The sequence below is a fragment of the Tasmannia lanceolata genome, unplaced genomic scaffold (genome assembly GCF_043159265.1).
Source record: "Tasmannia lanceolata isolate RefF3 unplaced genomic scaffold, GAP_Taslan_0.1 ptg000005l, whole genome shotgun sequence".
In the NCBI taxonomy this organism is placed as follows: domain Eukaryota; kingdom Viridiplantae; phylum Streptophyta; class Magnoliopsida; order Canellales; family Winteraceae; genus Tasmannia; species Tasmannia lanceolata.
This window is the reverse complement of record NW_027518682.1, coordinates 19635345-19707035: the sequence shown is the minus strand read 5'-3', so window position 1 is coordinate 19707035 and position 71691 is coordinate 19635345. Positions and strand designations below refer to the sequence as shown.

Genomic DNA, 71691 nt, shown 5'->3' with positions numbered 1-71691 from the left:
AGAGACAAATTACCGTGGGAGTTTGGCGTCATGAAGATCTAAGATGATTTGTATGTATTTCTCAAACTGACATGAACAAGATGAATTCCTTTGTCTGCTTTCATTATTGCTAAACAGACGCAAGTTGAGTTAGTTTGAAACCAAAGAACCACCTTCATTTATTTATTTACTAGATAAAAATTTAAGTATAAAAAAGTTTAAGTACTTTACCTCAGTTTCCTCCAACATCTCAATTCTCAAATTGTAATTTCCAAACACATTTATCCTTCAAGAGAAATCAAATATACGGAAGCGAACGGTAGGAAAAAAAATAAAAAATAAAGAAAAATAATTAAAGTTATCGAAGTATTTTAATTTATATTAACGTAAATAGTAAAATTTTAGAAAACATATATAAAAATCAATGTAACATTTTCATCTTCAAAACATTGGCAACGAAGAAAGCATGGAATGGTTCAGTTAGGCCCTCTGCAGGAGAAGAATGTTTTGATATTTATAATATTCATGTTCACACAGATGCAATTTTGCCTCATGGACATTGAGCTCATTTTTGACAAATTGTGATGAGATACTTGATTTTTCACTGAATGTAAAGCCACACACCAATTATCTTGCCATGCTTGCAATATGGATGAGCGGCACACAAATTATCTTGCCATTTGACTAGGTTTTGTGATTCTCACCTCTTCCATGGATAATACTATGTGGCAATAAAACTATACCAAAAATCTATAAATCAAGAGAATGATATAGCCGAGAGCATTCCATGTTTTTTCGTCAGTTTAAATTTAAGTCTTTCTTTTTTAAACGAATAGAAAATGAATGAAGCAATTTAATGGGTGGAATAGGAAATGAATCAGCGCAAGTTAAAAAGGTAGAATGGAAAGGGGGAATGTGGTCTTGAATGTGATCTTTTTTTTTTTTGGTGCAGATTTACGTTTTTGGGGGCATATTAATAAGAACTGATATGCTGATTTTGGGAGATTAACAGCTTGCTCGCATTTAATTAAGGACAAGATGTGGTTTTAATGTCGTAATTTTGATAGATTTACATTTTGCTCGCATTTAATTAACAACAGAGCCATTTCAAAAAAAAATTAACAACAGAATGTTTGTTTTACTCGAAATTTGGAATAGCATTTTAAACCAAATCTTAACACTTTTTTAGTGCCATGTAAGATTAATTTGAAGGCTAAGTTACAGTCGGGAGAGTGTCCGTCTCAACAGTGAATTGTTACAATTGATTCCTCTTAGGCCTGGCAACGGGGCGGGGCGGGGCCGGATGTTGGGGTCCCCTACTCCTTCCCCTCTTCGGGGAATTTCCCCCCTCCCTTTCCCCTCCCAACTGTGGGGATCATGGGGAATCCCCCTCCCCTCCTCACGGGAATATCTAATCCCCATCTCCTCCCCTTCCCCGCCCCGCATCCTTCGGGGACAATCACTTTACTTTGTTAAATGTTAGGTTTAAAACTAAAGATTTGCTAAGGACAATCACTTCAGGCATGTTGCGGCTTGGCTGTTGCATGTGAGAGTAGCCACACAACCCTCACAGGCTAAGATTTTGTCTTTTTCATTTTATTAACCTGGGAACAAAGGTGGTTGCTCTTAGATTCATTTAATTGATCGATAGTCCCTAGCAGATCTCTAATTCCCAATCCCACTTGCCAAAAAGTACTGTACCTGCCACACCATAGGAAGATCCAAACCGTCCATTTGATGGGCACACCATACTACCATAGGCATAGGATGATCCAGACCTTCCACTTGATGGGCACATTGTAGGATGATCCAAACTGTCCATTTGATGGGCCACAATGTAAATAGGTTGTGGCCCAAAAATCATTTCCATAGGATAATCCCAACCCTCTTATCTATAGAGGAATTGCATATTATGGTACCTTCTATAGATCGGAGGGTTGCAATCATCCTATGGAAATGATTTTTGGGCCGCAATCTATTTACGTTGTGGCCCAACAAATGGACGGTTTGGATCATCCTATGGCGTAGCCCATACATTACTTTTTGAAAAATAATGGACTATACGAGTGCACACCATATAAAATTTCATCACTCATCAGAGAGATGGTGCCTTTATTTGGGGGAGGGAGATTTTCAAAGGATTTAATGTTGCCTTACAGTGATGGTTCGATGGAGAGATTTTAGGGATTTCTAAGGGTAATATACTAATATAATGAGGGACAATGCCCAATGGATTATGGATAAAAGAAAACATAAAAAGCTATTTCAGGGACGGAACTGTACTAATGGAAATTATGAAAATTTTGGGGGAATCTTGTGGATATGTTTCGATCCAAGGGGTTTCTAGTAGTTTCCCCCCAAAAAAAAAAAACACTGAAAAAAATACAAGAAAAAAATGGCATTAATGAGGGCAGGGCGGGGCCAACTCCATCCCCTTCTCCGCCTCTTCCTCGCACCGGGGAATTTTTTAAATCCCCTTCCCCTTCCCCTCTCAAATAAGGGAATCCCCTCCCCAAGCGGGGCGGGGCGGGGCGGATCCCCGCTTTCCCAGGTGAAATTGCCAGCCCTAATTCATCTGCATATAATTCATTTTTTTGGTAGATTTTGTCTTATTCATTTAATATACTCGGCCCTTGATACTTGATCCAACAATAGCACAATTTTTAAGGTGTTGTTGGGGATCAAATATCAAGGGCAGTACTTCCATCCTACTGCTTACAAAAATATGTCCGGACCATAATTTAAAAGCAAGAATTAAGTTTGAGTCAAATAATCAGTTTTAAGTCAAAACCCCCTAATTACCTTTCGTCTCATCAACCACTAGCCACGCTATATAGCCCCCCAATTACCTCTCCTTTCACTCTTGATGGAACGGGTTTTTATTTTTCTGATCTTTCTTATGTTTTTTTTTTCTGTTGGGTCCTGTTTTGATTAGTGGGGTTTTTCTTCTTCCCCATTTCCAAGATTGGTATCACTTGTTGTGACGCCTCAATCTTACCACACACTGACAATTTCACCAATCTTTTCAAACAATTGTCCACCGGTACTTTATAATTTATATGCAGCCAAATGCACCATTTTTTTTGTTTTTCATTCATACTCATATCCTTTTTTCGTGGGCAACCAAACAAAATTTTTGAAGTCCACTCGATGACGTACTTAAAAGTCACTTCACTACTCCATGGGACACAGGTAAAACAAAGAAATAGGATGCTTGTAGAGTAGTGGGGCAAGTAATCAACAGTAGGGGTGGACATGGTTCGGTTCGGTTCGGTTTTGGGCTAAACCCAGAACCGAACCATATATATTCGGTTCCCTGAAATTAGAACCAGAACCGAACCATATATGTATGGAACCGAACCGAACCAGAACCATATATAATCGGTTCGGTTATAGGTTTACCCACCTTCAGCAATGGCCCTTCACCAAGTGACAACCCATCTCAATTTTTTTATTTATTTTTTGAACGATGCCCAGCTCAATATTCTTTCAAGAACACTCCATTCAGCAATCTTACTGTAAACTACCTTTGTAATTTATCTCTCTAGTAAGTATCAAAATATTGTAACCATTTTTCTGTCATCCATACATGAAGTAATGAAGTATGACAATCATCACTTTCCTGGAGTAACAAGGGGTTCTATTTAATGAAAAGTGCCTACCTACTTGACTAAACCATAGCAAAATCCTATTTTCTCTATTACAAGCAGAAAAGAAAGGATGCCTGGAGATGAAAGCAGAGCTCTAAAAACCAAACAGGTGGAGCATTATGGCGTTTTGATTAGCTAGACCGTATTTTGACAATGGGGCAAACTCACCTTGTCTTATGTTGTTTAATACAATTCCTAAAAAACTACCAGCGGACAATTAAAAAGTATAAAGCAAGGTGAGTTCGCCCCATTATTAATTAACACATGGTCATGCCTACAAAAAAGGTTGCGGGAGGGTGAGGAGAAAGGGGGAGGGATTTTTATCTCGTAAAAGGGATACAATTTTCTACTGGAACAAGGTTTGTAAAAAAAAAATGATAAACTTCAGTTACTCTCTAACTCTGCTGGGAAGTTTTCACTAGGAAAAACCAACTTCTGTCATTTTGGGGGTGACCCTAGGAAGTGATCTATGTGTTGTGCTACAGATTGAGCCAGGATATCAGCAGCTTCCTGTGTGGATGCCTCTGCGTATATACGTACAACATCCTCTGTACCAGATGGCCTTACAAAACATCGACCTCTTACATACTTAGCTGAATAGCTGCACAAATATTCAGAGAAAATGGTGTAATTAGCTAATCTAGGTATGGATATTTCTTTGGAAGTGAAAATAACAAAATGAAAACCAAAGTATGATAGGCTTCTTAAGATGCAAAAAATAACAAAACCAACCAAGCATGAAAAGGAAAGAATGTATGTACACTATTCAAATCAGCTACCCAAGAAAATATATTAAGTTGTCTAGGTACTTTTGCAAAAGCAATTTTGCAGCTCCTCTTTTTCAGGAGAGCAGTACCACCTCATACTAATTAAATGAATGAAACAAAGTTCAGTTATGATGTGGTTCTTCTCTCTTCGTGAAATGGGTTCCTGCGAAACTGCCTAGACATTCCCCAAGTTTTATCTATCAAGGAATTGTCATTTGTTGAAGTACTATATTTGCTTACCAATTTCAGAGTTGATAAACTCCTGAAGACCTGAGGGCCTTACTACCACTGTTTCTGCATTTGTTGTAAACTTGTAATAACAGCAGTTCTATCTGCGACTTTTAGCTGTGTATAAAAGGAATGGGAATTTAGTCACCAATCAACTTTGAGAAAGATAATAAAAGCTCTTTTCCGTTCACGCCCCAAAAAAAAAAAAAAAAACCACATGGGCATACAGCAAATTATCTGATTAAATACAGCACCAAATACATGCATAAACCCAGAAATATGCATCATACAGCCATCAGCTTGCAGTAGACAAGATACATTTAACAATTCAACCCTCAACAAATCAGAAGGAAAAGAATGAGCATCATTTGAGATCAAATCCACAACTTAGCAGTATTCAGTTTTGGATCTCACCACTACCTTCACATCCCTAATCCTAGTGTTCTTGACACACACTACCCCAAAAAAGAAATTAGCATCATGTCCCATTTTTTTTCTGAGTGATGGGCAACACTACATCATGCAAGGAAAAAAGCATATAACATATTAAGAGAAGTAACAACTGCAAAAGTATGGAACTTCACTATGAAATATCCAAAGCAAAAATCACATTAAACCAATTCCTCAACCTGCATATAAAAGTCAAGTTCCACAAGAACCTATCTTTAAGGGAAATAATCAGGCACATATTTGGGACAGAGTTAACTTATAGCAAAAGCATAGCCTTTGGCCCTTGGGCCAGTCCCAAGCTATAGAGTTCAAAACTTCAAATAATAGTTCAAACCACAAAAGGATGTAACATAACATAACATCCAAGCATCCCAACCCATAAAACATCCAAATAGAAAGGAAAAGTAAATAAAAAGGAATGCCATCAAATGATTCAAATCCTCCATTCCAATGTCCAAGTTCACGTTTCTTTGCATCATCCTCTTCAACATGAGTGAAGTGACAGTTGGACTTTCAAGGTCAATCAAGAGAAGTAACAACTGCAAAAGTATACAACAATTAATGTGGGCATACAAGTTACAATAATTAATTATAACAAAAGAATTAAGACAAAAATAAAAAAACAAATAAAATGTTACCTGATTCAAATTCTTCAAGTTCATCTAGCTTTTCTTCTACTTCAATAGGGAGTGGCGAAGCCCGTAACCAATCTTGTCCACAAATCAAGCACTCTACTAATTTAGGGGATAGAGAACTACGAAACTGATCAAGAATACAACCACCGGTGCTAAAAGCAGACTCTGAGGCAACAGCAGAGACGGGAATAGCTAGAACATCTCTTGCTATTTTGGAAAGAATTTTGTATCTAGAACTATTTACTTTCCACCAACCCAATATTTCAAATTTTGGGTCTTGCTTTTCACATCCTTCTTCTAAGTACTTATCCACCTCAGACTTAGTATCCACGCTCTCCTCTTCTTCTAAAAATGCAACAAAGTCTGAATCAACAAGATCTATAGTTTGCTTACAAGCGTCTAGGTTTTGCTTGTCAACCTCCATCTCATCTAAGTTTTGAACTTTATTGGGAGGCGATGTGGAAAGAGATTGGTAATGCACAAAAAGACGATGAAATACTCCATATACTCTATTAGTGAGTGCACTAACCTTTTTCGAAGCATAGAGTTTAGAGTAACAAAATTTAATATACTTCAACTTAAAGCGAGGATCCAACACCACGGCAAGTAATAACATCATATTAATTTTATCGATGTTCCCCCAATACTTGTCAAAATTTTCCTTCATTTTCAACGCCATAATGCTCAAATAAACATCTCTATTTTTTGACGACTCATCCAAAAGACGTTCAATCTTGAAAACTTCATGAAAATACGAGTTAGAGGTAACATATAAAGATCCGGATAACCGTAGAGTAGCCTCATAGAAAGATTTCAAAAATTGAGTCAATACTCGAGCATTATCCCAATCATCATCATTAGGGCACCCATCTTTCAACTCTGCCATAAAAAGTACATCTTCCTCTCCAAACCATTCAAAAGCTTTTCAAAATTTCAATGCAATTTCCAACATAAGATAAGTAGAGTTCCATCTAGTTGGAACATCTAGGCAAAGTAAACCCTTACATGTAATTCTCTCTTTCTCCAGACAAAACTTAAATCTTTGTGCTCTTGATGGAGAACTCCTAATGTACCTCACAGCCCCACGAATTCGAGAAATCGAATCGATGACTTCACTTATCCTGTCTTTGACAATCAAATTTAATATATGCGCACAACATCTCATATGAGAAAACTCCCCATCTAAAATGAAACCGTTCCTATGAGAAATTTTTTTCTTCAAGTATCCAACAACAGTATCGTTTGAACTTGCATTATCTACTGTAATTGTGCACACCTTTTCTATACCCCATTCTATCATGCATGACTCGACGGCTTGTCCAATTGCCTCACCCTTATGACTAGAAATCACACAAAAGTTTATTATTCTTTTATGTAATTTCCAATCATGATCAATAAAGTGAGCTGTAAGGCACATATAAGAAAGGTTTTGTAAAGATGTCCATGCATATGTTGTTAGGGAAATTCTTTGGTCTGTTTTATGCAACAAATCCTTTAATTTTTTTTTCTCAATTGCATACATTGCCAAACAATCCCTAGCTACTGTACGCCGCCCAATCAACTTAAATCTAGGTTGCATGACACTATAAAAATGTCGAAAACCCTCTTGTTCTACAAACTTGAAAGTTAATTCATCGATGATAATCATCCTATTAAGCGCTTCCCTACTCAGCTCTTGGTCAAATTTTCATGCCACAAGACTACTATCCCCTTCTTGTGACAATGATTGATATGAAGAAATGAGTGTTTGCCTCGTGTCTTGAAAATTGGGATACTTAGTGCAATTTTTAATATGCTTCCATAACGTACTAGTACCATAAGAACTGCTATAAGTATAAGAATTTTGGCAATAATTGCATGTTGCCTTTTCAAGTTTCCCCCCTTCCGGATTTTTAAGTCTAGCAAAATGCTCCCACACTCGAGATGTAAAAGACTTTTTTTTAGTTTGGTATACCTTTGCTTTACTTTGAGACGTGCCTTCCCCAATAGGACTTAAACCTCCAACAGGTACATCCTTAGGAATGTTGGTGTCTCCCGTGCTCGACATCTAACAAGATAAACAAGATATGGAATATGGATGGTTAGATGCCTAGATGGTGTGACAAGAAATTCTAAGACAAGCTGCATCAATAAAATGAATTGAACTCAGACAATAATATGAATATAAATTGAACTCAAATTCTAATAGTAATAAATCTTGAGAGATGCATCAAAGCAGCATGTAAGAATATGATTTGAACTCAGACAAGCTGCCAACAAGAATATCTAAATGCCTCAAGAAAACGTGCAATGTGGTTTCAGAAGAAAATACCCTAATTAATTATGCCCTTTCACAAAATATAAGAATTCTAAGAAAATAAAGTTATCTAAAATTAATGGCAGCCAAACATAGCCTAATTGGAAAAAAAACTTATATGGAAAAGGGATGGAATGCTGGAAAATGGCGTGCAAAAAAGTTTCTATGATGCCACACACACACCTATAGGCTACAGGCTACAACACACAATATTCAACTTTTCTAACCTTATTTGTAAATTGACTTGCTCTCTGTTTCTAACCTTTGGAGTTCCAAACAGAATATGGGATGGGAGGGAAACCGTCAACGAGAGGAGATGTTTACAGTTATGGGGTCATGCTGTTGGAGCTTTTCACCGGGAAAAGCCCAACAGACAATTTTTTCGTTGGAGATCTAAGCTTATACAGATGGGTTTATTGATCTAAGCTTATACAGATGGGTTTATTCGGCTTTCTCTAATAACATTCTCGATGTACTGGACCCAGAACTTCTGCCCATTGATGATTTCATGTACAAAGGCCAACCCGGGTAGTAACAGATACCCCTCTTTCTAAAACCAATCTGCAAAACAGAAACCCCCCCAAAGAAATTCCTAAAATCTATAAATCTGTACAAAAAAAAAAAGAAATCAAGGCCATGAAAAATAAAAACCCAACAATCTAATAAGTAATAACATGTATAAAAAACAGATGGTAGAGCCGTAGAGGGTTAGAAACTTAGAACCATAAAGTTTCAGGAAAATAAAAATCCTAAATCTAGGGTTTCAATGTTTCATAGTTCATACTTCATACTTCATACACAGATCACAATGAGAGAGAGAGAGAGGAATGGAGGGAAAATGAAACCCGAAATAGGGTTTTCCCCAAAAAAACATAAATAAAAAAAACATGAAATGGGGTTTTTGAAGGGTCTTTGACTCTTTGGTTAGAGAAAATGGAAGAGAGAGAGAGGGAGGGAGGGAGAAATTAATCTGATAGAAAAAAGAAGAAAATAGAGAGAGAGAGAGAGGGATAAAACCTGAGAGAGAGAGACAGAGACAGAGAGAGAGAGAGAGAGAGAAGATGGAGAGGAGAATCATACCTTGCGGGCTTGCGGTTTGGAGAGAGCGTCGGAGCGAGAGAGTCGGAGAGAAGGAGAGCGGCGAGAGACGGCGAGAGACCGAGAGAGACAGAGAGAAGGAGGGAACGGCGGGGTGGAGTGGAGAAAAGAAACTAGGGTTTCTGACTTTCTAAGTTTCTGTTGTGTTTTTAACTTTTTAGTTTTAAGTTAAAACTTATAAGTTATAAGGGGGTGAATTAAAATGGGCGTGGGGTTGATTTTATCAAATGAGGAGTGGCACTTAAGGACTTAAGGTTCGGTTCGGTTCTCGGTTCGGTTTTCGGTTCCGGAATTCCAAACCCAGAACCGAACCGAATTTGCATCGGTTCCCGGATTTCTGAACCGGAACCGAACCATATACATATGGAACCGAACCGAACCATATGTGCCGGTTCGGTTCGGTTCCTCGGTTCGAACCGGAACCATGTCCACCCCTAATCAACAGGGTGGAGACAAATTGGATTCACCTGGAACTTTTGTTGTTTGGTTACAGGAGAACCCGAATAGTGAAGAGTAAATGAATAAAAAAGAAAGAAAGAAAACCCAAAAGATATCTGGTTATGAGTCTAATGAAAATCGTATCCATGTCTCCTTAAAAACAAATTGTAGAATGCTTATTACATCCTTCTTTTTATTTTTGTTCTATACTTTTTATTTTCTCGAGGACGAGAGAGAGAGAGAGAGAGAGAGAGAGAGAGAGAGAGAGAGAGAGAGAGGTTGAAACGTATTAAGACAAAATCCCTTTTTTTAAAGTCTATTCATGATTAATTTATGGGCGTCACCTTAGTCGACACACCCCTTCTTATTCCTTTCATTTATTTGAATCAAACGCCAGAATTAGACAGAATCGGAATATGATATCAATTCCAGCGCTTGATTCCGATAATCCAAATGCACCCTTAGGCATTGTGTTAATTCCGACCAGGCCAGAATCAGAATACCATCTCTTGGGGGGGGGGAAGTAACTATGACATTTTTCTCCATATATTCTGCCCCTCTATTACGTTCATTTATTTGAATCAAACGCCAAAATTGAGCAGAAACATAATGAGATATCAATTCCATCCCATGATTCCAATAATCTAAATGGATAAGATGAGGTTGGAAAATTTTTACATGTCAAAAAGCTTGGTCAACCGATTGTATCTAAAGCGGCAGTTGTACATTGAAGATCCAGGATAGCAGAAATCTTCTGAAACACATGACTCTGTTCAATAGGCTTGTGGATCAGCTCTACAAAGTTAATAAAAGTTGAAGTAAGAGGGCTTCTTGAGTCGCTTCTAGATTCATATGACAACTTAGTGACAACTCTATTTTATTAAGGATATAGTGGAATTAGAGGAGAATCAAATGTGAATTAGGTAAAATTGGAATATGATATCAATTCTAGCGCTTCATTCCGATAATCCAAATGCACCTGGTAATTTAATTCTAATTGGGCAGAATCAAAATGCCATCTCTTGGGTGAGAGACGACTTGGGCATTTTTCTCGATATATTCTACTCCTACTTATTCCGTTCACTTATTTAGATCAAACGCCGGAATTAGGTAGAATCAGAATATGATATCAATTCCAACGCTCAGCTCAACTCAACTCAAGTCAACTCAACAAAGCCTTTGCCCCAGACTAGTTGGGGTCGGCTAAGTGAATCCTTTAGAAAAAATTCATGAAGAAGGTAAAAGGAATCTACCTGGCTCTAATCCTGGTTCTAATTGGGTTCTTCTACGTGGATCATTTTCTTCTATTCTATCCCCATGGTCATGTTCTCTGTTATGTTCCTAGCTATCAAGTCTTTCCTCACTGTTTCTACCCAAGTTGTTTTCGGTCTACCCCTACCTCTTTTTGCTCCATCAATATCAATTCCAACGCATGATTCCAATAATCCGAGTACACAGCATGAAATTTGAAAAGTTTTACATTTCAAAAAGCTTGGCCAGCCAAATGTATCGGAAGCAACAACTGTACAGATTGAAGATGTAAGGAGGCAAAGATCTTCAAAAATAAATTACTCTGTTCAATAGGCTTGTTGATAAGCTCTAAGATTGATGAAAAATTGAAGTTAGAAGACAAAACCCTGCTCCGTTTGGTTGCCAGTAAATTTTTTAACTTATGAGCTTTTTAATCCCAACTGTGAAGTCAACGGGATTTGCTAGGTTTTTTTTTCCTACAATTCCTAAAATTTCCGCCAAAATTTAGGGGTGTCATTATCAAATATGGGGAGGGAGGAGACATGGGAAGATAGGGAAAGAGAGAGGACATCATTCCCTAGGAAAGAAAAAGAGGGGACAAGGAGTCCATGTCATACTCATAAGCAATCATTACAAGAGTGGGATTAAAAAATTCTAGTGCTAAAAGGCAACCAAACATGGGATGGGACGAAAATTTTACTAAAAACTTCCTAGGTTTTAAATTTTACTGGCAACCAAACAGACTAATGCTTCTTATATTTCTTTTGGACTCATGTGACAACCTAGTGATGACTCTATTATATGGTAAGGATATAGTGAAATTAGAGGAGGTCATGACATCATATCGAATGAGATGTAGGATGAACATACTCCCGATAGAAGTCAAGAGCATGGGTTGGTTTTTATGGCAGAATTCAAAGAAGGTCATCTGACTAAAGATCTGGAAATGGCAGGTCCAAATCTAGGGTCCGTATAAAGGGCGTGTAACGTTATCGTTGGAAGGAATACAATCGCATCAAGCAGGATTGTCATAAGCGAATTGACAAATCAGGCAATAGTGCTACAAATGCGGTAGTAGCAACAGATGAGCAGAGTGAAATGGACGGAGATGTTCTCACGGTCTCTACAGGAAATCACACTTCTCCTCATGATTAGTGGATTCTAGATTCACAATTCTTCATGTATGCTCCAAAAGAGAATATTTTGGTACATTCTAGAAGATAAGGTCATGTGTAGTGTCCTTATGTAGCAGGCCAACTTGTGATGTGACAAAAATTGGAACGGTGAAGGTAAAGATGTTCGAGATAGTGGGACCCACAACCACTTACACCACTATCCAAAATGGTTGTGCATGGTTATTGCTTGAGAAACGCGTATATAAAGGCATTTCCTCTCTTTTCTAAGGTTAGAAGAGAAAAAGGAAGAAGAAGCAAAGGAGAATAGCTGAATAGGAAAAAAACAAAGAAGGATCTAAAGAGAAAGCTACGTCGAGAGAAGAAAAGCTCTCCCTCAAGAAGGCAATCAAGTAAAGCTCTCCCTTAATAAGGCAATCAAATAAAGCTCTTCGTCAACCAAGCAATCAAGTACTTGAAGAAATCTCTTCCAAGAAGATCAAGCCACCACACAAGGCCCTTCATAGGAGGAGAATCCACACATCTTCACATCCGATAAAGCATGAAGCCTGGGATGAAGCTCAAATATCTTCAAGCACCGAGGAACGAGAATCATGGTGCGAAAGCTCTAGCCTTCATCATTTTGATTGTTAATCAGATGATTATAGAAAGTTGTACGACTTTTCATTAATTACAATTCCTTTGTAATTTGTCCCCGGATTTTGTGATATTGAATTTCTCGAATTTGTCCTCGGATTTTGTGATATTGAATTTCTCGAATTTGTGTCGACACCAATCTTTCTTATAGTGTGGTTGAGAGGCCAGGTAAAGAGTTAAGATTTGGGTTTGTAGATTGATCCCAATGTATTCCTTGTAATTCTATGTAATCCATGTAATTCTACTTTTTCATAATAGTTGATTGTGTTCTCGCTCATGGATGTAAGCATCTTGGTCCAACCGCATAAAATCTGCATGTTCATATCGAAGTATGTCTATTTCTACTTTCTAGTTTCTTTGAGTGCTATCATGACGGGTTTTTTTTTTTTTTAATTTATGACAAAGGGTGTCCCCACGCCTTCGGGGGTAGGACTATTCCCTACAGATGCGCGCAGGCACCCATAGACCACGCGGATCGCGTAAGCCCGGGTGGGATTCGAACACTCGTCTCTGGGGAGCAAACTCATGACTTTAGCCGAAGAGCCACACCCGTCCGGCTTATGACGAATAAGATGTCCAGTCAAAGGTACTATTTAGCAGTGGACAAGCCAAGGCAGTGCCGCCCATGTGAATGGTCTAGATCAACGTTAAGTGTATGGGAAGATGGTCGTTGGATCATTTTTATGATGCAAATTATTTAAAGAGTGCCCCCCCCCCCCCCCCCCCCCCGGCGCTCTCAACCACACACACACACAAAAAGGGCCCTAAATTAAGCAGTCCATCAGAACTCCTACCTTAGTTGCTGCGGTTACGGTCCAATCAGCCCCACCTCCTCTCTCTTGAATGCTTGACTAGGGTGACTACCTAATTTAAATAACATGTATAGTAGGTCCTCACCTTTGACTGATCTGAACCGTCCATCTGATTGACCTTTCTCTGAATCTCCTATGTGAAAAAACCACGCCAATCACGCAATTATAATACCCGTATGTATTTCTAGCAGTTGAATGTGAATTGTGGGCATATGTAGAGTCGTTATCTGATGTAACAACAAAAAGAGGTGGAATGACTAATAAAGGGTGAGGGGGAATCTCATCTTCATGTACAAGGAAGATTAATCCCCACGCTTCTACACGATCTGCCCAAATTAGACTCCTCAACATGGTCTTCCAGAAAAATTGGTGTTGGAAGTTTTTTTTTCGTTGAGCTTGTAGAGCAAGCAACAAGCTGATAAATGCTATATCATCGATCTTTCACAATTCATCAAACATCTTACTCTAAAGATGAAACATATCCCATTAATTTACTCTCGTTCAATCTGCATAGGTCGGATTCTAGGGGCGGTTTCTCAGTGTTTTCATGGTGGGGTACGCCCTGTGCCATCGTCGATGAATTCACAATTTCAGTCATCCCAGAGCTTCACAAATGGCCAATCAGTCTGCACGAGTCGGATTCTATCAGCTATGCTTCTAGATGAGAAGCCTTTGCATTTCCCAGGAAATTCACTGCCCCCTTCTAACTTGTCACCAGCTAGAGATCATTCATCATTGCTGGCGAATACACAGTCATCGTCCCAAAATGGTTTGTATAAAAATCACAAGAATTTCTACTATAAAATTTTATGAGTTTTTGAGCGTTGGATAAAGAAGACATTCACTGTGCAATTTTTGTTTTAGAATAAAATCGTTGAAAATGGGATTTTGTTTTATCAATGATGCGTTGGAGTTCTAAGCTTGGAAGCTTGTTGCTACATGCTTGGAGCTAGCAACCTTCCCCTCACTACCCTAAAAAAAGCCAAGTGACCTGCGGGTGCCCGCGGGTTGACCCGATCCGACCCGTGTTTTTGCGGGTTGGGTCACCTGCAGGTTAGTTTTGACGGGTCACTACAACTCAGACCCGTGCCCGCAAATTTGCGGGTGGGTCGGGCCGACCCGCGGTCACGGGTCGCGTTTGCCCGGTCTACTTTCTAGTAGAGAAAATCATATGATCAATGGTCCAAGGCACAACCGGGCCCCACTAGATAATTTGGTCTGAATCTAGAAATGGAGTAGTTCAAAGGAAGTCAAGGAGGCGGCAAGAATTTGGGTAGAGGTGACTTAGCCGGGCGCCTTCTAGTAAGTCTACGCTGCCATTCTCTCTCACTTGTATTTCAACAGAAAATGAGAGGAAAGTGAAAAGAATCATCTATAATAACACAAACCATCTGCGTATAAACAAAAGTCCCAAATCAATTCATTCCCTTTAAAGTTTCTTAATAGAGAGGCCATGGAAATGAAGTTGGAAGAAATTTTCTTCTCCTCCTCCTTTTCTTCCAACATGGAAAGCATTCTCATGAAGTTGTTCATGTTCCTCATAGTTCAAGCTCTGGTTTATCTCATCCTTTCAAATTCATCCAATATTTTCTCAGGGGACCATCCGTCGGTTTTCGAACTGCACGGGCAGCTTGCATACGCAATGATTGGAAGCTTTTTCCAACTTCCCCGCCGGAAGCGAGTTGCCTAGGAGAGTTACTGATCACCAAATGGAAAGATCCTGGTAGCTGATGGTAGGAAAGCTTCAGCTGATGGCTGAAAAGCTCCATAAGGCCATATCGAACCCCAAAATTTGTTGATGATTTTTTTTTTTTTTTGTTACAATTAATGTCAACGGCAAAAATTTATTTGAAAAAATAGCCTAACAATGTCCTTTTTAATAAGAGAATTTAGTATTTCATGTTCAACATGGGGCCATATGGGTGAGATAATGTGGTGATGGTTAATAAGATGAACGGTCTTGATTTAACACACCCATCTTATGACATTGGGTGAATCACCTTTTACTATTAAGCTATTCATTTCTCTCCTTTCAATCAACCTGGTGCCTTTGAGAACCGCCCTCACTTCGGCCTCATACCCATCAAGCAACCATCGTTTATAAAAAAAGTAAAATCAACCTGATGCAAGAAAAGATACTCTTCTGAGCTATTCAAGATACAGAGATGTTTCAACGCTTCACGAGATCGAGTTTAGAGACGTTATTGACATTCATGAAACCCATCCTCCTTGCCCTAGTCCCTCCTGTGGTAGTTTGCTAACTTTACATTGGGACTTGCTAGGGACCATCCCAGAAGGCCTTTCGCGGACCTGTTGTTGCATGAGAGAGCACCCATGTCAGATGAATTAAATGAATAAGACAAAATCTGCTGAAAAGTGAGCCTAGGTGGCTGCTCTCTCATTCAACAGCCGATCCACCAAAGGCCCTGCCAAATCCACTTCATATGAGATACTTTAGTCATTTTAGAAGAGAGATTAGTCATAAGAGAATTTATATGATGTGTGGCTGTAAAAATCCATATTTTTCAAAAAAGTACAGTACAGCCCATTCCATAGGATGATCCAAACCATATGGGGAAATGATATTACCCCCCTCCCCACTAAAGTTATTCGTTTGGTTCTGAAGGCAAAGAAAAACGTTAAAAGAGGTGAATTTATCCTAAAGGAGTGAACCATTCTCACAGAAACCGTTAAAGGAGGGGAAATATCCGTTTAAGGGGGTGGGGGTATATCAACGCCCCATAAATAGGCTGTGCCCTAGATATCATTTCCACAGGATGATCTAACAGTCCAATAAATAGAACAAGACGGCACCACTATGAACAATTAAGTCTCATTGGTTGACCACTTCTTAAAAGTCGGACTGTGATGTCTCCTTAGGGGGTTAGTCGCGGCGGATTTAAGTGAACTTGGGCTGATTCGAAGAACACCTCTCTCTGGTTTCCCCCCCTGGAAATTCCGAAATTTTTTCCTTTTTATGCATTTTTCTCTTTCGTCTAGGTTTTACAACAGCCATAAAAACCCTATTTTCCATTTGGAGCTTTGGATCCAATGCCTGAGTTGGAGCTTTGGATCCAAACCCTATTTCCCCGTCACTAACTTTCCTTACATATATTTGTACTCTTCTTCTCTTGCTGTCCTCTTCTTCTCCTAGACTTAATAGCATACTCTAATGTAGAGTTAGAGAACTGATCCATAAGATTATTCCTTCATCCATTTTATTCAAATCGATTTCACATCAAATCTCACCTTGTGATCTGATTTTTTTTTTTTTTTTTTAGCACTGGTTTGTTCTGTTTTGATTCTAATAAAGTATTTAAGTTTCTTGTTAAATTTATAGGTTTCATCAAGAATTGAATCACTTACCAACTAATCCAACACATTTTCCAACATAAGGGTTGGCTGTCATTGAATATTAAATTGGTGTAATTGTGTCCTTTGCAATGGAAATTTTTAGAGAGAAGACTACAGAGTAAATTGAAAAAGAAAATAATAGAAGCATGCCTTCCATTGGTATTTCTCATTCTTCTCATATGGTGTGGATCAATCCAACATATGGCCTATCAAATCGACGGTCTGGATCAATCAATGGTGGGGCAGAAAATGTAGGGCAACAAGATTGCGCCTTCTAAAGCATTCCTCCTTCCTAACAAATGTGATAGGACACATCCACAAAGGTTTAGAGTGTCCCACCATGGAATGATCCAGATGTCCATTTGATAAGTCTTGCTTTGGATCTCTTGTGGCCTCCACAGGAGATCCAAAGCAAGACCCATCAAGTGAGCGGTTTAGATCACCGGCATAGTTGGCTTGATTTGGGGCTACAGGAGATCTAAACCAAGCCCTATCAGGTGGACGACGGCTCATATCAATCTAACAAATAACTTATGGCCTAGCCATATGAGCCTATGACCCTATCCAAATTGAAAAATGCACAATATTACTTAGATATTTTAGTAGGGCACACAAATCCATGGTATCATAGTAAAAATTGATTTTTAAAACTCTAGGACTTTAAATTCATGTATTTGTTGATGACTAACGGGTGATTTCAATGTCTGCATGACTCTAAAAAGTCCCCGCTGGAGATCCCAAAGTCCCAACTGTCCGCACATTAAAGTCCAAGTCCCCAAAGAATCATGGACAATATGGAGAAGTCCGCACATTAAAATCCCGCACAACTAACCCCCCTTATGGCACTTTGTAGGCACTTGTGAGGAACTCTGAAGTCACAACTCTGGCCTTAAAAGTCGTGCACCTCTAATGCATGACAACAAAGTTCCTCTGACAGGGAACCCAAGGCTAACCCCCTTCTTAGATCTTAAACCCCTTCTTAGATCTTAACCGATCAAAAAGTGGACTCCCTGAGGGGCCATTTTGAGACAAGGATTTTATAGTCCTGGATTGTAAAATCAAAACCAGGAATTTACAATCCAGGATTGTAAAATCCAGGTTTTAGCTTGTAAAAGTCCAGGTTTTAGCTAATGAAATCCACATTTTAGCTTATAAAATCCAGGTTTTAGCTTGTAAAATTGATTTTACAATCCTGGATTACAAAATCCATGTACCCAAATATTTCTTGCATTTTCTTGAAAAGATCATAACTACTGATATTTGCAAGCTTTGACCGAACAGATAGAATTGTGATCCAAGGAAGGAGCTACACTAGTACCGAATCAATAGATCAATGGCCTCAATCACAATACAGGGCTACAGGGGTACCATGTGTACAAGGGAGTTGAATGGCACAGAAGAGCCTGCCACCCAAATCCCCTTAGCAAACCTTGTTTAAGAATAGAGTGAGCTGGACCATTCCTTTTTTAGGACGAACCGCTAGCTGGATGATCATGATTAGTTGATCGGTGGTCTACAAATGGGTTTAATTGAATCTGTGTAAATTGATTCTCAATCCTTCTCTGTAATTAGAAGTTTTCTTCAACTGGAATCCTTCTTAGGATTACTTCATATTTTCCCGTATAATACTGCCAAGAAGAGTGGGGTGTCTTTCAGGCCCTTTATGGATTGCAGAAAATATATTTCACATTTCTTGAGGAATTTAATTTCTATAATTTAGAGGAAATTATATGGTTATGTCTTACTTAGAGGGTTGTATCAAAGGCTAAAATAAATCTTGAACTACATAGTTCAAGTCACTTTTTTCATGTGTAATCAAACGGAAAAGTACGAAATTCTGAAATACTTTTTTCTTCTCCAAATCAGCAATTGACAGTGAACAAAATCAGATTTCCAAATATGCTGTAGAAATAAGTAATTGGAAATCCATAGATCTAGCAGTTTCCTTCATATGAGGTATCCAAAGTTATTGAGAATGTTGGGTGAGTGATGACTAAGGGCGATGAAACCATGTTACATACTGGTTTTGGGAGATAGAAACCCCTAATAACATACAAAGCACACTGCAATTCACTGCAACTTCATGTTGATTTTGAATGAATTAACGGATTTTTTTTTTTTTTTGAATTGGTATTGAATTAAAGGATTACTATAAAGTATATACAGAAAAGAATCATTACAGTTAACCAAAACCACAAGAACTATTAAAGTATAACCGAACGATTTTCTCTTTAAAAAGAATGAAAAAGAATTGAAAAAAAAAGAAGTCGGTCAAACGAATCACTTATGTTGGCTTTTTGACCCGCGCGCTTTACAACACAAACAAGACAAAGAAGCTAAGCGCGAACAGAAGCATCCGCATCCGCAGAATCCGAATCATCCGCCGAAACAGATGCAGCTGCCACTAAGGGGGAGTCTGATGGAATTTTCCCTCTTGAGAGTTACTAAGCTTGCACTTACAGGAACTCTGAGGGATTGGACCATCCTCTGTAACCACCCAGGGATGCTCAGCTACAGTCCTTATGGTGCTCCTCTGCATCGGATCTGTAAGGAAGCAATATAAGAGCAAGTTTTTTTTTTTAGTAAAATAAGTTGAAAAAATTTAACTATGGGATGGTGTTCTAGATGGAAGCAAGGATATTCTCAGCAATTTGGACAGAGAAGCAAGAGAGAGACAGCAGGATCGTTTCAAGTGACAATAGGATAAAGAAAATCGCACTCACCTTTGCATAAAAGACCTTGGAGTAAATCCTTTAGCTCAGGATCTAGATCCTCTGGGAGGGATAATGGACAATTAACAATCTGAAAACGAGGATGGTGGAATTACATCTAATCGGATAAATAGCGGGGTAAGAGATATGAACCAAAAAAGGAGTTCTGGAACAGCAAATACCTTGTCATATGTGTCCTGTAGACTGTCGCCAATAAATGGCCAATAACCTAGTACCATACAGTACAAGGTAGCACCTACGGCCCAAATGTCGGCAGCTTTACCATGGTAAGTTAAACCTGTTTAGAAAAAAATAAGACAGAGAAAGCAGTAATCAATGTTTGTGTCATAATAGCCTTGCCCGTGGATAATTGTCTTTTTCTTGCATTGGTAGAATTCCTTCACGAGGTGACCTTACCCAAGCAGCACTCTGGTGCGGTGAATGCTGGTGTTCCAGGGGACCTCCACAGCTCATCATTGTCATCCTAGAGAATTAAGAACGGAAGTTTAAACATTCATACTCCCAGAAATACAAATCATGATTCTGATGGGTCCGGTATTTTGAACTTGCGAAGCAGAAGATTGGTTAAAAACAGGAGCATAACATGTGTAAACAACACAGGAACGCTGAAAGAAAATGTACTTAATAGAAATTTAAATTACTTAGGGGGAAATGATACCCCCCCCCCCCCCCCCCCTTCTCCTCTTAACGTTATCCGTTAAGTTTTAAAGGCAAAGAATAACATTAAAGGGGGTGAATTTATCCTCAAGCAGTGAACCATTCTACCAGGAACCATTAGAGAAGAGAGAGGAGGGGAAGGCGCGCGGGGTAAACTCAATAAAAACTTCTATGCTCTGGAGGAACCAGAAATGTTGCCCTCCTAAGGAAAGATTAATAGGAGGGCAACAGTTCCCAGAATAAAGACTGATGTAAATCTCTTAATCAAATGTAGGACTGAAATGATGTAGACATCTTTAACTTCCAATGCTTCCTTTTTTTCAATGAAGCCTCATAAGTCCCAAGAATGTAACTGTAACATTTTTTAGGACCCAATCAAAGTAGGTCATTTTCCTTTCCAAACATCTATAGAAGGTGCTATCAGCTTGATGCTTTGAGAACCTATGAATCAAACATTTCCCCAAGACCACTCTCAAAGAAAGACATCATAATAGAAGTTAGGGGACAATTCCATTCATATGAAATATAATCCAGACTCCATTAAAAATATGAAATAAAATCCAGACGTTCACCAACATCAGTTCCTTGAATGCATCTAGAAATAGAGCGAAATGTTTGTTTAAAAGATCTGGACCACTTTCCGATCTCAACATTTCCTTTCAAAAGCAGAAAATCTATTTACTCATTAGCATTAATGAAACCAAGAGTAAATTAAAACAGATTACTTTGCTATCTTAAAAGTTTCCCTAAAGTGCAGAACAATAAAAATGAATGTCAACAGTGAAGAGAATAGAATGAAAATAGCCGATGAACATACAAGCAAAAAAGAACCAAATGATAAGAATAAAAGACCAAACATGAGAAAAAAGAGGCACGATGTTAAGAATCAAGTAAAACCACCCAATATCTTAATGCTACACCACATTTCTTTTCTGCTTCAGCAGGTAAGCTGGTATTGAGCCCTAACAGAAATGACTAAAAGGTATTTTAATCCCTGCCCTATAGATCAGACAAGAAGGCACTTAGCAGTTTTCTGATGTACTTAATATGCCATTACAACAGAGGACGTGATTTTTTTTATTGGAAGAGGGAAAGCCCTTCGAAAATGAACGCCATAACTCTTTATTTCCGATGACATCGGCGAGAGGCAGTTAGGTGTTACCAAACTGCTTCATTCCCCCTATTTTGCAGCTGAATAAATGCCCCGGCCTTTACCGTAAGATATCTGCATGGGGAGGTGATGAATCAGGTTTCTCAAGTTGATTATTCCAGTTCTGGATAATCACACACAGAATCAGGTTTCTCAAGCACGCACACGCACGCATAAGTGGAGTCTAGAGCTAGGCACCATCAGACCATGCACTATCACGCTCCACTTATGCACATGGAAAGCAACATGTAACCAAAAGGGGGCAGGAAAGTGGTTGCTTGCAATGTCTTACTTTTCACGCATATAGGTTTTCAACAGTTGCCGTGCTTCAAACCATCGGTTACATATTAGTTTCTCTAGCTGCTAATAAGCATTTTGATTTAAATTTCTTAATGCACGGTACCGTATACATCTGGACATCTGAATAAAGAGCTGGAAAACAAATTGTTAACACTGCGGAATGACTTTAACAGAACCCACCAAGAAAGTCACATGTGATGCAACTAGATAAAGTCATAAACCACCAAGAAGAAGTTATGCAAGTATCAAGACTTAACAGCAAGGTAAAAGTATGAAAAGATCGGGAGTCCAGCATTACCTCAAAACAATGGCTAACACTAAAATCAGCAATCTTCACCCTTCCGCTTCTGGTGACCAAAAGATTCTCAGGCTTGATATCCCCATGCACAACATTCTATCGATAGACAAAGCTTGTCAGGAGGAAAGATAATATCCATTTCATTCACAATTTGTCAAACATTCTCTCAATAGACAAAGCTTGCAAGCCATGCTTCAGAATATGCTCATTGCAATTGTACTCGTAGAATATTTAAGTAAAATCAGTAGTCCATAGAACAGAGGAAAAATGCATTCTTTAACTGCTTCAAGCAAAACAACTTACACATTAAAGAACTTACATGAGCATGGAGATGCATAACCCCGGCAATTATATCCCTTAAGTATCTTTGAGCATTTCTTTCTCCAATCCCACCAGGTGTTCCGGAGGCATCACATATGCACTTGCCTTCGACATACTCCAGAACTACACAAAGAACATTTCTTAATAAAGTTTGTAAATTTTTCCAGGAAACAAGCAAATATGAGTAAATCTTAAAGCACAACTAGATATTAGATGTATAACATAACCAAACCAAGTAGAAGAAAAGATGAAGACTTTGAAAATGAGAAAGTTTGATTTCATACCCATATAGAGATGATCTGATTCAGGATCATCAATTACCTCAACGAGATTAACTATATTTGGATGTTCCAATGCTTTCATGATTGAAACCTAAAAAAAAGAAAAAGAAAAAGAGGGTCATTATCTCCATGCTAGTAGTTCCTATGGAAACTTCAAAAGAATGAAGTCATGCATATTAAAACATTTGATCTTTTTCACATTTTCATGGCATCATTGTACATGATCGCCCCATTTCCTACGATTATCAAATGAGGCTTTCAATTTATAATCCATAGTACAATCATATCCAACAGCAAAGCTTTATTTAACATGTAGTAGTTGGGTCATAGTTTCCAATATGTCGACTAGCTTTTCAATAGTAAGAAAAATCTATTTAAATGATTTCGCCCACTTTGCATATCTGACTACATCTTGAAAGCTCATATTTGATGGGCAGATATGAAACTAAATCATCATACACATGGCCACTTAGTTTCAGTAATGATAGACTAGAGGAAAAAAAAGGGCAAAAGTAATGATAGACTAACCAAGAAGAAAAAGCGGAAAAGTACTGATAGACTAGAGGAGTATTTGCTTTGCTTCAAAATCAATTCATAAAAGTCAACCTCTTTGTAGAAAAAAGATGATACTGAACAGAACAAAATACAATGGAAATGTCGCATAGTCTGAGTTGCAAGATACAGAAGCAAGTCTTTAACAATTTTCTGGAGATTATCTGAAAATGTTTACCAAATGCAAATACTTTAAATGATAAAAGATATTCAATGAGCATAAACAATTCTTATCAATTAACTTAGGTATAAAACAAGGGAAGTTGGTGTTTTCAGACTGTGTTCTGGTAACATTCATCCTCTCGTTTTGGCTTGCACGGCTGATTGGAAGCTGTGACAGCCGATGGGAAAAAAAATTAATATAAAGAGACAGGTGCAAATATCCGGCCCCTAAAAACAACTGTATGGACAAAAGGGAGCTTCTAAACATAATTCAGCACTCTGTCATTTAGGTCGGTTACAAAATTTAACCAAACAGCTAAACTATTTGCAAAGATTAAATAACTTTGAAATCTAGAAAATTGTTGCATTCCATCAGTTCAAAAGGAGTGCAAGCATGTCCCTGATTCTTCACAATGACCATAACTGTTGTGGTTTCCTGAATGCTACTGTTAAGTAGATTGATTCTGAATTTCCAAAAAATCCATTATTTACTGATATATCCAGCACTATACAATCACCACAGATTGAAGCCCACCTCCCTAAGGACATCTGTCATCGCTGTTTCTGAAGGTGCAACTCGGACCTTCGACAAACGGGACTTGTAAAATGCCTGCATAATGAACAACCAGAAGTTAATAAAATGGGTTCAGATTTTCATCTGTTCATTTCCTGATGCAATTTCAATGTTACTATGTGCATGAAATCATTATATGATCTAGAAGAAATGCCAAAGCCAATAGACTACAAATTGGGACTTGTAAAGCAGATATCAGAAATCAGGTTCTTTAATAAGGTAGTAAGAAATTTTGTGGGTTTTTGACATCAAAACGAAGGTAGGGTGGAAAAGGAAGACACATACCTACATGGAAAGGCTTCATTTAGAACTCAAAAATTGAGCGATGGATGGTGTCTTTGAAGCTTGGTATGACTTAAATATTGAGTGACAGTATCTCATTGTGTTCTTATCACAGTTCTTTTATTTTAAGTTGTTGATCAGCAACAATTGTCAAATCTTACTGTGTAGCTATGTAACTAAATATAATTATGAATTAGACAAAGACGACAAAGATTATCCAGTTTCTACGACGTAAACAATGCTTCGTTATTGTCCACTATGGCATATAAAAATGCATCCTATTTCTTATCTGTCTTAAATAAAACCAAATGCATGTGGAAAGAAAAGGTATAAAAGCAACCCTTGAGTGAACAGCCCCGAAATGATGGACCTAAAACATTATATTTTCTTCATAAAAGGTGTCTTAATTGAACCACATATTTCCATCTGGTTTCCACCAACATCTGCCCTCTCTATAAATATGGAAGGCTTCAAAGTCTTCAGGGCTAAGAAGAGAACCTTCAAGAATGAAATAGGTTATTTCTTTCATAAATAAGAAACCTTTCGTTAAAAAAAAATTAATTAATTTCCCTTTCAAAAAAAAAAAATTATGAAAGAATGCAAATGATGATGCAAGGAAAGTTGGTCTCGGAAATAACAAAATTCTGAATTTTAGGAATGACAGTCTAAATACACCCCCCCCCCCCCCAATTTTTGTTGGCGGCCCCAACTCCGCGACGACTTCACTTGGGTTGCTCCAAGTAGCCCTTTTCACAGGTCACCTCTTCCGTGACTTGAACACAAGACATGGTGTTGGCTTTGATACCAAATGTTAGCTACCTAACCAATATGCCAAAAGCCGGAGGACTTTCGGAACACATTAGCCTAGGCCCTTAAACCACTTGGGATCATAACATCTATTCAATTAATGACATGGGGATGGAATATATTAGGATAACTATTGCCAGCCTTGCCAGCCAAGGATTTTCTGGCAGCGACTAAAGATTTTTCTATTGGATTAAATGATTTTGATTGATAAGAAGAAATAACTATAAAAGCTGACAGGGACAATTATGCTACTCGAGAAGGTAAGAAAGAATACCTTAACAGCATATTGTTTTCCATCGGTAATGCTTCTATATAAAACCTGCTTCAACAGACAAAGTTTGCAGAGTTATTCCTTTCTTACTTTAAAAAAAGTGTACCATACCAAAATATCATATGGCATCCTTACCACTTTTCCGTAGCTTCCACAGCCTATCTTACATTCCCGAACATATTCATTGATCATCTTCTTCCCATTAGCATCCTTTGAAAAATAAAACATCCGGATATCACTTATTGACATAAAAAATACATGAAGGCGAATGCCGTAAAAGTCAGTGGCATCAAAGTAGATCAAATCAGCAAAAAACTTACTCATATATATCCTTTGACAACAATCAAATTACTAAAAGACAATCTTCCCCAACAAATAATGCTTAAAATGAAAATTCTAAGTGTTTAAAGTTGGGATTCTTAAAAAACAGCAAAATACCTTCTTATTGAATTCAACAATATTATAACACAAGAACGAAGAAGCAAAATCATGCAGCAATGTGTACACTGTGGTTTACCTGACTCTGCCTAACGCGTGTTTTTTCTTTCACAGGAACTTCTCTGCAGATCAGTCGATTTTTCTCCCAAAAAGATGGCAATTTTTTGTAATCTTTTAGATGAGAAAAACTACCAGCCCCTTCACTTCTGGTAGTTTCCTCCAGGGAATCATTCAACATACATTCCTGAGAGAATTGATCAGATAACTGGCGAACGTAATCAACCGTCTTCTCGGATTTCTGCCTCAGAAATCCGAGACAACTGCAGCATCCGCATCCTGTTTCCCCATCAAACTCGGAAAGTATCGAATTGGACATGGAAAGATTCTTATCAAGATTGTATGTGTTTGAAAAATCCTCAATCAAAGTAACTGCAAAACAACCTGCAAGCATTAAGACACAGATTTTTCGCACAGGCGAAAAAGAGAAGAAACGAAATAAACCCTAATTCTGTCGAAGGAAAGAGTGTTTTCTCCATTGATTGAACAAGGAAAAAAAACATACAGAGCATCAAACATCTTGCGAAATGAAATCTATCAATGCGTTCCATCATTCAAAACACAAACTTCAATCAATTCAAATGAGTAAAAGTAAGATCGTTTTATAGAACAAAGATCTAACTAAGAAACAACAAGAATTATATTAAAAAAAAAAAGATGATTGAATAATTTAAATTACCTGCAGGAACTCCGTAAAGAAATTCGGAACAAAGTCAGTAAAAACCCTAGGTACTTTTATACCCTCTCGACCGTTACAGAAACCCTAAAATCACAACAGATAAACGATTTTCGTCTGAGAAAGGAAGAGAATCGGTGATCGAAATGTTTTTAATGGCTGAGATTTTGTAGCAGAGAAAACGGTTGAAAAGGGGGGCCGTTAGGGCTAGTTTTAGGGTTTGTGTTGTGTTATTTCTCCTTTTTCGGGAGAAGCTAAGGTTGTTTCTCCACGGTTTCTACACAGAGGCTGTTTGGCTTCCACTGTAAGAAACGAACCAACGAAGGAGAGAGCGGAATAATACTATTTTAAAGAAATTCGCATCTAGATTCTAGAAGAGCATTTATTAAGTAGCTCGGGGGCCCAACCCAAAACGTAGACCCCACCTATCTTGAGTCTTGACCCCGACTCGGGCGTAGCACCCGAGGATTATAGTCGAGAACGACCACGCGGAAAGTCACTTTCACTATAAAAAGTAAAAGGCAATATTTTCTGTGAAATCATGACCGTTAATCTTGTAGAGCATTATTATATCAATGTACCCAATGCAAAAATACGGTCCAATATGTGTCTTTTTGGAAGGAGCCTAATAGGTCAATAGTTTCTTTCTTTTTGTAGAACTTTGTCTTTTGGAAGCTTTTGGATGGACCTTTTCAATAAAAAGTTGCCAAAATTGAGAACGATTCAAGTCAACAATTTATATTCAGTGGGCGAAAAGTCCATTATTCTACGGTTGAGATCACGTGCTGACCGGTGAAGATTGATTAGAATGAATTAAAGGTGGGCCCTACTCTGCATGTACTCCGTTGTTTTCTTTACCTTGTTCGTTTAAGATTATGACAGCCTATTTTGTGAGTGCAAAACCGATTAAATATTTTGAGTCCCATTTAGCACTCACAATTGGTTGCCGTAATCTTAAAGGAACAGGGCCTCAATGCCTTGAGGACAAAAGATTAAAAGCCAGGGTTAAAGTATAAAAGATTAAAAACGCCTTTCTCCATTAGCTTAAGCTTTTGTAGTAACAGGAAGTTTCACATTGTATCAGAGCAAATGACTAGGTTCAAACCTCCTTGATAGCAAAAATCCATAGGCAATGGCTAAACCCAAAAAGAGGGGCCACATGTGCCACATGTAGGCCAACTCTAAAACAAGAATGGCCACACGTGAGGGGGAGTGTTAAAGTATAAGAGATTAAAAACGCCTTTCTCCAACAGCTTAAAATTTCTAGTAACTGGTAGTTTGACAATCCAATGTCTAGTCATTAGAAGTAGAGAAATGATACTCACACTCCCTATTTTGATAATGGCACTCCATACTTATTGGCTATTGAAAATTAGGGGTGTCAGTGGATCCAGACGGTCCAATGGATCGTCTGAATCCGAACGTTAATGAACGGGATCTAAACATATGAATAGGATCCATGAGCTTATTTCGGATCATCAAATCTAGATCCGAAAATTTTTGGATTGTGTATGGGCACGCCACAGATGCTCATTGGATAGTCACGATCGAAATGGTTTACCAAAATACCCTCTAAATTTTGCTAATGCTAACCGTTCTATGAAGGGTATTTCGGTCAAAACCTCTCTTATAACTTAATGAATCGGATGGGAATGCGATTTCACTCATTTCAGTCGTTTCATTTCATACTTTCACGAAGGAAAAGAGGGAGGGGTTTTGTTCTTTCTGCATCATATTCTTTGATAATAGTTATACATTATATTTGTTTATGTAATTTTGATTAGTTTTGTTAAAGTATAAAAGATAAATAACCCCTTTCTCCAACAGCTTAAGCTATTGGAGAAGTTGGTTAGTTAACATGGTATCAGAGCCAAAGGTCTCGAGTTCAAACCTCCCAGATAGCAAAAATCCACATGTGATGGTCGGCCCAAAGTGGGACCACATGTGCCACGTGTTTGCCGAGTCGGCCACACGTGCGGGGGAGTGTTAAAATATAAAAGATAAATAACGCATTTCTCCAACAGCTTAAGCTATTGGAGAAGTTGGTTAGTTAACAAGTTTTATTGTTTACAAGCATTATTATACACATAGATTAAACATAGATAAATTTTTTATTTAGTTGAAGAAAATGCATAGACACACATTAATAGTGGACTGCTATTCTATCTCTTTTTTTTAAAATTAATTGTTAACTTAGCTTAGTGCTACATAATAGGACACTCCGATGGATGGTCTGAATTAAAATGGATCGTGATCATGACGTGGAAAGTAGGATTCGAAGAACAATCCGACTCCGACTCCGACCCGACCGATAAGAAATTTGAATGGATCGTGACTGTAACATAGGTGGATTGGATCCGACCTGAAGTGGATCCGTTGACACCCCTATTGAAGATATAGTGGGAATCGTGAAAGCCTTTGAAAGTAAGAGGAATCCTAAACTGAAGGGCGCCCTCGCAAAAACCAGCTACAATGGAGCCCCCATGGCACCATCACACCAAAGCGAATTTATAATGGCAATTAAAGCTATAAAATTAAAGGAATAATGAATAACTTTGCTGAGATGGTCCAATGGGGGTGCACTTGTAGCTGGTTTTTTTTACGAGGGCGCCCTTCAGTTTACCATTCCTCTAAAAGTAAATTAGAAAAGCATTTACCATTCCTTTAATTTTCCATTTTCAGGGTTGTCATAACTCATAAATGTGGTTCGGTGATATGGATCTGATTGGGCGCCCTTGCCACTTGGTTTTTGCAAGAGTGCCCTTCAGTTGCGTTCCTCGATTAAATACAGTTTGCAAATTGCCAAAACTATCAAAAGTCAAAACCTGTTACTTAAAGGCCTGTCTGGATTGCAAAGCAGAAATTTTTTGTATCATTATTAGAGGAAAATGATATCCGTATCGATGATTTAGAAGGATGTCATCCTAAATTGAAGGTCCATCTAAATAAAACTTGAACTGCAACTCTCAGTTCAAGTTACTTTTCTTCATGTTTAATCAAATAATGGAAAAGTACTCCTCCAAAAAAGAGTCGGGACAGGAAGCTGGTGAAGAAGAATACCCCCAACAGAAGAAGAAAGAAATCCTCCATCAAAATAAAATTGAATAGCGAAAGGTTCAGAAATTGAGGAAGAGAGAGCAAGGAAATTTAGCCAGAAGATGAAAAAAGTGATCTCTAAGGGCTTAATCACATGACTATGGGGACTAACTCTAGAGTTCATATGTACTCTCTCTTATTTTGCTTGTTTTAAGTTTTGATATCCTAAATTTAGGGGCAAAATAAAATGGAATATCTAAAATTTTCTATTATTTTATATTGTATTGGTTCAATAACTCTGTATAATCTATTGAGAACAATAAGAGGAGGAACCCCAAATAAACTTTCTTCTAAAAAATCCCTCTCCACTCTCATGATTCCGTGCACAACGGACTTGGGCTTGCTTTTCGTCTTCTTCCTCTTTTTCTTGTGCATGTGGACACGGGGTGACGTTTTATTAGTACTAATAATTGTTACACTTTTGTTCTCTTTCTCCTACATTGTTACAATTACTAGTATTTATAAATGTAATCCTTATATTTTCAAGGAACACTTCAGACCTTCACCAGAAAGTCCTAAAAAGGTCTTCAAGTAGAGATATATTGGGCTATCACAAACTAATGGAGTGCCTCCATATCATTTGAGGCATAGGTAGCTCCCGTCAATTTCCTAATGAGAAGGGTTGGGGGCCCTTCTCCCAATACCTTTTGGGACCGTTTCGACTGGGGCAAATAAATGTATAGGAAGAAAATGTACATGGAAAAAAGCCAAGCCGCAGCAACTTTGAAACTCTTCTAAAGAACAGGGAAAATTATTATTTCGAGGAAAAAAATCCATTTAAAGTCGAATACTGGAAAACTAATTTTCGTTTCCTAGAAATTTCTTACCCTAAATCCATATTAGCAACATATTTTAGTACATTGATATTTAAGGCCATGTTTAGGAAACATGAAATTGTTTTTCATTAGAATATTATCTTCGCAGGACAGGGGTGGGGAGAGTTGGAGAGGGCATGAGTGAGGAGATGGTGCAGAGTGGCTGAAAAATAAGGAAAACAAAAACTCTATTTTGAATATAGTTTTTCTTTTCCATGTTTTTATTTTTAATTAGAAAAAATTCATGGCTGCCGAACATGGCCTAATTTCAAGTTTTTTCTTTCTTTTGCCAATTAGCAGGGAGTGGCAAAAACCATGAAAGAAGTTTAAGATAAAGAGATGGGTGCATTAATCAAAACAAGACTGTATATTAGCTCTCATATTCATCCTACTTCACCATCTTTGTGCCAAGTAGATGAAGGGTTAACCATCATACATGTGTCATGTCATCATGTGTATAGTAGTAGATCGGGTCAACTATTTGAATTATTATTCACGGCATGTGACAGCCCGTGCACATGACATAGCATGCGTGTGAGACGCATCCTTGATGCGAGCGAGGGGACTTAGCTTTATATATAGTGTTGATAGATAGATGAGCTATTAAAAGGGTTTAAAATGAATCTTCTTTATTATAACATCCTCTTAAACTTTGAATTATAACACGAGTGAAATAATCTTGTCAACATTTTTTGCGAAGGATGTGATGATATTGAGAATAGCGTGCAAGTATTTTAAAATGAATATATTACCCTCCACAGTGTCTTGCTTTTGGCAATCTATAAATTTTTGCAGGGGAGTGATAAATCATAAAATCAACTCCCATATATCTTAAATCGACCCCCCATATGTCTATCTCCTCTTTCTCTCTCTAAACCAGAGGAGAGAGAAAGACACATAGGGAGTCGATTTAAGATATTTGGGAGTCGATTTATCACTGCCCATTTTTGCAGGCTAAATAGTAACGGCATTTTCCAAATTATATGAGATGCGGGCTTAGTTACAATTTAGATTTAAAAGTATATTATTATGGTATAGAAGGTTTATGGGAACTTGTGAAACGAAAAAATTAGGAGAGAGCTTGAATTTTTCAAGACCATGATCTATATAAACAACATACAAAATATTAAATGAATGAATACTGCCTACTATGCATTAATCAAATTTTAATCATTTGACTCTTCCTCGGGAAGATCTTGATTTTTTAACTCGAAATTGGCAAGAATTCAGCATTTGTTAAATGGTCCAAATTCGAGAACCATGCATGGAGATATTTGTGCACTTTGACCTGTATTTTTCTTATAAAGGGCCCTTTTCCTATGATGGGCCCATGATCACTTTTAGTAAGTTTTTTTACTTCAGGAAAAGTTCCAAGTAGTCAGGCTATCAGGGTCGTATGGTCGTGACACTGCAGTTTGTTTTACCATTCAGGGCGGCGTCTTTGAATGATTAACACCTTCTATTCAATGCTTTGAATGTTTGCTTTATTATTAAATGGCAACCGAACTTGAACGAATTGGCCTTCTAATGGTCTTGTTCGAGGCATTAGTAAACTCGAGAGATAATTGTTTTTAATTATGGGAAAGGTGAGCGTACTCGGTCGAGTAGATAAGCTTATCTACTCGGTCGGGTTAAAAACAATGGGGGCCCACCTTTTTTAGGTGATCCAAACCATTCATTTAAAAGGCCCTTATCTAGATAGGGTGTCCACAAAAAATCAGCCGATCATCCTAACCCATCCAAATGTGAAGGGAAAAATGGGAAAAATGGGAAAAATGGACACACACAGTTTGTCCACAAATCTGCCCATTTTTCCCTCCACTGTTGGATGGGTTAGGATGATCCTATGGGGCTGATTTTTTGTGGACACCCTATCTAGATAAGGGCCTTTCAAATGAATGGTTTGGATCACCCAAAAAATATGGGCCCCCACTGTTTTTAACCCGACCGAGTAGATAAGCTTATCTACTCGACCGAGTACGCTCACCTTTCCCTTTTATTATATGGGCAATGCCTAATTTCAAAGTCAATTAGGGAGTCGATTGTTTTGCCCATATTTTAGTATCCACTCTTCTTTTATTGGTTGTCGTTGGTCATTTTACATCTGTGGGTCATTTACATTCACGTAAATATCTTTGGAAATAGATCTCTGTCGAAATATTCTCTTTCATACAGATGGGTTTATCTCCACATAAATATTTTTTCCCATTAATTAAGTCCCTACATGGGTGTGGCTCTTTGGCTCCCCATTGACGTGAGTTCGAATACCCAGGATAACCCAATGCGCGTGGTTTACGGCAAGAGCTAATTTCCCTCGCATGTCAGTCAAGAGTGGATCAAAGAATAGATTGACGCGCGTTTCTTTTTCTAAAAGATTTGGACTTTCCACCGTCTGTTCATACCCACTTGGAGTCCTTTCCTTTTCAGATCGCTCATCAGTGGGAATAGTCCCGCTCTAAAAATTGAAGTGGGGATACCTTATGTCATCCAAAAAAAAAAATGGTCTCCCATATGAGATGGGCCGGATCATCCCCAGTTCATTGGAAAAAGGCTTATTTTGGTGTTTCTTAGGGTAAGAAAAGTAATCTGTGAGGTAACCTTGTATCCCTCTATTTTTCATATTTGTGATAAACTTAAAGTTTTAGGCAAATAACTTAGAAGAAAAACAAATGTATATTATATATTCTATTATTTTAGTTGATCTCTCTTGGATTTGTCCAGTGTTTTTTCCCTTCACCTGAACGGTTTTCCAAGCAAATTTGGTATTGTGGCTTGGTTTATGGCTACAAATATTATTGCTCTTGCTTTTCGATTTTGCATATTTGATTTGTGATGCGGCTTACTTTTTCCGGCATCTACATATGTTTTGTGGATTGTTTTGATTCTTTGTTTTGCACACACGGACAGGAAGGCCTTGCTTCCCAACACTGAACCCACGTAAAACAATGAAAAGATCCAAACTTGCAATCACACACAAGATTTTCATAGTTTGACAAAGATATCAACACCGATGGTGATAGTCAATTCCACCATAAAAGTAATAAATGAAGATTCTAATAGAATTAGCTCAACCACAAAGCTCACGAGTCTTCTCCTTCCTGTCACCATGGAAATCCCTTTCTCAAACTCCTTTCCATCTGTGTATCGAAAGAAAGGAATGCTCGCACATTCAAGAACCTGCGTAGTCAAAAGTGCCTCTGTTTCTTTCTATGGAGTCATCTATCTAATTGTTCCATGGGCTAAAGCTCTGCCATGAGTTCTCACCGTATTCATCCTCAGATTAGAAAAAATGTTGGAAGGAGATCTGTATCAGCAGGGAAGGAAAAGAAGATGTGACCCCTAGATGGGCTCCACCCAGGGACGGAGCCAGGAATTTGGTCCACGGGGGGCAGGGCAAAGAATGGCGTTATAGCATGTTGGAGCTCACCATTTTACACTTCAAATTTTTATAGGTGGGCCCACCATCTCCCCCTATCCCATGCATAAGGTGGAGCCCAGAATTTAAACCTCCTATTTTGATATAATAGGGCCCAATATTTACACCTCATGTTATGATGGACAGAGCCTACTAATTTACACGCATGCATAGCATAGCCCAAGAAAAAAAAGATCCCTTTCTGCTATGAAAATCTAAATAATTCTCCAAATTTTATATGTTACCCACACATGTAGTCCAATATTTTCAAAAATGTACTGAGTCCACTTCATAGGATGATCCAAACCATTCAATTGTTGGGCCACAACATAAATGGGCTGCAACGCATAAATAATCTCGATAAGATGATCCTATGAAGCAATCACATTGTAGATCAGAGCTTTAGTATCATCCTATGGAGAAGATTCAAGGAGTGCAGCCTATTACATTGTGGCCTAACAAATAAACTATTTGAATCATCCTATGAAGTGGGCCACAGTGCCACACAATAGTTTGAAAAACATTGGACTTCACTTGCGGACAACATATAAAATTTCATTAATTACCTATCTCAGTTATGAGTTTTGTGTTGGGATGTATGGTCCACCATTTAACAAAAAGGACTGTACAACCCACTTCATGGAATGATTCAAAACTGCTCATTTGTTGGGCCCAACCATAGATAGTTCTGCCCCAAAACTCATTTCCATATGATGATCCTTACCCTCTGATCTGTAGAGGTTGTCCCTTTTAGATCGGAGGGTTAGGATCATCCTATGAAAATGATTTATGGGGCACAAACTATTTACATTGTGGCCAAACAAATGAACGATTTGGATCATCCCACGAAATTGGGTACAATCCTTTTTGAAAAACACATACCGTCACACACAATATAAAATCTCAATTATTTTCGCATTTGGCCCTCAAATTTCTAAGATATTTTGTTGTTAAGAGAGAGAGAGAGAGAGAGAGAGAGAGAGAGAGAGAGAGAGAGAGAGAGAGAGAGAGAGAGAGAGAGAAAATTGCTATAAAATAGGTGCTTACGAAAAAAATGCTTAATAAAACTCACTTCACGGATAAGAATCCTAGGCAGGCTTTAAACAATTTCCCAATTTTCAGGAGGGGCAATTGCCCCCCCTGGACCCCCTTGGCTCTGTCCCTGGCTCCACCTGATCTTGGGTGGCTGAAGCAGAATTTTGATGGCTCCAGTTTGGGCAATCCAGGTCCATCAGGGATAGGAGGTGTTCTTAGATATGAGAATAGCGCTTTCTCAGGTTCGATAGGAATTATAGATTGAATCAATCAGAAGTGAGGGCTATCCTCCAAGGTATAAGATTGTTGTTGGAGTATGATTTGGACAATCTCATAGTGGAAGGGGATTCTCAAAACATCATTAGATGGTTGGAAGGCTGATCTCCTCACCCTTATGCTGTGTTCTTTTAAGTTTCCTTCCCCTCTTTTCTGCGGAAAGTCCGCTTTGTTTCCGTGGAAAACCGTAAAAAGCGTGTTCTTTTAGTTTCTGCGGAAACTTTTTTTCCTGACGTGGAAATTATTAAAAATTACGTGGAAAAGGGCTTTCCGTGAAATCGCGGAAACCCCTTTTCCTACCTCTTACATCGGAAACTCCCTCTTTCCGAGACTTTCACCCGACGATCGAAGCTCTCTCTCTTTTCTCCCTCAGACTCTCTCTCAAGACCTCCATTTTCGACGATTCTCTCTCTCTCCCTCGCAAGACCTCCATTGTCGACGACTATCACCTTCCGGTAATGTTCTAAATTTGAAGCGAATTCGGATTTTTTCTATTTAATTTTGAGTTTTTTTTTTTTGTGGGATTGGTTGAAACCTAGGTTTTTTTTGGTTGGCCTATGGTTTGATTTTTGTTTAGAAGATTAATTATCTAGAATACTTTCGGATTGATATTTTTGTCAGATCCGTTTATTTCTAGGGTTTTTATTGTTTTTCTTTTTCTTATATTTTGTTAGGGTTTGTAATTTGGTGAATTTGCTGATTTAGTGTGTGGATTTGAGGAATTTGAGAGAGAAATTGTAGTTTGAATGTTTAGATGGGTTTTGTGTGGGATTTTTGTATCTGAATAGGTGGATTTCTGCGAAAAATTGCAGTTTGTAAAGGGTTTGTGTTGTTTGATAATTTTGAATTCGGTTGGGAATTGAAGGATTATGATGTTTATGAGCGTATGAAGCATATGAACTGTTGATTTTAGGGATTTGGTCTATTTGTGGTTCTCGAGGGTTGGGGAATTGATGGGAATGGAAGGAAATTTAGTGGTTTTATGTTGAATTGTATGCGATTGGTAGGACTTATTTGAGTTGAGGATTGTTGTATGGTTTATCTGTCTGTGAATTCCTGTGGATGTTTGATACTGAAGCTATGTTATTTCATGACTTTTGAGGTTTGAAGATTATAAGCGGATTGACAATTTGATTGATTCAATCAGCAAATCATTGTGCTTTTTTGGGATTTATTCTGTTGACATCAAACAATCGGGTCTCTGTCACTATTTTGGCAGGTTTTTTTTAATGGGACCAGCTTGGAATAACAGGATTCTGGAAAGGATCTAATCCTTCAAAGGGCTCTTTGGGTTTTCGGTTTTTGTTTTGAAGGGATTGAATTTATGTTTTTGAAGGGGATATGATATGTCTGTAGGGGTACAGGGACTGATTTATTGCATCCATTTACTGTATTAGAAGGTGGGTATGGTAAGGAAAATGGGTCTTCCATGGATGATGAAAATTCTGAGGCTTTGGGAAGTTTGAAGCAGAAAAATGGGAAACCTCGACGGCACCTCTCAGTTATTCGGCATTGCATGAGTAGCGTTCGTTTGGTTGCTGAAAGCGAATTGGTGAGTCGTTGATATTTTCCCTTGTGTAGAGTTTCATACCTTTTTTCATTTTAGTTGTCATGTAATTGAACTGTTTTATTTGAAAATCTTGATATGCCACAACATTTTCTTTTCTGTTGAACTGTTTCATTCATGTTCTCCATTTTCTGAAATATACTGCAACTAACATTTTTGCCCCACATCTACCTGTAGGAATTGGTTATTGGTGGTATTGGTGCAAAATCACCATCAGATGGATAGTTTGGTTCTGGATTTTTACCGGTATTTCGTTCGGGTAGCTGTTCTGAGAGAGGACCAAAACAGTACATGGAGGATGAACACATCTGTATAGATAATCTACTTGAACATCTTGGTGAATCTATGGATTTTCCATCTCCAAGGGCTTTCTATGGGGTGAGTGAGTTAGTTGTTGCTACTGAACTTGTGTAATTTAATCATCTTATAAAATTATGAGTACATGGTCTTTTTTCATTGTTTGGGTATATGTTTTTTTAATCACCATTGGTAATTATTTCTTTTCTAGTGAATGGGTTACCATGTCTTGTACTTTCAGTTTCTTTTTCGATATTTGTCAACCGAGATAATGGGTGCCTCTCACATTCCATTATTCATGAAATTTATAGAGCTTATGAAAGGTGAAGTCCTGGGTCAGGTTGAAATTTGCATGAGGATCGTATTAAATATATTTATTACCAAGATATGGTGAGGTAGTTCGCACATAGTATAAAGATAGACTTGTGGACATGGTTTATGTTGGTGATAAATATATGCAACACCTAATATTTAGAAGTTTATGCTGGCAGGTATATGGTGAGGTTCCCCACCTGTGTGGAGAAGGCCATTAAGAGTAGGCAGAGATTAACTTGTCTGCTTATTATCCATGATCTTCTGTGTCATGACTTTTGGGTAATTTCTCCTGATGTTCAGATTGTGGGTCATGGGTAGGAACATGTTTATGTACATGTTTTTTTTGGTGAACATGTTTATGTACTATTTTTGTTAGTTGGCTTGGACTTATAGATGTAAGGACTTGGCTTGGTCTTTTTGTTATGCGATATTACGGTCTGCTTCTTCTTGGCAACTCTATATTTGTGACAATTTTTTGTCAAGTCTATGTTGGTTGCCTGATTTATATCTTGGCAGCTCTATATTTGTGACAATTTGATTGGCATTGTTATTGTTCAACTTCTGTTTATCATGGTTTTCTTATTTTGATTGACTTCAGAGGGTTAGACCCACTTATTTTAGACTAGATTCTATGTTTGCATCATTCTGCATATCAGTTTGTCACAGTTTCTATTTAACAGGTTTCTATTGAGTTTCCGTGCAACGAAACACATATTTCTGTAGTTTATGTTAGTTTCTGTGAGGTTTCTGTCAGGTTTCTGTGCAACGAAACGCTCATCTGACAGGTTTCTGTCAGGTTTCTTTTCCTTCACTTTCCTTTCTGCCACATCAGTTTAATTCCCTTCACTTCTCTTTCCTTTCCTTTCCCGACGAGAGAACAGAGCATTAGAGATTTTTCAGAGTTACATGATGAGATTTTGGATCAGATCGAGGGTCATATTGTCAGCTTTCGTCACGTTAGGAGGGCAACGAACGGAGAGGCAGATTGCCTTGCCCGATTAGGAGTGGGTAGAGAGGTTTTGGAGTTTTTTTATTACCCCCCCCTGGAGCAGTTCTTTTTCCTCTAGTTTTTTGTGTTATGTACTCTTTTCCCATGATCGTCTTGTTCATGGCTTTATTTTCTTGCTAATAAATCTCCACCAGTTCAAAAAAGAAAAGAAAAAAAACCTCCTTTCAGTCATAACTCACAACTCAACTCAACTCAACTAAGCCTTTGTCCCAAACTAGTTGGGGTCGGCTAATGAATTCTTTAGAAATTTTTTATGAAGAAGTGAAAATTTTCAAATTTTGAGTCATAACTCACAGAACAAGAAGAAAAAAAAAACTCACTTCTCATGAGATTTCCTTGTATGTTGTGTTTCTCAACTCTCTATATTGTTTTAGTTTAGATACCTAACGTATTCATAAGGTTTTTCATAACCTAAACCCACTCTTAGTGCAACGAGGAAACCTAATTAGAGAACGCCACAACCTAGCTATCTCCTAGGTAGTAAAACAAGAAAACTTGGAAAACAAAAAAAAAATCAATTGTGGTAAACGAGATAAAATTCAACAATCTTTACCTTACCTTTATTTTCTAATTTCACGTAGGCAACTCCAACTCTCTGCTATCATTGCAAACTACTATTGGCTTTTTTAAGTTCCGAGCCCTGAAAAAACCTGCTACGCCTATTTTTGCCATTTCCCCTCTACTTGAAAAGAGACCCTGCACAAATGGTAAATACATGGGAAGTCGTACCTATTAGATAGGAGTAGAGGAAGAAAAAAGATCGAAGAGTTTCCAGAGAAATGCTTCAGTAGGGCACACCCTCATTGTTACACTACTAGCAAAAGGCTCTCTAATGCAAGAGAAAGTTTAGGGATTTATTAGGGGGCGAGAGGGTCGGTTGAGTCACTCCCCCTCCACCCCAAACTTAGCTATCCAGTTTTAACTAGCTCCCTACTAAAACGTAGGAGTGGGCTTAGCTTTACATATAGTACATATGATGTGCCTACAAAGAAGGCATAGTTTTTTGACTGCCCGTGTTCGTTAAGGAAAAAAATATACATTATTGGATGTCATGGCAGGATGATTTGCATGAATTTTGAGCAATAGAAGATCCAAAGTGAAGCCTGTCAAACGAATGGCTTAGATCATTCAAAAGGACCCAATATGCCTTCGTGGGCATGCTATAATGAGGTCACAGGCTCCTCCCATTTCACATAGCACTTGTGTTAAAAAAAAAGGGAAACGATATCAGCACACCCATGGTTTGATATTTTCACTAGCCCATCTTGTCTTTTAGTATCTAAAGAGCTGTCAAATGTTATTAGGGTTCCCAAAAAGTCCTCAGAAGTCATTTTTTTTTAAAGAAAAGACAAATTGAGTTTGCACAATCATCATAAAATCATTTCCATAGGTTGATCCTCACCATCCGATCTATGATCAACCCTCTGATGTGCGGTCCCTCTATAGATCGGATGGTTAGATCAACCTATGGAAATGATTTTTGGGGCACAACCTATTTAGGCCGTGTCCCATCATCATATAAAATTGTGCTTATATAATTTCCCTAAAAAAATTCAATATATTTATTGAATTTGGTGGTAACTGGTAACTATGTGTTTGATGGACATTGTGAAGGTGACCCGCATGGTCTTGTTCCCATTCCAAATGGACTTACCATACATAATAAGATCAAGATGACCTATAACAATCGTAACCATTAAAATGAGGCTTATGGATGAAGGGGGTAGATCATCTGATCACAGTTGGGCTAATGACGATGGGGAAGGATTAAATTTATCATCTGGATCAGCAGACACGATGGCGTCCACGTGGTCAGAATGTGGTCATCTGGAAAATGCTGACAGAGATCTATATTGCATTTTTATTTAATTTTTCACCGAAAGCCAAATTAGTGGAGTTTTTATATGGTGTAAGTTCATATAGTCCAATATTTTTCAAAAAATATTGTACTGGCCACACCATAGGATGATCCAAACCGTCCATTTGATGGACCACAAATTAAATAGGTTGTGGCCCAAAAATCATTTCCTCAGGAAGATCCCAACCCTCTGATCTAAAGGTTTTCATGCAGTTCTGATCGGAGGGCTAGGATCTATGGAAATGTTTTTTACGAATAACCTATTTACTTTGTCGCACATCAAATGAACGGTTTGGATCATCCAATGGTGTGGCCAGTACTTTTACAAAAATACTGTACTACACATGCTTACAACATATAAAATCTCATTAGTCATTAGCTCATTTTTTTCCGTGGTGTATGCTCGTGGGTATGGAATCTTTTTTACTACAATATTAAGAAGATAAGAGTTGAAAAAAAGATGTATCGATCCTAAAAAAACGGCTCGATTTGGAAGGAGAGGAGGAAGTACCCAGTTCAGAAAAGGAAAATGTCTTCTTCAAAGACCCTGAGGAAATTGGAGGTAGTTTCTCCTGTCCCTGCAGATATTGACATTGCAAACTCAGTTCAACCCTTCCATATATCTGAGATTGCAAATGAGATCAATCTAAGCCCCATCCATTATGATCTATATGGAAAATACAAAGCCAAGGTAATCAAGCAAAACCCATGTCTCGATTTGGTTAGAAGAACTTTTTTTTTTAATCGATGTGTGATATGGGTACTGGTCTTTTAGGTGCTTTTGTCTGTGATTGATGAACTTGAAGGGTGTGGAGATGGGTACTATGTTGTGGTTGGAGGGATTACTCCAACCCCTCTTGGAGAAGGAAAATCTACTACCACTGTTGGTCTTTGTCAAGCTCTTGGTGCTTTTCTTAATAAAAAGGTAACATTTTTTTTATGTTTTTTTCTGTATAAGATATTAAGATGTGAGTTTATTTTTTTTATCTTTATTGGGGGTAGTGGTGGGTTCCAGTTTTCTGTATAGAAAGGGCATCTTTGATTCAATCAACATATGCTTCGTAGATGGATTTGTTATTTTTATTCATATTCTTCTGATTTGCTACCTCTTTGACCAATAATAATATGCTTTTATAAGAGGGTTTGGACTTAATGTTTTTTTGGGTTTTATGTGCTAGACAAGAAGGCAACTTTTGATCTATTTCCCAGATCTTTGATAGGAGGATATGATTTTGGGTGTTGCCTAGACTTCATAATGTCTAACAAAAAATTTAATGAATGTTGATTTCATGAAAGATGATGAGAACTATCAGAAAGGGCTGTGCGGGTTTATGATCCATGAGGTTGAAGCACATTGGTCACTGAATATCAAATGGATTTGCATAACTTCCCCTTTTTTCTGATGAATGTTGTGTTTATTGTTTCCTTGATTTTTTCTTTCTTTCTTCAATGATATAATTTTCTGTTAGTTGCTACTTGTTTCCTTCATCCTTTGTACCTTTTGTTTGTAGTTATTGCTTGCCTATTGTTTGTAGTTACTATTTGATACTAAATAGTGACATAATTGAGTGGACATTCCATCACTCAGTTGACTTCTTTAATTATGAAATGTTTAGTTTTTTCACTGCTAAATTGAAGACTGTCTTCTATATAATCTTAGTTATCCTCAACGATAACTAAATACTTAGTAGTGACAATTGAGTGGACATTCCTTCACTCATTTGACTTCTTGAATTATGGATTGTTTAGTTTTTTCACAACTAAATTGAAGACCGAATTCTGTATAATCTTTAGCTATCCTCAATGCTAACTACTGCCGGGATAGGAAATTGTGCAAGCATTGGAGCTCAATGCCTTGTCTCAAAAGTTGGCAAGGTGAAATGTTCATAAAAAAAGGTAAAGAGTATAAGAATGTTCCTTATGATACTGCAGATTAAATACACTTCTGATTCAGATGATAGCATTTTTTATAGGCTTGTAACTTTTAACACTGACTAAGCTGTATACTTTAAGATCAAAGTTACAAAGGATCCAAAAGTATTCATTGGTATTATAGAGGAATGACACTATGGCATCAGTTCTTTTTTTATTAATTCTGGGGCTTGATTTCCCCTGTACCCAAGGTACTTTGATGAGTCTGCTTTGCAAACTAGAATTTTAATTCCTTTCTCTTGGATGCTTGATTCTTCTCTCTTTTTTGGATTTTCTAATGTCTCTATTTTTTTTCTTTTGTAATTTACTACCATCAGTCCATCACCCCATCTGATTTAGAACATGCTTTGACTTGATGTCCCCTTTTTGCCCGCGACACATTGGGCTGAGGTTTTTGCCACGTTCATAGACTCTTTGATATTTTCATCTATCATAAGTTTTTGAAGTAGTTGGTGTTCCTGAATCCCAAGTTTAATACTCTTCACACGTAGATGAAATATTCCATCTTCCAGGAATCTAGAATAGATTGGTTCAATCTGTTGATTTCTTGGCGGCTGCCTATTGTGATGACCCATTCGGACTTACATTGTAGGTGTCATTTTTAACCCTAAATTGGTTAGAAAGGAATACACGTCTTATCTTACACCATAGCGCTTTGCACTTCTAGTCAGGTTCACCAGGCAAAAGAGGTTGAGGTTATTTCTATGGGCATATGATATATCAGGAATTCAGGAACAGATTCTGACAGGATTAACTTTTAGGGTAGTATTTTTTTAGAGGAATGCTGAACTGAAGCGCGCCTCCATTGCATCCACATCATCAACCTTCATTTATTATTCTTTTATGTTTACATTTTTCAGTGCTGGAATAAATGCAGGTTATTGACGTGGATAGAATGGGGATGCCCTTGCAGCTGTTTTTTGCAAGGGCGCCCTGCAGTTTAGCATTCCTCTTTCTTTTACTGTTTTGTTAGGTAAGCTGAGATTGAACCAGTAACTGAGATTGAACCAGAGACCTCATGGTTACAACAAAAAGCACATTCCAACTAAGAGAAGGGCTCACGCCCAAAACAACCAGGGTAGTATTGAAAATGATTGTTTCAACTTTGCATTCCTTTTGTTGGTGCACTGTCATGGGAGCATGATCATTGGATCAAGTCATCATTTTCCCCTACTTGAATACATTTGGGTTTTGACTTCCTAAACATGAACCAGCATCAGTGTCGACAAGGAAATAAGACAATATTGGTTGCGAGGTTGCTATTTTGCGGAATTGACAATAAAATCAGGTACGATTAAGAACTAAGGAACTGTCGTCATACTTATTGGGGATTGTAATATCTTAAGCAACCTACACCATGGTATTCTTGTATTGAGAAGACTTGAATCCTTGAATTGTCCATGCTGGCATACAATTATCATTTAAATTACTATTCTCATCATTCCACTAACCCAATCTTTAATATGACCTGCAAAGGTTCATGAAATCACACGAATAAAAGAAAAAGAAAGACAAACAGCTTAGAACTTCATTTGATAGTGACTAAGCATTCTTTTGTGCAATTTTTGCATCTGAAAACCTATGGATTTTTTTAGAGAAATACTTGTGTTATTTCTGAACTGCATTTCTGATCATTGCATTTCAAACAAATTATACCTCACTTCCATGATTAGGTCGTCACATGCCTTCGTCAACCATCCCAAGGGCCAACTTTTGGAATCAAAGGAGGTGCGGCAGGTGGTGGTTACAGTCAAGTCATCCCAATGGACGAATTTAACCTTCACCTAACTGGTGATATCCATGCAATAACAGCCGCAAACAACCTTCTCGCAGCTGCCATTGATACTCGAATTTTCCATGAAGCCTCTCAATCCGACAAGGCTCTACTCAACAGGTTGTGCCCACCAAACAAAGAAGGGAAGCGTAGTTTTGCGGATGTCATGTTCCGGCGCCTAAAAAAACTTGGGATCTCAAAGACCTGCCCCGATGAACTTACACCGGAAGAGATCAAGAAGTTCGTTAGGCTTGATATTGACCCAGATAGTATTACCTGGAGGAGAGTTATGGATGTCAATGACCGGTTTCTGAGGAAAATTACAGTTGGGCAAGGTCCTGAAGAAAAAGGCATGGTGAGAGAAACGGGGTTCGACATATCAGTTGCGAGTGAGATCATGGCAGTGTTAGCCCTCACAACTTCTCTTGCAGACATGAGAGAGAGGCTTGGGAGAATGGTTATTGGAAATAGCAAGGCTGGTGATCCCGTAACTGCGGACGATCTTGGTATTGGAGGTGCTTTAACTGTATTAATGAAAGATGCCATCAACCCTACTTTGATGCAGACTCTTGAGGGAACTCCTGTACTGGTTCACGCTGGACCTTTTGCTAATATTGCTCATGGGAATTCTTCCATTGTGGCTGATAAGATCGCACTAAAACTGGTGGGACCAGGCGGATTTGTAGTCACAGAGGCGGGCTTTGGTGCGGATATTGGCACAGAAAAGTTCATGAATATAAAATGTAGATACAGTGGTTTAATGCCTCAATGTGCTATCATTGTGGCGACAATAAGAGCTTTGAAAATGCATGGAGGAGGGCCTGAGGTGGTTGCTGGGAAACCTCTAGACCATGCCTACTTAACAGAAAACGTGGCTCTAGTGGAAGCTGGCTGTGTGAATCTTGCCAGGCATATTTCTAACACAAAGGTTTATGGGGTAAATGTTGTGGTTGCTGTGAATATGTTCTCAACTGATACCGAGGCGGAGCTGAATGCGGTGAGAAGTGCATCACTGGCTGCTGGTGCTTTTGATGCAGTCGTGTGTACCCATCACGCACATGGTGGAAAAGGAGCGGTCAGTATAATTTTCGTTATTTATAATGCCTCTGCAATTATTACCTTCAAATTTCTATGTGCAAAGATGCTTCATCTTTTACTTATTTGTTGTTGTGGACCTCCTTCATCAATCAAAGGTGGTAACCACCATGCCTTCATTGTATTACAATAAGGGCATGCCCTACTAAAGCATCTCTTTCCCTGTCTATCTGTAAATGTGTGTGTTTGTGGGTGGGGGGTCGGGGGTGGTGTGTCACACGGGGTCACACATATATAGACACCTGCGCATGCCACCTGCGCGTAAAGTGATTTGTGCTTGCAAAGAGCGTTCTCCATGTCCTTCTATGGAATTGGATTTTTTTTTTTTTTTTTGCATATGATAATATAACATTCACCCTCTTCATGAAAATTTTCTAAAGGATTCATTAGCCGACCCCAACTAGTTTGGGACAAAGGGTTAGTTGAGTTGAGTTGAATATATGATAATATAACATGTCTGTTAATATTATCACATAACTATTCTGAGAAGTCAGTGTGTTTTCTTTATGTCACCATGCCTGAGGCCTTGTGCCAGTGATACTTTTTTTTGAAAAATTATTGTGCCAGTGATACTTGGACATGCATTATTATCTTAGTTACATTTGAAAATCAAAGTGGATAGTGCTGGAGATGGGTGATTTATTTTTTGGTCTCTTCTGCAGGTTGATCTTGGCATTGCAGTTCAAAAAGCATGTGAGAATCAGGAACAGCCTATGAAGTTCTTATATCCTTTAGATTTTAGTATTAAAGAGAAAATAGAGGCAATTGCAAAGTCCTACGGCGCCAGCGGTGTTGAGTACTCGGAACAGGTAACTCTCACTTTCCGACTCTTTGGATTGACTGTACATTAATAAAACTTTTTCTAGAGGAGTGCTCAAGAAACTCGATTCGGTAGTTTCTTAACTTTCTGAGTTGACTTGATCAAGACTTGGGGTTATGTTAGAGGGATTATAGTTCTCTTCACACAAATAAACTGAATCAAGTACTCAACTCTATTGGCATCCGTGAGAGGCTGATATTCAGAGTTTACTACAAAAGTGTTAGAAATTTTAAAAGTCAATAGTTACTTTTTAGTCTTTAATATTTGGAGGGAAGATTCAAAATTTGAAAGATCCCTCTTGTTTTCAAAAGCAACTATCTTTTGTGGTTGGTATGAGTCGTATCACTTGAACCCAAGACCTTAGAGTGTGTGGAGAGGTTTGTCAACTCAAATGCAATAACATTTAGTCCCACGTTGGAACTTTTGAAAGAGTTTGACATTCATATCAGAGTGGAGTTTTATTTTAGATTTTTCAAAAAAGAAAGGCTTGAAAGGCTTGAGCCCTTCAGGGGGCATTGGAATTTGTTTGGTGACCCAGTTTTATATGAACACAAGTTCAAATACACATGCGAGCGTGCCGCAGGCCGGGCCATGGTCCATGGTCCAGGTAAAATTAAAGTATCTTTTTGGTGCCCAAAACGTTTTGATCTGCAAAAAGGGTTTTTCATCAAAAAGATAGGTGCAATATGGTTTTCCAACTTTAATTTCATTTTTGGAATTTTTAACAGTATGAGTTTTGGGTCCGAGTTGCACCATTTTGGGGCTGGGTAACCAACTTGGGCTCCAGTGGACCAGTTTTGGGTCCGAGTAACCAACCAAGTTGGGTCCAACCTTCTTAATTTTGGGTTCGACTAAGCCATGATCAGCCCCTACTTAATCCAATATCATCCAAGAAAAAGCCATTTAATCTTGGAAAATCAGTCAATATCATGACGATTTTGGCTTTACACTGACTTTTGTCCTCGTTTAGCTTGAGTTCAGTTATGAGTTTGAAACCTTGTTCTAGATTGAACAGTTCCCTTTGTTACTTGGTTCATTGATTTCATGATATTGGTTATTCTGTTGACATGAAGGCCGAGAAAAAGATCGAGATGTACAGCAAGCAAGGCTTTTCTGGTCTACCCATCTGCATGGCCAAAACTCAGTATTCATTTTCACATGTCCCATCTCAGAAGGGAGCACCGTCTGGATTTGTCTTACCAATTAGAGATGTTAGGGCAAGTATTGGAGCTGGATTCATATATCCCCTTGTTGGAACGATGAGTACAATGCCCGGTCTTCCAACACGACCTTGCTTCTTTGATATTGACGTCGACGTTGCCACGGGAAAGGTCCGTGGTCTTTCCTGAGCTTCTTGTTTAACATTTATCCTTAATGGAGGAGAAGTGGATTCGTTTCTCTAAAGTCTTCACAGGACCTTCAGGTGGGACAACTGCATAAAGTAAGAGATTTCTCTGTTCTTCCCCATTACTGTTGTTTAAGTGGTTACTCTATTCTGTGTTTTGTATGAACAGAAAATAGAGGAAAACACAAGTTGTTTTTGGTTGAGCAGGGAGTCTTGAGCTTGTCCAAGTTATTTCAACTGGACATCGAACTTTAGGTTCATGGTTTTCAGAATATCTGAAGACATCACAAAATTAAAACCTAAATGGAATTTTACATACTTAGACACAGCTTGCTACAAGAAACAGCATTGTAAAATCACAAAATGGATGTGAAATTTTCTGACTTAAAAAATTACTTCCAAGTTCCAACTACAATGATGGTTAAACGAACTAATAGCAAACTGAAACTTAAAGTAACTAATATTTATATTTGAGATATATTGCAAATTTGAGTGTTTCTTAAGGTGTTTTATCAAGATGAATTGCCAATTTCAAGTAAATTTTATTTTACTAATTCATTAATAATATAATATAATTATAATTAACATTTTAATATTAGATAGATGGGGAATTTTTCTGTAGGCGCTCCCACTATAGCACATTGCGTCCTATATTTGATTGATTTGAACCGTCCATCTAATAGTCCTTGCTTTGTATCTCCTGTGACAAAAAATCAAAGAAATTATATAGCCGAAGGACATCTGATTCTCAAGACTTTCTCTTCTCTTTTATGTTTCACAAGATACCGAAATAGCTCACTTTTGAATTTCTAAAAACCATATAAGAATGAATTGAAATAGAGGACATCCAACACTAGAAAACTCTCCAAAACTCTCCAAAAGTGATTAATAGACTCCAAAATTATCACTGTTTTGAGTCTAATAGTCATTATTGGAACTAACTGCCTGTTTGGATACCTCCCATTTTGTATTTGGATTTGGAATTGAGTTTTGAATACAGATTGAATAGATCCGGCAGCTCATGTAGGGGGAGACAGAGAGATAAGGGGGTACTTCCTAGTGGAGGGGAGAGGTTGAGGAGCAAAGAGGGTGACGGAATCTCCCAGATATGTGGATTTTCAATTTCTTATTTCTACAGCAAACTTAGAAATCTGATTTTTTTCACTACCAGGTGCTGAATTAGAAATCCAAGAATTTGATTCGATCCAATTTACAATGCAAAAAGGGCTGCAAATGTGAGAAATCCAAATCAAAATCTTCTTGGCATCCAAACGGGGCCTAAATTCCAAAACGAATAGGTCAATAGTACATGAGAAAATTTGAAAACTAGATAATATTCTATAGAGAGAGATAAATTCGTTCCCCCAATAGGATAACACACCCTTGTAACGTGAGTTGTAGGCAGAGACGTCAAATCACGTTAACAGGGGTGCGAATTATCCTCCGGGGTACCAATAATTTCTTAGAAGAAACTCGATCAATGCAATAGTAATAGTTTGCTTTTTACTCTCTCTCTCTCTCTCTCCAACCTCATTCTCTGCTTCCCTCTGACGGAAGCCAAAGGAAAGACCATCTCTCACTCGTAGCATTAAGAAAATAGGTTTCTGCTCATAAATCAATTATGTTTCTTCGTGTAGCACTTGAAATGGAAATTCGTACAATCAAAACTGAGTTTCATAGAGAAGCAAATGGAGAAGCGAATAAGAGAGAGAGAGAGAGAGAGTTTGAACAAACCTGCTCGGGTGAATCTGGAGGTAGGAAGAGAGCTTGACATCAAGATCTCCCTCGATCTTCCCGGTTTCTTTCCTCACAATTCCCCCCAACCTGCCTCCTGAAGTTGGAATCCCCCATCCGCAAATGCATTTGCCGAAGAGAAATTGATTGTCCTTCTACTTTTATTTATAAAAATTTCTCCTACGTTTTCTTGTTGGTTATTTCTCTCTTCTTGTTGATGGTTGTTCAATTGAATAAGAAACGTAGCTAGATTAGGTCGCTTAATTAAATTTAGAAAATATTTCACTAAACTTGGATTACTTGACAAAGAGAATCAATGATGCTTATATAGAGCACTTACATGATGAAGATAGAAAGAAGATCATGGTAAACATGGAAAGAGACAATACTAGAATATTCTAATTTAATTAAGCGACCTAATCTAGCTACCTTTCCTATTCAACCCACTTGCCTAATCCCATTCAATCCACTTGCCGAATCTACACCAAGATAATCCAACAGTGTGATCTGACAAATCTTAACACAATGCATTTGCTGACTCGTTTTGAAGAAAGAGACTGCTAGTTTTCTCAATGGATTCCAAGGAACCCCCCTTCTAATGTTTTACTACGAAATAGATCAACTGGATTGATGTCCTCTGTGACCAGCCCATTGAACTACAACTGGAGGTGGATAGTTGCACCTAGAATTGAGCAATAATTATGGCCTCCCAGACTAGGAGGGAGAGGGAGAGGGAGAGGGAGAGCGAAAGCGATAACAAATTACCTTAAAGCACGATAATTTAGGAGAGAGGTGAAAGCCAAAGATTTGTCAATATTCCCTGTGCCACGTTCCACCACTGATATCCCGCGTACGCTCAAGCGGCACTTTAGCCGTGTGAGCTTAGCATTACTTCTCTTAAATAAATGGCTAAAGAGAACTATTCTAATCCTATTCAAATATTTAAAAGACTCTAAATTCTTAATCTAGACTTACCAAATATTATTCTATTTAATTTTTTTGGTGACTACCGCCATCCTAATGGGGACATGATGTCATGTTTCATGGTACGGATCAATGTAAAACTTAATGTGGGCGATCATAGATTATTTTAATCTACGGTTTGGATTGAGGAGAAAGGTTAAATGTGAAAAGTACCAGATTTAACCTTCTTTAAGTGGTATTAAAGGATATAAAAGGGTAATCAATATATCTTAAAAGTTTTAATGAACTTGGATGCTCAAGTATGGCTCACATCAACCACATAAAGATAAGTAAATTAATTAACTTGAGCATTAATCTGATTAGAACATTTCAATCTGCTGATAGAGTTCTATTAGGAAGAGAACTATATCGGGTAAATAGATACAAGATTCTTCACTGCTGTCATCTACACAAATCAAACCTATCTGAGATCAGTAGATGTTCGAGCCCCAGATCGATCATCAAAATGGCCGATTGAGATAAGTTCTTGATCTATTTTTGTATTCAAATAAATCTTCATGTTTAGAACATTAAGATAGATCTGAAAGAGTGGTTTAATTAGATCTATGTATAGTGATCATGATATGCTGGATTGATAAATTTGAGGGATTGAGCCTCTAGCTCAATGGATCGGAGGTTCAATCCCGGTTTACCTAGCAAAAAGAACAAAAAAAATTAATAAAAAAAATAGATTGGTAAATTCGTAAGATAGAAACATAATCTAGATGCTTGATTCTAGATTTATACATGAAACCATAGGGGTGCAACTTGGGCCAGGCTCAACCCGAACCTGGCCGGTTCAACCTGATTTTTGCTCTGGTTGGGTTAGAATTTTGTCAGGTTGGGTTGGGAAAAGCCAAGCCGATTTAACTTATCTACTCCCGTCGGTTAGAAACACAGTGGGCCCACATTATTTGGATGATCCAAAGCATTCATTTGATAGGCCCTCAAATAGATAGGGCGAGCCCAAAAAATCAGCTCCTTAGGATCATCCTAACCCTTCGAACTGTAGAGGCAAAAAATGGACAGATTTGTGAAAGTTTATACCCGTCCATTTTAACCTCCACCAATCGAAGGGTTGGGTTGATCCTATGGAGCTCATATTTTGGGCACACCCTATCTATGTGAGGGCCCATCAAATGAATGGTTTGCATCACCCAAACAATGTGAGCCCCCACTGTGTTTTAAGCTTACAGAGTAGATAAGTTTTCATTTGCATAACGCCCTAAAACCATTGTCTTCATCCTTTCCTTGCCCTCCGACACAACCTTTTCATCATCTCCTCCCCTTTGGGAACTCTATGGAACCCGAGTCCCGAAGGTCCATATGACAATTCAGGAGTCTCTTCGTTCTCCTCCTCTCTATCTGCCACTTCCTCATATTAAACTACAACTTCCCCTTCTTCTTTTTTTCGCTTTGCAGAGCAATGTAGGTTGTTTGTTTTTTTCCAACAGGCATAGAGTGGGAATACTGTAATTTAACCTGTACGAACATTTCTTTGAGCCGGTAATTTATTGTCACTGTAGTAAATAAATACCTTGTTCTGAGCCGGTCGGACAGGAAGAAGAGAAGAAGAGCACATCGAAGGCGGCGAATACAATGACGATGATCCCTTATTCCCTATGACCGCTCAAGTTTTCCCACGTAAAACGCATACCCTTCAAACAACAGCCGGAGAGGATCCTCTCTGCAACAAGGAGCAAATATGAGCGACACACACTCATTTACCCTTTATGTCTTTTCATTTTAAACTTAATAATTTACGGACAATTCTTCATCCCGATATGCCGCCAACCACTCTCGGATGTCTTGTTACCGAATAGAATATCATAAAAAACACCCCATAGTTTTGAGACTAAAAAACATCAAGCTTTTAAGTCGAAAATTTACGGCCTCAGTCATTATTTATGGTGGAAAATATATTGTGTCCACACTGCCGCAACGCCATCGCCATTGAGTCCATCAATGAACATCATGCTGTTAAGTAGGCTACATACTTAATAAATCGGCTTAGGCAGCAAACCCTAATTATGAACTTCTTATACCCGACATTGCTTTCGCGTGCTTGATTGAAATTTGTTCTTAGAACTAATGTGTTAATTAATTTTTTTAAAAGAGCAAATGTTTTAAATAAACGCAATTCACTCCCTCTTGGGTTGCCACACTTGGGCCTCAATATCTTTTTCAAGGATGATCCAAACCGTTCATTTGTCGGGCCACAACCTAGATAGGTTGTGCCCCAAATTTCATTTCCATAGGATGATCCTAATCATCTGATCTATTGAGGGACTGAACATTATGGAAACATCTATAGATCCGGGGATCATTTTATAGAAATACTTTTGGGGGCACAACCTATTTACGTTGTGGCCCAACAAGTGAACAATTTGGATATCCTATGTAGAGGGCTGTACAGTACTTTTTGAAAATTACTGGACTATACGGCCACACAGCCTAGAGAATATTAGGAATGAGCTTAATTTGATTATCGGATAAGGGTTCTCAACAGAATTTGGCCTTTGATCATACCGATATTGATTTTTTTCTTATACTCTGTTTGCATTCGATTTTGATAACCAATAGTCAGTTTTGGACTCTCAATCAGTTATCAAAATCCAAAACATACATGAACTTTAGTCGGACTGTACGAAATTGCATTGATTTAGATGATCCTAACTGTACAAATTAAATGTCTTTTAAATGGGATGTGCCCTACAGTCAAAAGACTATGTTAGGCCTCTTTAGATGCAATGAAAATTGATTCTTATTTCCATATAAGATTATTTTAGTTTAATCTTATTCGTAGATGAGACATCAGGGCCTCTTTGGGAGCCATTAAACTTCATCATTTCTAAATAATTGCAACCATTATCTATAATACATTTTTGGTAGGTAAGCTGGGATTGAACCTCAATCTGTAGGTCGAAGAACAAATCTCTTGACCATTGAGCCAGAGGCTCAATCCCTTATTTATAATAAACTATATTTAACTTCAACATCATTTTCATATAAAATTATATGCAAGTATATAAGAGGTATCCATTGAGGCATTTAATCAGAATTTATTTTTAGCTTATTTCATAACAATGAAGTATTCCACATGCTTAACAGTAGTACATGTGCTTTGTATGGAAAAACCACTAATATAGGAATGTATATGGTGTGATAGAAAACAAAAGATAAACCAACCTAACATTTTGGCATGAGCAACCCTTATAAAAGGTTATGTATTCGTCCATTTGCTATTAAAGAGTGATATCAAATCAAATTAGAAAAGAATGGAAAAAAATGGAAGTAATTGTTGAATTCGTCGTATTAAAGTATCAATTGAGATATTGGAAGCAACTAATGGAAATCTTTCTTATTTGCCCACCATGGCGCGCACAATGTTGCTAGTGCATCTTTGAGAGTAGTGCTAAAAGATCATGTGGTTCAAGGGCTTCACATTTTTGTACATCAATAGTTTGCTAAATTTGCTTTCAATAGTGTTGGGGGTTCCACGTGAAAGCAAAATAGTCTCACATCGGAAAAGTGTAACGATGTGGATGGGCTTATAAGGGAATGGGTTCCCTCCCCTTAAGAGCTAACTTTTGAGGGCGAGTTCTACCCGGGTCCCAACAAGTGGTATTAGAGCCGGGCACGTGGCAACCCCGGTTCTGCTTCACATTTTTGTACATCAATAGTGTAAAAAATCAAATGTGAAAAACAAATTTCGACCTTACATTCAATCATCACAATCCACCTTCACACACATATCGACAGTCTTCCATAAGTCAAAACAATCCCTTGGATCACTGTTTCTGTTTTTCAAAATAGGCTTCCTAAGTTTAGTAAGATTCCATATAATGTTCTTCGGTATTTCTATACTACAATCAACTTCCAAAACTAATTATCGTGATCAATGTCAGCAAGTAAAATCTAAACTTTGAAAGCTGAATGATCTAAAGTCTAAACAACAACAGTTAAATTGCCCTATACATTAAAAGATCTCAACTAGTACTCACTCTGTAATTCCAAGTTAAAAGCCAGTCACAGAGCAAAATGATAACTGCCGCAATCTCTTTTGCCCTCCCTTCCGAAAGATTATTACAGATCCTAGGGTTGTGCATTATTCGGTTATAACCGAATAACCTGCCGAACTGAATTATTTTGATCGGTTCGGTTTCTTCCCATTTCGGTTCGGTTACAGTTTTGTAAAATAATATAATTCGGTTTTCGGTTTCAGCTACGGTTAGTAAGGAAATTAATACGGTTTAACCGAACTAACAGAATTATCACTTAAGTCATTAGAGGTGGAGGTCTTTTATGTTTGCATTTGTAAACTTGAAAGAACACCGTTGATATCAAGTGTCACAAGGCAATGCTCATACTCTGTGTTGGGAATATGGATCTATGTGTGTACGAACTGGAAATTAAAATTATATAATGGGAGATGATTTTTTCACCCCTCACGCAGGATAAAGTAATGCGCCCACCTTTTAACGTGAATTGTGGGCAGACCTTAATACTTTTTGACAACAAATATTCAAATCACGTGACAAGGGGGCGCATTATCCTGGGGTGAAAAAATCATAGCCCTTATATAATTTGTATTCAATTCAAAATAACTGATAAAATATAAAAGATAAATAACGCCTTTCTCCAAAACCATAAGCTTTTGGAGAAGTTGGTAAGTTAACATGGTATCAGAGCTAAAGGTCTCGAGTTCAAACCTCCTGGATAACAAAAATCCACATGAGATGGTCGCCCCAAAGTGGGACCACATGTGCCACGTGTTTGCATAAAGTTCATTTGCAGTTCAATTGAGAATGGAAGGTGAAATTTCATCCCTTTCTTCCTCTCATGTGTGAAAAGGCTTAACTTTTGTGAAAAGGAGGAACACCATAGAAAGACGTCTGATGATGGTAAGAAGATATATTGTCCTTCTTGTCTTTCAGACATTTGAAAAACCACAGAAGGCTCTGCATCTTCACTCTACTTGATTGCCAAAAAATGGCTGTGATTTTCGGCCGTAAAAATGGAGGAAGGGTAGCCAGTGGTTACTGTCTTCGTTAATTTCGGCCCTAAAACAGGGATGTGTATACCTATATTAAAAAGTTACATTATTGGGTCCCACGTGGTAACTTGGGTGAGCTATCACGAGGTAGAGCCCGGCCTGCCCGTAAATTACGGGTCTGGGTCACCAATACGTGACCCGTTTGAAAGAGACCCATGGGTCCACCTGGCCCGTCAAAACTGGGCCGGGTGGACCCGTGGGCTCCCGCGGCGCCCATAGAGAAGTGCGCGAAGGTTTTATTTTGGCACTTTTTTTTCCGTAATTGTCATAACTTTTACGTTTTCTATGTTTTTTTTTCCGTCATTATCGTAACTTTTGATTTTTCTATGTATTTTTTTCCATAATTGTTATATTTTAGAACATTCTTTCGGTTTTTTTCCTTTAATTTTTCAGTTCCATTTCCCCTTAATTTCTCATTTAAAACTTAGTACCCCATGATTATTATTTATTGCTAGCCACCTTTTTCACAAATGGCACTTCTGCCAATCTTTGCAGTTTGCACCACGCGACAATAAGACAAATCTCTCAAACAGTCAACATAAATGGTTGGCGAAGGTGGCTAGCAAATCTCTATACAAATAAAAAAAAATCTTAAAAAATATGTCAAAAATCCGGGTGACCCACGGGCCGGGTCCGGGGCCAAGAGAATTTTCTGGGTCATTTTGACCCGGACCCGTATGGGCCGGGTCAAAACCGGCCCGGCCCACCCGTTTGCCAAGTCTATCAGGAGGCCCACATAGTTCTGGCTAATAGATCAAGGGAGCTAGGAATAGGATCATGCCTAAAATGTCTCCCTATAAAATAAAAAAAAATTGGATGCTACATCAAATCTTTTGGCTTGTTCAGCAAAGGCCAAAGGTCATCTCGAAGACTTTGATCCAAAGATCTAGGTCCTTGATACATCATTAGGGTTCCACCAACAAAATTAAAACAGTTGATTTTTGTAGTTTTAATCTTAAATTTGGATGTCTAAGACCGGGGACCACCTAGGGTGCCTTATAATGTTGTACAAGATTCACGGTCTTGATTACACATACATGCCCGGGACCCTTGAATTAATGGTCACTATTAATCTTGACGGGACGCTAAGTTCTTAATTAATGTTTGTACTTATTAATCATGATGGCACTTCTGCCTAAGTTTTTAATTAATGTTTGTATTTCTTGCAAAAACCAGTTACAAGTGGGCATGTTACTCGAGTCTATCATCCCTTCTCCTTGTCACTGGAAGTGTGTACTCTTCTTCATACGGATATTTACTTTGGCATCAATCATCATCATCACTTAGGTTCCTCATTGCTCCTTGAACAAAAAGTTTTGTAACTCCTTCACATCAATGGCACCGGTAACATTACCATGGTGGTCATGAGTATCGAATAGTGCCCATCACGCAATGACCGAGATAAGGGGGCGAGAAGCAATGACCCTCAAATTCAGGGTTTTTATCTTTACCTGTAAATCAATAGATTTGATTAAATTCTTTTCTTAAAATAATATTGCCCCCTTAGGATTTGTTTGTTGCCTCTCTCTCAATTCGGAGAGTTTTTAGTAAGTATGTTTCTATGGAGATATTTTAGTAAAGCAGTTTCTACGGAGATTTTTTTAGTTAAGAAGTTCCAAACTCTCTCTCAATTGGTTTTTTTTTCTTCTAAACCCTCTCTTTAATTGGCTGAGCGAGAGGAAAAAAACTCGCATTTAATTAAGAACAAAATGTGGTTTTGGTCTGGTAATTTTGATAGATTTACGTTTTGCTTGCATTTAATTAAGAACAGAATATTTGTTTTACTCGAAATTTGGACGAGCATTTTAAGCCAAACCTTACAGTTTAGTGCGCGATTAATTTTGAGGGATTTGCTAGCTTCCACCGCAGAAGGCATTTCGCGGATGGCCTGTTGCATGTGAGAGCAGCCCAGCAGATTTTGTCTTCATTCATGAGGTGGCTGCTCAACAGCCCATCCACGAAATGCTTTCTGCGGTAGATGCTAGCAAATCCCTTGTAACACATTGGTAGTCCTAAACATAAAGGCACATGGATTTTATTGAGAACTTCAGAATAGTTTGAGTCAATGAATAAAATTATAAAAAATCATTCACCAGATACTTATCTGAAAAAGTCAATAAATCTGTCGGGTAATGTAATTTTCAAATAAATCTTACATGGAACCCTAAATGTCAAGACAAAGACATAAAAAGGTACCCAAAAATCATATATCATTGAGGATTACATCAAATTTAACTCTAAAAAAACAGTGGGCGAAAATGATTGCAACAGCAAAGCCATATGAAATATTGGCTTTTTCTCATAAAGCGAAATTGAACAGAGCAGCGTGAATAACAACCAAATTACACCTGGAAAGAAAATTCATTGGAAAATGTCTTTTCCAAAAGAATATTCTTGAAAACCTACCTAGATATATTTGAAAGAAAAATATGTGTTCTAGGAAATCCTTCATCAGATAATATCATTCTCCCATAAGGAATTTGCTAGCGTCCATCGCAGAAGGCATTTTGTGGCGGATGGTCTGTTGCATGTGAGAGCAACCACTTTGTGAATGACGACAAAATCTGCTGAAAAGTGAGCCTGACATCGTGAATGATGACAAAATCTGCTGAAAAGTGGCTACTTCGTGAATGAAAACAAAACCTGCTGAAAAGTGAGGCTTTGTAGCTTCTCTCACATGCAACAGACCATCCACGAAATGCCTTCTACGATGGAACGCTACCAAATCCCCTCCCCTAATGATTTCCTGAACCCTAACTGTAGAGACAAAGCAAATAGCAGGCTTAAATCCCCTACCAAATTACAATATTCCTAAACCCTTCTCGAAAGAAGATTAAACTTAGGGGTGCAACTCGGATCGCAAACTCGGGTCGGGTTGAGGCCAACCCGACCCAACCGAGTTGTACTTTTTTCTAACCTGAACCTGACCTAACCTGAGTCCAACCCGACCCGACCCAACCCGATTTTTTAAGCTTTTAATGTTAAAAAATTAAAAAGAAATGTCGGGTTGCCCAAGCCCTCAACTCGAACCCGACCCGAACCCAACCCTGATTTTGTAACCCGAACCCAACCCGAACGATATCCAACCCAACCCGACTTTTTTTAGGGTTGAAACGGACCGGAGTTCGACCCCTAATTATACTGTTCATAGTACAAGTGTATATCCATAAAAAACTTTTTCAAATACGGGAAAAATACCGTATTGTTTACCAATATTTTTTCATATTGAACATTGAATCAATAAGTATATAAAAGCAGAGAGAAGAGACGGAGAGGGGTTTTTACACTTGTAGTTCTTCTGTAAACACCTCAAATCTTCAAGTGCTTTTACACACCCATATGCCCACTGCATCAACAGCGCTGAAGCCTTTCGCCTAAAATCTTGCACATAGAGAATAATTACCCAATCAAAACCATTACCTATAGGTTTTGGGGCGCTAACGTAGGCATGGAGGCCGAACCAGTCGAAATCATTTGGACGGGAAAAAAAAAAAAAACATAGAGAGAGAGGGATGCGGGGTTATGCAAAATGCTATGTTTGGTTGCTTGGGTTGGCTCGGAAAGTAGTGGAATAGGAAGTCAAAGGGAGGAGACAATCATTTTAATTTTCCTAGAATTACCTCGGAAAATTGTGTTGTGGGGTTTGGTTGCGCTGCATATATGCGGAGAGTAGGAGAAAAAGTAGGGGGTGTCGTTGCCAATATAGGGAGAGAGAAGAGAGAGGGAAGAGAGAGAAAGAGAGAGAGCATCATTCCAAAGAAAATTCAACCATAATTCTTTGCTTTTGGAAAAAGAGGACAAGAAAGAGACAAGCAATTAATACATGAGAGAAATCCAAGGGAATCAAAGGGAGTCCAACGTATTTTGGCAACCAAAGGTGGAATGGGATGCCAAATTCAAACCAAATCCCGACATCTGCCGAGCTTTTTTGCAACCTGTGGCTAGCCTTTTTGCTTGTTGAAGACTAATTTTGGATTTTGGAATGGATTTCGATTACAGAACTGATTATGGGCTCAAAACTGCATTTATTGTTTATTCAAACAAGCAGTTTTGGATTCAAATTAGTTTCTAAATATCCAAAACAAACAGTGCTCTAGTATATATTTGCAACTCGGGCCGGGTTAGTCTGGTTTTTTAAAGTGTAAAAGATTACATAACACACTTGAGCCTTTGGAGTAATTGGTTGTTTCACATGTGCCATGTGTGGGCCAACCCTAATAAAGAGGGGCCACACTGAGGGGTATTCAGGTATAAAAGATTAAGGAAAATGTTATCAGCACTACTGTATTTTGATGAGGGCACTCCTCACTTTATTCAAAGTAGGGTATGGCCCGCACCATAAGATGATCCAAACCGTCCATTAGATGGACCACATTTTAAATAGGTTGTGCCCCCAAAATTATATTCATAGGTTGATCCTAACCCTCGATCTATAGAGGGTTAGGATAAACCCTCTAACATTCAGATCGGAGGGTTAGGATCAACCTATGGAAATGATTTTTGGGGCACAACCTATTTAGGCTGTGGCCCATCCAATGGACGGTTTGGATCATCCTATGGTGCGGGCCATACCTTACTTTGAATAAAGTGAGGAGTGCCCATTTCCCAAGATTAAATAACACCTTCTCCATCGGCTTAAGTATTGGTTGTTTCACAAGGTTTTACATGACCCTATCCTACCCAAAATCTCGGGTCGGGTTGGGGTGAGTTTTTATGAAAAGCCCGGAGATTCATGAACCCAACACTACCCGAGATAGTCAGGTTGGGGATCTTACTACAATGATTTAATTTCAAAGATGGTAGAAAATAACAAATTTTTAAAGTTCTTAAATTTAAGAATGAAACTACATTTTTCAAATAAAAACTTCATCATCTCAGTGGAAACAATTATATCAATATACTTGAAAATAATTTAACATGTTATTTAAGAAAAGGGAAGTGATATTTACGCCCCTTTTCATCACCAGGGACACCCAGCGTCAGTGTATCAATGGCAAGAAGGGGGCTCATGTACTTTATGTCAGAAAAATCCAGAGGCTTTGATTGCAAAGTACACTGGCAAATGGGTGTCCCTAGTGATAAAAGGGGCGTAAATATCATTTCCCTTTAGAAAATCATAGCATACTAATAAGATTAGGGTTTGGTTTCACGTCCTTTGCCTTTAAACCCGATCCGACCTGACTAAGATTGGGTCTGATTTTTTGCAACTTGAAACCCGATCCAACTCAAGACCCATAATTTCTAAATCTGACCCTTGTTATTTTCGGGCTGAGCCTATATGGTGAAAGGTGAAGGGTGAAGGAGAGGGAGCTGATAAGTTCGTTGCCCTCGGAGGATAATTGGCACCCTTGGAAAGGAGGGTACGCGGCAGACTTTAACGCTTTTTAACGCCAATTGACGTTAACGTTAAGGGGTGCGAATTACCCTATAGGGATGCGAATTTATCATTGCCCTGTCATTCTTCTTAAATTCTAATTTCAAAAGCAGCGAGGGAAATGTCACAAAGGCCTTACAAAAGGCAATAGTAATTGTTGTTATTCCGCAAACAAAACTGTAGGAGCTCCATATCTTCGCGAGGGATTTCATCAGATCTAAAACCCTAGACAACCTTTTTCCAAATGGTAATCGTATTTCTCTGCAAATCTTTCCTTCCAATTGCTTTCTCTCCCCTATTAGCGTTCGATCCCTTTTGATTTCTGATATTAGGGTTAGGGTTTTCCCTTTTGTGGTAGATCTTGGAGATTTTCTGAACGAAGTGATTTCATGTGAGATTTTTTATATTCTTTTTCTGCGTACGAGTTAGGGTTCTAATCTAGTCCCTCTGTAGATTCTCCCGTGTTTTTTTTTTTCAACTCTTTTCCCTTCACCTGATTTGGCACTTCTTATTTTTTCCCTCTGTCTCAGAGATTTTTCTTTCACTTACTGGCTTCTTTTCTGCTATCTTTTTTGCCTAATTTGTTATTGGTGCCCAGGCTTGGGAAATCTGGTGGATGAAAACAGAACAAAAAATATGCATGTATTAGGGTTATGGGTTCTTTCTTCTGGCAGATCTTCTAGAGTTCTGGAAAGAAATGATGTAAATGAAGTTGTGAGGTTTTATTTGTGTAGCTAAGCATTTAGATACTTGTCTAGAGTATGAATTAGGGTTTCTATAGACTTTGGAGGTCATTATGTTTTCCCCGATTTTTTTTTTTTAATATGATGATGATGTTTTCATTTGCAGGAATGGAGCAAAGGGAAGCAAAAGGAAAAGGTGAGCAACATGGTTCGCTTTGACCAGGCTAGTTTTGACAAGCTTGCTTCAGAAGCTTCCAAGTACCAAGTTGTCATTCCTTTGATCTTGCCAGACAGACCAGGGGTATTGTTTCCCTTTTTCCTATCTATCTCTTGGATTGAATGTGTATAGAAATGTGTGTGGTTTTGTTTATCAAGAGTAATATCTTTTTGAGTTTAATCACAGGTCCAAATCACAAAATATTGGAGAAAATGATGCTTTTGTTGTGTCCCGTGTTAGATTTGAATTCGTTTTTCCATATTCTAACTAGGTTAGGATTTTGGGTTCATGATTAGGAATATCTTGAATAGAATCTTGACTTTGTTATGACCCACTTTCTGAATTTGTTTTTTTCTTTTAATTGTATTCTAGGTTAGGTTCTATTGTTCATGATTCAAAAAGGGTAGTGATATTGGTATTGAATGACGACATATCTTCTTAATATAAAGCCTTGTGTTGGGTCACACGTGGTTGTGTAAGGTGTTACTGTTACAATCATTTGAGTTCGTGTAAGAGTTGGTTCCCTTGAGTTGTTGGTAATGAATTATCATTTTGCATTATTTGTTGAGTTTGTTAGATTAAAAAAAACAGAAGACTAGCCATTCAAAAAAAAAATAAAAAAAATAGAAGACTTTCAAGGGCTCCAGTTATTGATTTCTACGGTTTTTCTTTGATCCATTAAAGGCCAGGCCAATTGGTTCTAGGATAGGAGGTCTGGTATAGATGTCTATTGGTCCACAACTCTACATTGTCGAGAGTTTTGCAAAATTTGAAAGCTGACAGCTGGCTAACATATTCAGAACATCAATCACCATAATAAGTTTAAAGTGAATTCCTTGTAGGCCTAGTATGATGGATTGGTCCTCAAATTGCAGGATCACGTCGAAGAGTTATGAATCAAGTTGAATTGTAAAAATGGATCCCAATTGTGTCTTTTTGTAAGAATATAGAACAAGTATAAAAAATAAGATATGTATTCAACAGTCTTCTAATTCTCTAACCAATTTTACCATTCCATGGGCTTTTATATTGTGATAGACTATGTAAGGCATCCAAAGTATTCACAAAATGGACGGAATTTGATCTTTGGGAAGTTTTTATTGAAACTATATTTTGTCTCCATTCCGAGAATTAGATCATCTTTAAAACCACTGGGCAGTGTGGCAATATATTTAGGGAGTCATGCAATCTATGTATGATTAATGTCATGAGATTTAAATTGAACCAGAATTGTTCAAACTGAAGTGTTAGAATTTGCATTAAAAATTGTAGGATAATAATAACACTAGTGGAACAACATGAGAATTGCTTTCTAAGATCTCATTGATGATGATTAGATGGTGAGAATCATGTCCCCCCCCGTGGAGATTTAATAGCCTCTTCAAAGAAATGAAGGATATAGTTGTTGAGCGCTCATATTTTCATCCCCATCAAGAAGGCAATGGTTGCACGAATGCTCTGGCTAGTTTTGGTGTTGCTTTTTTTTTTTGATTGGTTAAGAGAAATATATTCAAAATGAAAGAAATACGACAACCACCCCACATAGAGGAAGACAATGAAAGGGGCAACAACCAAATACAAGGATACTCATTAGGTTACAAACTACCGCCCCTCGAGGTGGGAGAAAATAAAAAAAGCTCAGGACCTTCCTTTGCCATTCCATCCCTTTCTTGCTGATCCGCCTCACTATTGGCTAACCGTCTCATATGATGGAAGGATATGGACGATCCTTACACACGATCTTGGATTTCATCGAACCAATGCATAAACGTCCAAGGAATGGAACAACTGCTTGTTAACCATCTTACAACGTTTATGGAGTCCTCTTCGACAACTAATCTATTGAAGATAGTATACCACTATTAGACTTACGATTTTGGTTTATGCATTTCGTTTGTTTTGGTTTCAGTGGGGATGGAAAAAGAAACATTTTTGTCGGTTCATGTCAGTTTCGGTGGAAATTTAAAACCATGGGCATGACCTACCTACGGCGGGGACCAACTAACGAAAGGTTTAGATCATTAAAATCGGTCGCCCCCAATGTATTTTTTTTTTCTGAGCGTGTATTTCCAGGGAAATACATGCCCATGCATCATATAAAATCTCTGAAGATGTGGATGTTGAATGCATGATAATCCTTTCATTTCAGTTAGACTTGGTTTCGATTTATAGCATGTGATTGCAATGCTATCATTTATCTTGCTTTTGTATTTAATGTGTTAGCTAACTGGTGCTGAATGGTGTTGCATTCTTTTAGGGATGAGTTATTTGATAAAACACCACACTTTTTTTATACTTTAGAATTTTTCTGCATTTATAGTGATGCTTGTGTTATACATGGTGCTTACTTTTTATCTTTCTAGCCTTTTCTTTGCTTCATTATCATCTTTGTTGAGCTCAACATTATTATATGCCATTGTTCTCGAGACTAGCACCAACAGGATGAATGTGCTTTTCAATTGATTTTTGTATCACATATAATTGGATTAATTTCTGTTTCCTTGGTCCTGAGCTGTTTTAGGTCACTCAGCTCCCAAACATATCTTCAAATTCTGATTATAACCATTACAAGGAGTTAAGGTAATTTTGGATTCCTTATATTTATTCCTGAACTAATTTGTATTAGTTTATTATATAGACACTATTTTCTTATTGACTTGTTTGCAGGGATAAGAGTAGAGATGATTCGTCTGTGACAATTCATAATCGGAAAGTAAGTCAACTTTGTTTGTTTCTTTTGACTTCCTCATTAAACTTGTGCCTTAAATATTTGGTTTGAGTTAAGAGAAATTATATGATGAGTGGGCATCCATGGGCAGCAGCCCTTGATATTTGATCCAACAGCAGTTCCATCAAAAGATGATAAAGCCGTCTGCTGTTGAATCAAATATCAAGGGTGGCACAGCCTCCAGTGCCGTGCCCGTGCACTCATCATATAAAATCTCATGAGTTAAAGCTTTTAAAGTTTCATATATTAGGCTAGTGATGCCTCTCTAACCAACAATTTTTTTATTATTTACTTTATTAGGTGCATTTATTTTCAAAGCATTTTCTTGTGATTTTAACTCAAAAATTTCTACCAATCTTCTGACTCAAAATTTTTAGCTGTCTCTTGAAAGATGAAATGATTTATGTTACATCTTACTCTGTTATTATTCTGTTTTTGTTCTATATATGATGGAGCAGAGTTTAGGGAAAGATGGCTCGAAATGCAAAGATTAATAAACCAAATAAAATGGAATTTACTAATTGTAAAAAAAATGTCACCTTGGGTACGTAAACACTATATATAGTGTTTATAAAGTTCTAACAATAATTTAACTCCGAAACTACTCACAAATAAGAAAATAATTTCCCTTAGAAGACCTACAAATCTTGGAAAATATATGCCTTAAATGATTATTTTAGTGAAATCAACATATTGAACCCGCGTGTGTCCACCCGAGTCAAAGTTATACTCTTTCCAATGTTAAGTTGAATGCAATCGCATCAATTTATGAAATTGTGTAATTATAGGTCACTATTTCAGACATTTTTTAGTTAGCGAAGCACTCTGTCAAGACTTCACATCATTGTTTTTTCTTTTCAAGAAATTGGAACTTTTAGGTGTTTATGAAGTTGTGTAATTATAGGTCACTATTTCAGACATTGTTTAGTTAGCGAAGCACTCTTCCAAGACTTCACATCATTCTTTTTCCAAGTATATGTTTGCATCTGTTTTCCCTTTCCCCTAATGTCAGTACCCTCGTTCTTTATTTGCAGGTTAGATTACTAGATAGCCCTTCAGGCTCTCTTTATTCCCTTTGTCGCTCGTGGGTACGGAATGGCGTGTCTCGAGAAAATCAGGTTTGTTTATTTCCATCTTCTTAAGTGGATGGGGTCTTCCTATATTGCCATGTGAACCATGACTTATGCTTTTTGTGTACTATAATCACTTCTACTTGCAGATCAATCCTTATTTTATGCATTTAATGTTCTTGACATCTTGTACTGATTTCATTTCCTGTTTCTTTATTTTGTTGCTACATTTCTGTGTACTGACAGCTTTGTCAAATCCTTCTTAAAGAGTAGAGAAGAAAAGAAGAGAAAAAATGACGAATCCCTAATGCAAGCCACACAAATTCTTTGACGAAGAGGAGTTCAAGTTGGGGCTCACACTTGTCTCCTCTCCTTATATAGCTTAACTTACACTAATTTATATAATTGCCCATTGGCTATACACAAAACTGCATGGGCATAATCATAGTCTTCCTAATTGGTTTATATACACTCATGCACATGTATTAGTGTATGTTCACATACAGTGGTTAGAATCCTCTCAAACCCTGCAACTTATAAAAGTCGTTTATACACTACTCCCCACTCCCCCTCATTGTTGCATTTGTAAAGGAGAAAATCATGGTTAGCTTGATCATGCTTTGTCCGCTAACTGATGGGTAGATTTAACGTATGGAAGTGGAATCAATCCTCTGGAGTAGCACTGCAGAATGCAGTGGCAATCCACCTTCATATGCTTTGTCTCTTTGTGAAAAATTAGACTAGTGGCAATCTGAATCACTTATTGTCTCCACAAAATGGCGTAGATGGAGGAAGAGTGACGCCAAACTCAAAGAGTAGTGAACGAAGCCACACAACCTCACCTGATATTATTAACATAGATCGATAATGGTGCAAGGGTTGTAAACTATATTCACAGTCACAGGGTTTCTAGGAAAAATTCCAACACCTTGCAGTTGCTTTGCAATAAAATTTCAGAAGTTTGAAATTTAATGAAAGAACTGATTCAAGTATCTTGCCATTCAAAAAAAAAAAAAAAAAAAAAAGAAGAAGAAGAAAAGAAAAGAAAAAAGAACAGAACGCACAACAACAAAACAAGAAGAACAGAATGCAAGCTGAGCAGACGAACTGAAGAGGAATAATAAGCAAGAGTGATGTTTCAAGTTCTAAAATCTCAATTACTTACAAAGGAAAAAAAATAACTGGAAAAATCTAGGAATGGGAAGATGTAATTTCAAAGAAATTTGTGCTGAGTAGCTACCCCCTCCTTATTTATGGAAAAGGTCTTGCAGTCCTAACTAAACATAGATACTTCATCTAACAAAGGGAAAGCCAAACTGTAAATATCTATGAAAGGGAAGATTTAATTTCAAAGTAATTTCTGATGGCAGGCAATATGTCGACACAAATTATTAAAAAATTCGTAGAGATTGGCAATGTTTAAATATTGAAGAAAATGGTATTGCAATGAAGGAAATTTTAGATCTAGGGCTGCATATCTTGAGTCAGCATGTTCTAATTTCCTGTTTATGTGCTCCATGGTTATGTAGCCAGTTTAGCCAGGTTGTCTTTTTTGTAAGTGTTTGTACTTTCTTCTCAAAGAATATTTTTGTGAATCATTGTGCACATAAAAGTGAAGCCAATCAAGTTTCACGTTACCTTTGGTCTAATTCCACTTTTGGTTTTGAATATTGCCTTTTATAACGATTTTAGTATGGGATTCTTTGCATCCTTTTATACATGTTGCTTAGTTTCCATTCTATATGATCTTTATTTGCAGCCACATTCTGGGGAAGTTGTAAAGACTCTTCCAAGACCCTTACCTTCAACAGTGGCAGGCACTCATTTGCCCAAAAAGAGTGAAAGTAATGATCATGATGGTGAATTTTCTGGCAAAGAAGAGGTCAGTTCTTCTGATAATGATTGGACAATGCATACACTTCCATATTATTCTTCATTTACCTAAACTTTTCCATTTGTTTGAAAATTGACAGAACATAGAGATAAAGCATGTTAACTCCCCACACTCCAGGCTTAAAAAATGTGATTTTTTGTGTGCTTCCTAGTTAGATTTCTTAGCTTGTTGGATGCAATTTCATGATGTGAGAGAGGAAAAATGGTCAGAAGGGGGCAAATAACTAGGTTAAAATTCAAAATTGAAAAGAAAGTGGCTTCCCTTGTTACCCAAACATTGATCCTATTGAATGAATGTCAGTGTAATTAAATTAAGCAACAAATTATTGATTGCTTTGTCTTTTCTTACTCCAAAAATAAAAATTAATCTCGTATAAAGTGGTGTCTTGACTCTTGTTTCTGTGCTCAATATGCGGTTTTGGTGTTGATCTAAACTTCTTTCTTGTTTCTGGAGCTCGACCTCTTGAGTTAGTCTGGTTTTGTTCTTATCCGAACTGGGTGCATTCAACCTGTCTGGTGAAATGCCCAAAAGGGGTGCCAATTCGGTGAATTCACAAAGAAACATCCGAAAACAAACTTGCATAAGCTTTTACAGTGAAATATTTTACACCCATAAGCTTTTACATCCCCATTTTTTTGCAATTGTTTTACGGGAAAACAATTAGATCCTAAGGGCAAGTTTGGCAGCCATGAAAAATTATTCCATGGAATATTCATGGGCTCACTTATGAAAGATGGGCGGGGACGGACGGAAGGGTGGAGCGAAAGGTAGGGACTTGGGAGGGCAGGATTGGTGAGAGCATGAGAAATCCCTAAAATGGTGCAAAAATACGCTACTTTAAATTGGGATTTCTCCTGTTTTTTTTTCGGGGCTTTTCATGCTCCCTCACATGCAACCTCTCAAGTCGCCCCCTCTCTCGAACCAATCTCACAACTTGCTCTATAAATATTCCGTGGAATGTTTTTTCATGATTGCTAACCAAGCCGTGAGTGAATAATAAATGATTATTAACAATACGAGATTTCCTTATAGTAATTTTTTTGGATTAGATTATTATTGAGAGACTTCCTTATATTAATTTTTTTTTTATACTGGATGGTGTGAATCGTGAAAAATAAATGATTATTAACAATTCGAGATTTCCTTATAGCAATTTCTTTGGATTAGATTATTATTGAGAGATTTCCTTATATTAATTTTTTTGGATACTGGATGGTCTGAATCCAACTGGACTTGGACCATGCACCTACGATAGGATCCAAAGAAAGTTCCGATTAGGATCTGATCTGATAAGCATTCGAGCGGTAGATGACTTGGACATGGGTTGATTCGATCCGAATCTGGCCCATTGACATCCCTAGAGCCAAGTGGGACCACTGTGAGAAAAAAATTGTGTCATAGTGTGATCCACCTTCCATTTCATTTATCAAAATTTAAGAGATACTATGCATGTTGTGAAAATGTTATTTGAAATTAAAAATGAACAAGATATCTAGATATTGATTCTGAAAAGAACATAAATTCTACGTGAAGTACATCAGTCTCTCTGCAGTCATTGATACACTGCTGCTGGGTGTCCCAAGTAATCAAAAGGGGCAGATATATCACTTCCCAACAAAAATCTTAATCAGCTTTCCTTAACCCTCTAAACCATTTCCTTTTTACAACATATTAATCTTCATCACAATTTGATTCCTTTACTAATTATATTTTCTTTTTCGCTTTATAAAGAAAAATTGTGATCTATTTCCAATTTGATTCAATGAAGTAAACTGAGTTTTTATCCACTTTCCAGTATTCAGATTCTGTCGTGCACTTTTCTTCACGTGATTTGCTAGAAGGACATATAAAACGAGCTAAGAGAGTTCGGGCTCGGTAAGTTTCTCCTGGTCCTTGTACTCTACATTTTCCAGTCTATTGAATTCCTGAGACTTTTTCTTGGAATTGAAACTACATTTTTATTGAAATTCCGTCATTTGATAGTTGCTGGCATTTCACTTTGTAAAGCATAATGTAATGGGAAGTAATGCATTGCCTTTGGTTGATGTGATGGAAAACTAAACCCATTTTTATCTTTCATCTATTATCTTTCCCATCCATCCTAGGCTTTCGGTTGCACTACAAGCGCAAGATGGGTGAACCGGCAGCCTAGGATGGATGGGAAAGACCAAGGAAGCAAAGAGGAGTGAAGGGGAAAAACTGATGGCTATGAGCAGTGTATGACCTGCTGGCTGACAGTTGAAAAGTGCAGAAATCGCAAGAGGGGAAAGGGAGAAATTGGTAAAGAGAGGGAAAGGGAAAGGGAGAAGGTATAGAGGAGGAGTGAAATATTTTTTAGGAAATATGAGAGAGAGAGAGAGAGAGAGAGAGAGAGAGAGAGAGAGAGAGAGAGAGAGAGAGAGAGATTCCCTTTCCATCCTTATCTTGCCTCTTTCTTGATCTTGATCTCTTTTCTTGATATTGATTCTCTATTACTTTTATCCCTTTATACCTTTCTACTCTGGTAATCTGGTTACCTCTGTCTCCCTTCTCTTGGAAACCACTTCCTGCAGATGGAAGCTTCTTTCATTTTCTTGAGAAATCAAAGTTATTCCATGGCTGGATCAACCTTCCGGGCGATGGTTCCACTGCTGGGCAAACAACTAGGCAAAGTGGCTCTTAAATAAGCTGTGCCTGGCATCAACTAATGGATCATGAAGGGCTATGGACCTGGACCCTCAAGCATTTTCCAATTTTGCCAACCCAAGGCCTCAGCATTTAATCCAAGTTAAATCATTTATTTTGGTAGCATTTAATCCAACTTAAATCATGAACATGTTGCACTAATTTGGTATGATCTCAATGGCACGTCCTGAATTTCATGATATTAATCCCAATTTGATTTCTTTATTTTTTTCCTTTAACGTCATGCTTATGTATTAAATGTTAGCATTTTCAAGTCTCAAATAATTCTGAGAAACCTTACACAATAGAAACAATTTTTAGGGCTAAGACCCCATAAACAATCTTAACAAGTTATATCAAAAGACATCCTTTATGTTTCATGAAATTTGAGAACCATGTTTCATGACTCTTCATAAAAGCCGCTGTATAATGATCCTGTGATAAATAATTCAGGCCATCTTTTAATGCAGTTTCTTGTAATGGTTGCAGATTAAGAGAAGAACGACTTCGAAGAATTGATAGGTACAGGTATCGGCTCTCTCTCCTACTTCCTCGGCCTGCCGAGCTGTGCAGGAATGATGCAGCTACTGGAAGCTGACCCCCTCACCTCAACACATTGTGACATCCTCACCAGAAACATGCTACATTTTAAGCAGATAAATGGTGGGGATTACCTGTTAAAGATGATGGGAAGTTGTAAATCACACAAATTAGCTGGAATGGAAATGTTTGGCGGGTATGGATTCAAATGGGACAAAGTAGAAAAAAATGGGTCCATCTGTAGAGTAAGGTCTATACACTCACATATTGCTTTGTGTCTTGGGAGTTTGTTTTTACAGCCTTGTCTTGTTATCTAATCTATACGGCACATGGAACAAGAAACTATTGTTAGCGAAACCATAATATGCATGTGGAGAAGCTTTCTCATGCCTTTGTTTTGTTTTGGTTTTTTTAACCTTCTGATTGTAATCCATTATTATTTTTTTGCTCGTCCATGTGGGCCCGACCTTATGCATGGGCATGGGTGGAGATCATGGGACTTAACCTATCAAAAACATGAGGTATAATGGTGGCCCCACATGATGCATGGATTTGGGTGAAGAGTGGGCCCACTCATGGGTGTAAATGGTTGGCCCCACATGATGGATGAGTTTAGGTGAAGATGGTGAGCTCTACGCCATCAAAACATGAGGTGTAAAATGATGAGCCCTACCCCATCATACTATGTGTTTGTGCTCTAATTCACCACCTGGATATGGTATTAGTCCGTCCTTTTCCTCATCATTCTTCTACTTAAAATAGGGGCACTCAAGCTCGCAATAGAGAAACCCAAGCCAGCTTAGGCCTCGGCTATTGAGAGGCCGGGAGCTGTTGTCTACCGATTGAGAGGCCAAGGATTAAATGTAATAATGGGCCTCACCCTATCAAAACACGAGTTATAAATGATGGGCCCTACTAATGCCTATTTTTGGCTTTTGCTGTGTAAAAAAATATCCCACCATGGAAAAAATTCCAGCAAAATATTTTCATGAAAAAAAGTTCCATGAAAAGAAAACGGAATCGCAATTTAGTATACGTCACTGATATTTGTCTCAATAAAATGTTAAAAGCCTAAGTGGGGAGTCAATATTCTTTTATTGGCCCTGATCACCTTTAGCTTATTAGCTTCCTTCCTTTCTTCTAGAAATTCACACATCCAATCCCCCCACACACTTTTCAAGGTCATAGCCACAACTCTCAACCAAGCTGTCATCATCCCACACTACATCACACCCATCCAGGTGTCCTAATTACAAGTTATAGTGAGAATAGTCTCTCTCTCTCTCTCTATCTCTCTCTCATATTGGAACATGTTTGGACTATTGTGCAACAGATAAGTGCGCCTGTGGCGACAAGTATCACGAAGAAAAAATTGGTAAAAAATGAGGATGAGTGGGGATGTTAGGCTATCAATATCAAATAGATAAAGCAGTGAGGTCAGGCCAACCAAAAGACGCATGTTTCATAGTTGAACTTCATCTCCATGTCTTATATCAATAGAATAATCATAGCTTTTGTTAGATTACCCAATGCTTAAATCATTGTTTTTTGTATTCAACGGATACAATGATTCAAAACATTTGAATCCCTTGTCTACGATTGCCCCAATTATTTCCGAAGTCTAAAAGCCTTTCATTTTCACACCCCCTTTCATTTTCTAAATTTCGTCTTCACCAATGATTCACATTTACGTGTGGAGAACGGCAACCATGGTGGAAGATGGTAATGCTTTCCCCCCCTTCCCCATCTTCAAATAATCTCATATGGGTACTTCAGTTTCATCTCGATCCAACGGTTGACTAAATAGGTGGGTGCCTTGATGCTCACTTGCACC

General features: G+C 37.9%; 4 protein-coding genes and 2 long non-coding RNA genes across 7 annotated transcripts; 3 read left to right on the top strand and 3 right to left on the bottom strand.

The window, feature by feature from the left end:
- Positions 1-3856: 3856 nt before the first annotated feature.
- Positions 3857-4705, bottom strand: LOC143876807 (uncharacterized). The gene is made up of 2 exons (XR_013250477.1): positions 4637-4705; positions 3857-4222 (listed from the first exon to the last, which is right to left on the bottom strand). It is a non-coding gene; the product is annotated as an uncharacterized LOC143876807 (long non-coding RNA).
- An 888-nt stretch (positions 4706-5593) lies between these two features.
- LOC143876411 (zinc finger BED domain-containing protein RICESLEEPER 1-like) lies at positions 5594-6595 on the bottom strand. The gene is made up of 2 exons (XM_077378107.1): positions 5713-6595; positions 5594-5613 (listed from the first exon to the last, which is right to left on the bottom strand). Exons 1-2 carry the CDS (start codon positions 6593-6595, stop codon positions 5594-5596), a joined length of 903 nt encoding a protein of 300 aa, XP_077234222.1.
- A 12218-nt stretch (positions 6596-18813) lies between these two features.
- LOC143876805 (serine/threonine-protein kinase GRIK1-like) lies at positions 18814-26616 on the bottom strand. Of its 2 annotated transcripts, none has more exons than XM_077378501.1 (12): positions 26289-26616; positions 25632-25981; positions 25250-25324; positions 25118-25165; positions 23716-23790; positions 22470-22557; positions 22184-22308; positions 21865-21960; positions 19856-19922; positions 19621-19736; positions 19451-19529; positions 18814-19271 (listed from the first exon to the last, which is right to left on the bottom strand). In XM_077378501.1, exons 2-12 carry the CDS (start codon positions 25926-25928, stop codon positions 19132-19134), a joined length of 1206 nt encoding a protein of 401 aa, XP_077234616.1. In that variant the 5' UTR covers positions 25929-25981; positions 26289-26616; the 3' UTR covers positions 18814-19131. The 2 variants fall into 2 exon arrangements, with proteins under 2 accessions (XP_077234616.1, XP_077234617.1); XM_077378502.1 differs by having other exon boundaries at positions 25118-25162.
- Positions 26617-36159: 9543 nt separating this feature from the next.
- LOC143876804 (uncharacterized) lies at positions 36160-37323 on the top strand. Its single transcript, XR_013250476.1, has 3 exons — positions 36160-36474; positions 36667-36867; positions 37278-37323. It is a non-coding gene; the product is annotated as an uncharacterized LOC143876804 (long non-coding RNA).
- A 3028-nt stretch (positions 37324-40351) lies between these two features.
- On the top strand, positions 40352-47137 carry THFS (10-formyltetrahydrofolate synthetase). Its single transcript, XM_077380141.1, has 5 exons — positions 40352-40659; positions 40744-40893; positions 43574-44749; positions 45432-45578; positions 46663-47137. The coding sequence occupies exons 1-5, from the start codon at positions 40498-40500 to the stop codon at positions 46936-46938; spliced, it is 1911 nt and encodes a 636-aa protein (XP_077236256.1). The 5' UTR covers positions 40352-40497; the 3' UTR covers positions 46939-47137.
- A 12854-nt stretch (positions 47138-59991) lies between these two features.
- On the top strand, positions 59992-70310 carry LOC143877860 (uncharacterized). Its single transcript, XM_077380140.1, has 8 exons — positions 59992-60308; positions 60911-61045; positions 63483-63541; positions 63629-63674; positions 64724-64807; positions 66519-66641; positions 68449-68528; positions 69807-70310. The coding sequence occupies exons 1-8, from the start codon at positions 60306-60308 to the stop codon at positions 69913-69915; spliced, it is 639 nt and encodes a 212-aa protein (XP_077236255.1). The 5' UTR covers positions 59992-60305; the 3' UTR covers positions 69916-70310.
- The last annotated feature ends 1381 nt before the right edge of the window (positions 70311-71691 follow it).

Bases quoted from the DNA above. Each gene is read 5' to 3' on its own strand.
- LOC143876411 (XM_077378107.1), bottom strand. From the start codon at position 6,595: ATGGCAGAGTTGAAAGATGGGTGCCCTAATGATGATGATTGGGATAAT. The intron at 5,614-5,712 runs GTAACATTTTAT...ATACTTTTGCAG, and splicing joins ACTTGAAGAATTTGAATCAG to TTGTTACTTCTCTTGATTGA.
- LOC143876805 (XM_077378501.1), bottom strand. From the start codon at position 25,928: ATGTCCAATTCGATACTTTCCGAGTTTGATGGGGAAACAGGATGCGGA. The intron at 23,791-25,117 runs GTATTCTTTCTT...TTCATTATGCAG, and splicing joins GAAAACAATATGCTGTTAAG to GCATTTTACAAGTCCCGTTT. The intron at 21,961-22,183 runs GTAAGTTCTTTA...GTCTATCGATAG, and splicing joins TTATGCATCTCCATGCTCAT to AATGTTGTGCATGGGGATAT.
- THFS (XM_077380141.1), top strand. From the start codon at position 40,498: ATGTCTTCTTCAAAGACCCTGAGGAAATTGGAGGTAGTTTCTCCTGTC. The intron at 40,894-43,573 runs GTAACATTTTTT...TTCCATGATTAG, and splicing joins GTGCTTTTCTTAATAAAAAG to GTCGTCACATGCCTTCGTCA. The intron at 45,579-46,662 runs GTAACTCTCACT...GTTGACATGAAG, and splicing joins GTGTTGAGTACTCGGAACAG to GCCGAGAAAAAGATCGAGAT.
- LOC143877860 (XM_077380140.1), top strand. The intron at 63,542-63,628 runs GTAATTTTGGAT...ACTTGTTTGCAG, and splicing joins AACCATTACAAGGAGTTAAG to GGATAAGAGTAGAGATGATT. The intron at 63,675-64,723 runs GTAAGTCAACTT...CTTTATTTGCAG, and splicing joins TGACAATTCATAATCGGAAA to GTTAGATTACTAGATAGCCC.